At 34.2% G+C, this 72,089-nt stretch overlaps 3 protein-coding genes across 7 annotated transcripts; 2 read left to right on the forward strand and 1 right to left on the reverse strand.

Annotated features, from left to right (window-relative positions):
* The first annotated feature begins 3,952 nt into the window (after positions 1-3,952).
* Positions 3,953-8,661, forward strand: LOC105765997 (cysteine-rich receptor-like protein kinase 2). 2 transcript variants are annotated; one of them, XM_012585289.2, is made up of 8 exons: positions 3,953-4,243; positions 5,894-6,730; positions 6,817-6,927; positions 7,053-7,192; positions 7,275-7,485; positions 7,578-7,812; positions 7,904-8,054; positions 8,149-8,661. In XM_012585289.2, the coding sequence occupies exons 2-8, from the start codon at positions 5,980-5,982 to the stop codon at positions 8,491-8,493; spliced, it is 1,944 nt and encodes a 647-aa protein (XP_012440743.1). In that variant the 5' UTR covers positions 3,953-4,243; positions 5,894-5,979; the 3' UTR covers positions 8,494-8,661. The 2 variants fall into 2 exon arrangements, with proteins under 2 accessions (XP_012440743.1, XP_012440744.1); XM_012585290.2 differs by having other exon boundaries at positions 5,928-6,730.
* A 3,374-nt stretch (positions 8,662-12,035) lies between these two features.
* LOC105766001 (translation initiation factor IF-2, chloroplastic) lies at positions 12,036-14,482 on the forward strand. 4 transcript variants are annotated; one of them, XR_008195955.1, is made up of 4 exons: positions 12,036-12,194; positions 12,300-12,385; positions 12,535-12,697; positions 13,935-14,482. XR_008195955.1 is itself a non-coding variant. In XM_012585298.2 (2 exons), exons 1-2 carry the CDS (start codon positions 12,578-12,580, stop codon positions 14,094-14,096), a joined length of 282 nt encoding a protein of 93 aa, XP_012440752.1. In that variant the 5' UTR covers positions 12,392-12,577; the 3' UTR covers positions 14,097-14,482. The 4 variants fall into 4 exon arrangements, 1 of the variants encoding a protein (XP_012440752.1); XR_008195956.1 differs by having other exon boundaries at positions 12,300-12,344; positions 12,488-12,697; XR_008195954.1 differs by having other exon boundaries at positions 12,038-12,194; positions 12,300-12,344.
* A 20,471-nt stretch (positions 14,483-34,953) lies between these two features.
* LOC105766002 (homeobox protein knotted-1-like 6) lies at positions 34,954-42,236 on the reverse strand. Its single transcript, XM_012585301.2, has 5 exons — positions 41,647-42,236; positions 41,043-41,162; positions 40,801-40,936; positions 35,507-35,745; positions 34,954-35,326 (listed from the first exon to the last, which is right to left on the reverse strand). Exons 1-5 carry the CDS (start codon positions 41,938-41,940, stop codon positions 35,174-35,176), a joined length of 942 nt encoding a protein of 313 aa, XP_012440755.1. The 5' UTR covers positions 41,941-42,236; the 3' UTR covers positions 34,954-35,173.
* Between the last annotated feature and the right edge of the window lie 29,853 nt (positions 42,237-72,089).

The raw sequence follows: 72,089 nt of genomic DNA on the forward strand, positions 1-72,089 counted from the left end.
GTTCATGAAACGCTGCTTGTTTGTATGCACATCCACATTGAAGGGCAATAAAATTGAGTTTCTTATGTCGAAACCATCCAAAAGTTAATGGTGGAGCCTGTTATTATTAGAATATAGCTAATTAAACAACCAAGACAATTTCACATGAGAATCTAATTTCATCTAGTTTATGTATACTGCCAAAAAAGTTACTTATATGTGAAATGGTAGTTTCATCGAAATACTAAATGGTAATCGAATTTATAAGTTTACACAGTTTAGTGTATGTCTTTGAATGTGTCATTGATTACATTATTTATTGAAAGTTAATGATTAATTCTATTTATTATTTGCAATATGAAAGTTGAGTGACCCGAATCCCGTTTGATCCGGCCTGAAAAGTTCGAGATGCAACTTACTTGTTAAAGAAATAAAATAGAGAGGCAAAATTCGAGATCTGTGGGGGTAAAGGTTTAGGGTCGAACATCCACCACTAATCTTGATCGGGGGTGTGGGTCAGAGCCCCTACGGTACGAGCTTTATCGAACAAGTTAAATTCATATAGGACTATACTTTTTCTATTAGATGTTGATTAAGAAAAAAAAACAAAGGTTGTTTAACCCTTAAAAATTGCGCATAGCCAGAAACTTCTTGTATTCTTATTTTTTAACATTAGTGAATTTCTCCTCATCTACCTGTGGTTTTTCCCGATAAGGGTTTTCCACGTAAAATATTCGTGTTCTTATTTTTCTTTCCTATTACTTTGCAATAATTTCTACTGCCATTATCGACATATAGTATAACACGGACCAAATATCGGTTCTACTCCAGCCAAATCAAATGGTCCTACTTAGGCTCATGCCAGAAAGGTGTTGGGCAAAAGGAACCAAAATATATGTATCTATTGTTATAAACATATAAAAAGTGAAGGCATCACATATTTGAAGCAACTTTTAGCTGGAGTTTTGGGTAAAGTCAGGAATTGTTCTAAGGTCCATTTGGATGTGCAATGTCAAATGAAATAATTACTTGATTACATCAAATACAATCAGTTCAAACAGAGAAGAAAATACAGTTTTAGAAGCTGGAAAGGGCAACTTGTGAGATTTGCCAAGCTGACAAGCTGAACAAACAGAGACAACTTTATTCTTCTGAAAAGAAATATTACAAGTTTGAATAACATTTTGAAGCAATCTTTGACAAGGATATCCCAACCTTTTATGCTATAAATCAGCATCAGTACTGAAAGAGAACTCAACATTGTTCAACGATCTCATAGGGAGGCTACTGAAAGCACTTCTAGCAGCAAAGTGTTGTTGACAATCAGCTACAAATCTGTACAACCCTTTATGAATGTGCCCCATTAATAAAGTTTCCTTTGTCTATAAATCCTTCACAAAGCAATGGAATGGATAAAATTCAAAGAAAACATTGCTATCTTTTGCAAACTGAACAATTGACAAAAAATTTTTACACTGATTAAGAACATGAAGAACATGCTTGAGATGGATAGCTCTATTTCCAGACATAAGAGTTGAAAAACCTACATGATCAATAGGTAAACTAGCACCATTTCCCATAGTTAATCGACCAGTACTTGTATAAACTGCAGCATCAGTCAGATTGGAGATATCACTAGTTACATAATGAGTAGCTCCAGAATCTAGATACCAGACTTGTCCAGCACAAGCACCAGGACTTGCAACAACAATGTTACCTTCTGATTTTGAAGGAAATATTGTCTGAACCTGAGGCGAGGCACAACACTGATAATATGTTGGTTGAGAATGAAGGCATCCTCCACAAGACTGAGACACTTGCCTATCACCATGAAACTGATGACAGTTAGCATCCATTTGGAAAACTAACCCTGCATCTCCTAAAAAGTCTCATCAAAACGATAGTAGCACTTTTGCACCACATGACCAATATGTCTATAGAGTTGACATTGAGGACGATTATTAGAAAACTATTCTCTTGATCCTTATCCTCGAAAGAAACCTCTTTTACCTCTTAATTTGCCACCTCTATTAAAAACAGAACTAGAATCTTTAAACTGATCAAAACCACCTTCCCTCTTTTGAACTACATTGGCTTGCATAAGAAGGTTAGCTACAAAATCAAGTTTCCTGGACTCACAATTTACCAGCAACTCATCAAGGAAATCAAGTGAAACACTAGTAGTAGAAGCAACTGCTCGAACTAACTCATATTCTACTAGAGGACCAACAAGAATAATACTGACCTGTTCTTGATCAGAACACCATTACCAGCTGCAGCCAACACATCACACATCTACTTTATCTTAGACATGTAATCTTTAATAGACAATTGCTCCTTTTGAAAGTATAGCTTATGTTTTAAGCTAAATAGCTTAAAACTGGATCTAGTTGCAAACCTTCTCTCTACTGTTAGCCAAATATCCATACTCGTAGTAGCTCTTGTTAGATGCACAAGAATATCATCACATATAGCAGATAGTAACCATGAAGCCAAGAGTTTATCTTGTTGTTTATGAAGCAAGAACTCTGGATTGTCCATAAGAACACCATCTGGACCTATTGTATACTGAGAAATATCAAAGGAAGGACCCAACACATACCTTTTCAACCCATAACCTTCAATAATGAGCATAATCTAATGTTTCTATAAGAGAAAATTCTTCTCATTAAGCTTAACAGTATCATGCTTGGGGAACTGTTGAATCCGATTGTTTAATCCACTTAAACTAGGCATACTTGGTGACACAGGGAACCTTTCTTGCATTCATGTATCTATAGATGAATGACCATTCCCAAACACTACCTCTGGAACCATGAATGCCTAACCTTCAAAGCTACGAAAACCAAAAAATAAACTAGCACTGATACCATGAACAGATTAACAGTAATACCATAAACAAAAATTGAAGAAGAAATCAGTTTACTCACTTTATTAATTGAGTAAAACTTCAACAATACAAGGCTTCCATCCTCATATTTATACAATGAAATGAACTGAGCTAACAACTAACCTTAACCAACTTTAACTGCTAACAACTTCTTTAACTAACAACTAACTTCAACTGACTTAACTTTCCTTAATACAAAATAATCAATCCTTAAGATTGGTTTAAAGACTTCAGCCAAAGGACAATCAATTTCCATCATAGTGTGAGAATTGCGTACAAGTTGTTTGCTCCAAACCTATAATAGTGTTGGTTACTCAACTTTAAAAAATTACAAAATGGTCATCGAACTATTCGATAGTTTTGATTTAAGTAATTTGATTATTAAAATCATTGTTCTATGGCCTTCTCTTTTCACACCGCCTGTACCAATTAAAAGCTCTCTTTCTCATTCTCTTTTACAGTTCAGTTTTCTTCTCCTATCTCTGATATGACCGTCCGATTGACTTGGATCTAAAGTATATCCTTCTACTTGTTGATGGGTACTGACCCACTGTATTGATTGTTGAATTGTCACTTGAAGTTGTCTAGTTTGACACATTTTTTTTAAATCTTGACAGCTCAGTGATTTAAATGAATATTTTCAAACAGTTCAGTGATTATTTTATAACTTTTTGAAGTTTAGTGACTAAAACGTAAACTTACTAATAATTTAGTAACCTTGGATATAGTTTACTCCTCAAAAAATTTAAGCATTTACTCATTTTGTGTCTGTTCTTTTAATTGTTTTGAACGTTTCAAACGGATTAGTGAAGTTGGGAAGTAAATTCCTCCCCGAAACAACCTAATTTATCATGTTAAAGTCTAAGCCTGTAAAAATTGAAAACATAAAATCACATGCTTTATAGTTAATGTTTAAGAAAATATTTGGATTCAATCAGGATAAATAAAATGACACTAGATTAACCTACGATTAAGGATTTTTTTTTTTAATTTGATTGATAGTGATGTGCTTAGAGTCCAAGGGTAGGTAATAAATTGAAACACTGGGAACCGCGTTCCGATTTATTTTTCATTTTTTAATTGTTTAATTGCTGAGATTCTTTGTTTCAACGACTTCGTTCATCCTTCCTATTAACAAAGGAAGTGGCGCAGCCTTCCTTTGAAACTTTTACACAGATTTCCATTTCCATTCCTTACTTTGACTTTCTCTCCCCTTCTATCTTCTTCAATATTTATTCAGTCCATCTCTTTGTATTGCATTTTTTTCCTTTAAACCTGTTGCTTTTCTCTGTAATTCTTTTTCCGAAAGGGTTTTGTTCTTCGTTTCTGCAACTCAAATCGGTCGTCTTCTGATTCCATGGCAGATAAACTAAGGTATCAATAAGATCCTTTGTTTTTTTTCTTTTTCCTTTTACTTTCAACTCTGTTTAGTTTCTGGGTCTTAATAGATTTTGGAAGATAACAGGAAAAGAGAAGTGTAGTGATAAATTGAAGTTTCTTCAGATTTTCCCTCTTTTTTGTTTTGTGTGATTAAAGGGGCGAAAGCAAAAAAAATTTGAAAGATCAAAATATAATTTTACTATTCTATTAACTTAATACTTTTTCAATTTTAAGGGACTAAATCTGGAAGTATACCAATTTTTGGGATAAAGGACCCTGCATCTATAATTGAGCCTTATAGCTTTCATAAATTTTGTTGATTGATGCTTTAAAATTTAAAGGTTTACATATAAAAGTAAAATTAAGTTGATAAGTTTTATTTGCTTAATTTCATCAATGAAATTTTTTAGTAATCTAACGATTTACGACAGTTGATTCGAGCCTGCCGATCCAAACTCATTTTATCCAATTACTGAACCGATTGAACTCTAGATACACTTCAATGTAAACCTGCAATTAATACTGAAAATAATAATTTTATTTAAAAAAACTTTAATTTCGATTTTATTTTAATATTTCAATTATAATTTACTATATCTACGCATTAAATTGTTTCGATATTTTATTAAAATTAATTGTTTCGATTCAATAATAATCGGATTCCATTCATATTGTTGAACTGTTAGATATATATATATATATATATAATAGTCGTTCCTTTAATAATTTCCCAATATTAATTTCTTTAGAATAATTAATTAATTTCTCAATACATGTTCAAATGTGAAACCCTGAAAGTTCCTGTATTGTTGTTTACAACTGGGTTTGAACGCCAATTCAGGACATTGCCATTTTTGACTTTCGGTGATGTAGAACCTTTTATAAATGTTGACACGTTTTCAATCATAATCGCTTTCTTTTCTCATTTTCTACCCTCTTCCATGACTATCATCTCATATTTTTCTAGAAAATTTTAAAATAATTTCTCTTAGACGTCGGGTTATTTGCTAATGTTTAAATGTTGTCCAAAGTTTAAGAGAGTTTGGAAAAAGATATTAGACCTAAAAATAAGTTTAGGTAAAAATTAATCTCATTTAAAATATAAAATAAGTTCTGGCTTTAACATTTAAGATCCAAGCTCAACTTGACTTATTTTAAAGTTTATAATATTTTATATTATATTATTTTTATATATTATGTAATTTATAACATATTAAAATATTAATCTACACCAAATATATAATATTACTCTAATGTAAACATTAAAATAATGTTACAATGATTATATAAAATTTCAATAAATATAAAATATAAAATTATTAAATATAAAATAATACAATATAAATATTTTTAAAAAATTAAAAATAATATGAGCGAGCCTAAAATAAGATTGAGTTAATTTTTGTAAATATGATGAATTTGATTGTGAGCAAAATTTTAAACTCATATTTCAGGTTGGATCGAGTTTGGACAAGTATAAAGTATGTTAATATCATATTTAGGTTGGCCTCATAAGCACCTCTATTTATAGGATACTTATACTCTAATCCAATTAATTAAATATAAAATATTTGTTTTTTTTTTTAATATCAAGTGGGACAAGAAGATGGGAATTTGCATAATCAATTTTATTATCTTTTCCAGGTTTAATGTAACTTGAACCAATTTCTTGCAACAGAAGTTGGAAATAGTTTAGCCACTCCAGAATCGGCGTTCTGGTCCAAAAGAAAATGAATAGAAGGGCGCAATATGCTTTCATGGTTCTTATGATCGGATCTATAGCATCATTCCAAGGAGTTGTAGGCGATGCAAGAGCTCAAGTACTGAACATGACATGTAGCTCTCAAAACGAGAACAATAGAACCCTTTTTGTTCCCAATTTCATTTCTTTAATGGAAACCATCAGTGACCTTATGCGTCAATTTGGTTTCGGAACCGCGGTTTCTGGTTCAGGGCCTGATGCTAACTATGGTCTAGCTCAGTGCTATGGTGATCTATCTTTGCTTGACTGTCCATTGTGCTACGCCGAGGCACGTACGGTTCTTCCTCAATGCTATCCGTATAATGGTGGTCGAGTTTTCCTTGACGGCTGCTTCATGAGATCTGCGAATTATAGCTTCTATGACGAGTACTTGGGACCTACTGACATGGTTTTGTGCGGGAATGCAAGCCACAAGGGATCGAACTTTCAAGCATCAGCAAGACAAGCTGTGTCGCACGCGGTGGCTTCTGCATTGGGAAACAGAGGCTATGGTAAGGCTTCGGTGGCGGTTTCGGGAACAAATGAGACGGCTCATGTTCTGGTCGATTGCTGGAGGTCATTGAACCAGAGTTCTTGCCAAGCATGTTTCGATAATGCATCGGCAGCGATGTTAAGGTGCTTGCCATGGTCAGAGGGACGGGCACTCTACACTGGCTGCTTCATGAGATACTCCAACATAGATTTCATCAATAAAGAACCTTCAAATGGAATTTCAAGAGGTAAAAGAATTTCAGCTTCTTTATCATCTTCCGCACATTAAACCAAATTCGTTACGTGACTTGTTTTTGTATTCATGAATTTGCAGGAACCATTATTATTATAGTAATTTCTGCTGTCAGTTCCCTGGTTGTTTTAGCTGTTATTGTAGCTATTGGAGTTTATATCAGGAAGCGCAGATACATACAAAAGAAAAGAGGTAAAAAGCTTATTTACCAAATCAGATGTTTAGCTCGGTTTGTTCATGTAGTCACCTCGATCATAGGATCTGAATTCTGCCATCTGCAACTTCTTTATGTTGCCTAAAATGTTTCCAAATTCCAGGTTCAAATGATGCAGAAAAGTGGGTGAAAGTACTTCGTGATAGTAACTTAAATTTCAAGTACTCTACAGTAGAGAAGGCTACAGGATCGTTCAATGAGGCGAACAAGCTTGGACAAGGAGGATTCGGGACAGTTTATAAGGTAGTTTTCCCACTGATGTTTAGTGCTCTTGTTCAGCATTTAACCGGTATGAATTGGGCGATGATTCATTTTTCATCTGTAGGGTGCTCTACCTGATGGAAGAGAGATAGCTGTCAAGAGACTTTTCTATAACAATCGACACCGAGCTGCAGATTTCTACAATGAAGTCAACATAATAAGCAGTGTGGAGCATAAAAACCTGGTGAGATTGTTGGGATGTAGTTGTTCCGGACCCGAAAGTCTTCTCATCTACGAATTCCTCCCTAACAAGAGCCTTGATCATTTCATCTTTGGTAAACACTGATACTTCCAATATCAATATCAATGCTTCAATTGATACCGATATATCACTAACAGTTTTTTTCCCTTTCAAAAACATAAACAGATCCAAGCAGAGGTAAAGAACTTACCTGGGAAAAGAGATACCAAATTATCATCGGGACCGTAGAAGGTTTAGTCTATCTTCATGAAAACCCCACGAACAAAATCATTCATAGGGATATAAAAGCTAGCAATATCTTGTTGGATTTAAAGTTCCGCGCCAAAATCGCTGATTTCGGGTTGGCAAGATCTTTCGAGGAAGATAAGAGCCATATCAGCACTGCCATTGCCGGAACACTGTAAGCATCATCTTCTTTCTGTTCGTTCTAGACACGATTTGCTGTTTAGCATAACCGAAAGTTTCTTATATTCTACTTTTATGATGCACAGAGGATACATGGCACCAGAATACCTAGCCAATGGCCAGTTAACGGACAAGGCCGATGTCTATAGTTTCGGAGTGCTGTTACTAGAGATCATAACCGGAAAGCAAAACAACAGAAGCAAAGACACGGATTACTCAGACAGTATAATTGCAGTTGTAAGCTTTAGACAGTCCCTCTTTCTATAATTTTCCCAGACGAAACACCACTGATTTCTTTTTCTTTTTTTTTGTGTGTGTGTTGATCGAACAGGCATGGAATCACTTTCAATCAGGGACTGCGGAGGAGATTTATGATCCAAATATAATGTTAAATGAAAACAGCCAAAGTAGCAATACGAAGAATCAGGTTTACAGAGTATTGCATATCGCACTTCTTTGCACCCAAGAGGTTCGATCACTAAGACCATCAATGTCGAAGGTACTACAGATGCTAACAAAGAAAGAGGAAGACCTCCCTGCACCAACGCCTCCTCCTTTCATGGATGAAAAGACAATGGAATTCAACGATATGAGCGAGAATGAGTTTTATCCGCTGAATGCAGGTGGGACTGATTCAATCGCCACCGTGGCTCACAGTTCCTTTTACGCAAGATGAAGGTGGATTGGATTATACGGTAATATTGGTGAGGGAAAAGCTTTGAAAGAATTCCATGTAGTTAGGTGGAATGATAGAGTTATGGTCGAAATGCAGAATGACATCAAATTGTTGTATAATGTGTAAAATATATATAGACTTAAGTTTGAAAATTTTTTGTTGATCTTAGACCGCCGTTCTTTTTCTTTTATTCGCATTTATCCCAATAACTGTCATCAACGAAAGCAAATCCAGCACCAATTTCCACTTTCTATATCCCCATTAATGTAACGATGAAAATAAGAAATCCCGCACTTTATAACTTAGCTACATAACCTTGTTGATAACTCAAAATTCTGATTCCTCATCGTTTTTTTTTTAAATCCCTCAAACTTGTAAGAAAAAAAACAATTAAACTCTAGTACTTAAATTAACAAAATATATCAAAAAAGTTCTATGACCTTAACTTTAACAGTCAAGGTCTCTGTTTTTTTATTATTATTAATACCACATGTTTTAACATGTGACAGCAAAATAATAAATATTAATAACATTTATAAAATATAGAAAAATATTTAAATTTTACTAAAATTTAGAAAATTTTAAAATTTTAAAATTATAAAATTACGATAAAATATAGAAAATTTATTTAAAAATATAGAAAGATTATAAATTTTAAGTTTTATTTCTGCCACGTGTCACACCATTGTTGTGACACATGGTGTAAAATGATAAAATTTATTAAAATTAATAAAAATCATAAAAGTTATAAAATATATTACAAAATATAAAATATAGAAAATTATTTAAAATTATAAAAAATATGTAGAAATTAGTCTTAGTTTCACTTTGCTTCTCTTTTTATTTTATTTTTTTCAATTTTCACTTTTGCTGGCTTTGATATTTTATTCTCTTTGCCTTGCTTGTTGGTTTTAAATATTGATTGTTGATTTTCTCGTACATTTCCTTTTGTTTCAAAAGCAAGAAGCTTAGACCAAGGTTTGAGTTCGGGTGAGGTGAAGGTTACAGAGGTCTCTGAATGATAGAGAGGAGTGAGGATCAGTGTTGGTATTGGTTGAAAATGGTGAGTGGATTTGTGGGTGTTGGACCAGGCGAGGTTGAGTAGGTTTGTGCCTAAAGATCAAGTGGTGATAATTGTAACATCTCTAGCACCTCTAGAAGTCAGAAATTTTTTTTATATGGATCGGAATTAAATTGTAATTTTTACAATATTAAAAATGTAATTTCATTATTTTAATAGTATATATCTTTATAATATTTAAAAGATTAAATCAAATTTTTATTATTTTTAAGGAGAGTTAAAGTGTAATTTTATTAAAGGGTCTAAATAGAAAATTTTTCATTTTAAGGGGGGTCGGGGCCTTTGCCAACCCCCTAGCTATACCCCCGAACACCCCTTAAGATGAGAATACTGTTATTTCAAGATTTGCAATTGTTAGAACCTTCAAAATAAATAAAATAGAAATTATTAGTATTAGTAGAGAAGATAGTTGAATAACATAGGAAATTAAAAAGACTTTTGAATTGAGAGAAATTAATTTGAGGTATTGACTAAATCGTAATAGTGTGAAAAATGTTGGGACAAAAGTGTAAGAATTAAAAATAAGAATGATTAGATTGAAGTGAAGGGAAAAAGAGGTAGGATTAGAAGTGCAAGTTAACCAAGAGAATGTTATGAAGTGTGGATGAAATTGAAATATTTTTAATATTTAAATATTTAATTAAATAGATTTTTGTTATAGAAGGGTTTAGAAATTTCTTCCATCATCATCATCCATTTTCATGTCACCTTTCATCTCCATTTTTAGTCAATTTTTTATTTTGTTTCATTTTAGTCCTTTCCACCATTTCCAACCATGTAAAGCTTAAAAACTTCAAATTCTTCCTTAGATTTATAGTGAAATCAATAGAGTAACCTAATAGCAAACTGAGTTTCTTGTAAAGTTAACTAGTGTCCACATTGGAGGAGAGAGAAAAGTGACGTTAAGGATTTGGGTAAAGTTCAAGTTAAGGATGGTGGGGTTTCTTTAAGGATTTCATGTTTATTTTATTATAAGTGCATGAAAATGATATGTAAATATGGTTTTGATATTAAATCTTTTATATTTGTGACATGTTAATGAAAAGAAAGAGAAGAGAGGTGGCCAACAAGATCTTGATACGGGAAAAGAAGTAACAAAGGAGTGAATGAAGAAGAAAGAAGCTCATCCAAGCACTTGATTGTAAGTATTTCAAGAATTTTACTTTACCTAACTTAACCTAAGTGTAAGTCATATTAAAATGGTTATATGATTAATTTGTATGTGAATATGTCCATATATATATAAAGTTTATGTATGAAGTGAAAATATAAATTGGATTTTAATAACAAAATGAATATATTTGGCATATTGAAATAATAATAAGAAGGGACTAAATTGTAAAGTGTACAAAATCAGACATGTGAACTAAAGTATTGATAAACATAGTTTGAATGAAGTGTGATGTATTAGTGAATAGAAAAAAAGTAATATTATAGTGAAATTATAGAGTATAATAAAGACTAAGGGTGAGTTTGGATGGGCGGTGTGTTTACCGGCGGTTAGTGTAAAAACAGTGGTGGCGGTGAGATTAGATATTGTAGTGATACTATAGCGTGAGACAAAAAGTAAGCTAAATGCACCGCATTGCACCCAATCGCCCATCCAAACCCACCCTAAATTGTAAAAGGTAGTAAAGTTTAAACTATTTTTACTTATAGAGTAAATATAGTGAATTTAACATATAAATATACATGTAGACAATAGGTGAACTAGTAGGATATAAATTACATGCCATTAGAAAATTTTCGTGCGCGCTAGTGATAGTGCACTCTAGTGATTAATAAAATACATAGTTCACTAAGTAAAAGATCCGATAGGACTTAATTTGGTTTCCAAACTCATGAAAGATCGAGTTGCCATGGAATACTTCCAGACATTGTTAAGCATGATGAAAATAAATTGAGTTGATTAATAAAATTATCCTAGCCTATTTTATGTTGATTGTTTTTGTTTCTAAAGCCATTCATTCATACATTTAGATAATTTGCATTTAGATTAAAATTGTATAAGGGATCAATCTTTGCATCTAGTTAATTTCACTTAGTTTAAACACCATCATTCAAATTACTAAGTTTTTATATCAAATTGTGAATTTATAATTTTACAAAGAATTGATTAACATACATAGTCACTGTGGAGACGATAATTCGTTTTACTTACTTATTACTTGAACGACTGTGTACACTTACACAAACCATGTTGCACGTTCATTGTGTGACACGCCTAAATCTTAAGTGGATGACGGACTATGTATGTGTGACTCCTACACTTTGATGTAAGTAAAAGTTTGAGTTTGAATAGATAAGGAACCAAAAACTAATGTGTTATGTGTACAACTTCTATAGTATGTAACTGGAAATACAAAAATATATAGGGGGCGTTTGGTTGGGGGAATAGGCATGCATTCCCTCTATTCTGCGGGCCCACCACCAAACGGGCGTTTGGTTGCTATTACGGCCCGATTCGGTTAGGGGGCTATTACCTCCATTGGCTGTAATAGCCATTCCCCTCGTAAAGTGGCGATTAGGGATTCTGCCCTTGTTTCCTATTTTCTATTCCATTCTCTGCCCTTGAATTCTGCTTCCGTCCCATCGATTCTCCGACATTTCCCTTCCAGAGGTAATTTCCCTTTCCCTTCCATCGATTTCTGCTTCTTCTTCTCGTACGATTCTTTTCTTCTCGTTCGTTTCTTAAAATCGATTTTTTCCCTTCCATCGATTTCAGCTTTTTTTCTTCATTTTATCAAGAACGAAAAACCGATTTCCAGAGGTAATGTATTTTCACTCTTTGCTTAAAACCGATTTCCAGAGGTAATGTCGAGTTCTGTTTATTTGCATTTCTTGAATTTTTTTGGAGTTCATGTTTTGGTTTCTGTATTAAGTTGGATTGTTTAAAACCTTGCTGGCTTTCAGTATACTGCTCTTCTTTTGATAAGAACAAGTACCAATTGGCTCTGCAGAGGTTCGGGCTATTTTCAGCAATGGTAGTGGTCATGTTGCTGGATGTACGGTACAGAGGGAAAGATAGTGGATGGTTGTGGCATCCGTGTCATTCGAAATGGTCGCACAGTCCATGTCGGTGTTCTTGATTCATTGCGAAGGGTTAAGGAAATTGTTAAAGAGGTATACTATTGATTGATAGTACCGTTTTTTTTTCTTTGTTCACATTTCTATCATCAGCTCTCTTTAATATGAAATTTTAATGCATGTTGACTCTTCCAGTAAACTTTTTCATGTCTTTCTCATATGTATCTGCTGGCATATTGGCTACTACAGATAAGTATGTGAATATTATCTAATAATTGTGCTTGGGAGGATTTGATAGGTTTGATATACTGCCTAGTAATTTGACATAAAGATGAGAGAAAAAAAATCAAAATAATGGATAAAATTGCATATAAAGAGATCCACAACCAGAAGTTTCTGTGTTGAATATTTAGATGGGAGATCATTATATATTTGATTAATAATAAGTCAAGTTTAGCTAAGCAGTGGGATGAACAAAATATTGAATTCTTTGTACTTGTTTGCAACTTGGACTATATGAAGTGTGGTAAGGTTTGTTTTGTAAAGATAGCAACCTGCATTGACGATTTTCTTAGAAGCTGGGTGATCCTCAACTGAAATTTTGAATGATAGACTGAACTTATGTTCATCTTTGATTACCTTTGTGGTTGGAAGTGTTTTGCCTTCGAGTGTACTTTTGGATCCTTTCCCCAACCAAAAAAAGTGTTTTTTTTTTAAATTTATTTTAGTATGAATGGTATGATTGACAATTAGGAATTTTCTTAAATTTAAAAAGTGTTTTTTTAAATCTATTTTCTTTACTATACTTTCTATAATAATTAGGAATTTTCAGTTTCACGAGATGCCAAGGATAGATTTTGATTATAGTATATATATTGTAGCAACAATAGATGCATCTAATTGTAGTAGCCTTCTTCTGTTCATTTGTCTGATGAAATGGTTCTAATTCAATGCCTTGGAACATCTTTTGATCTTAGTATTTTACTTGTCAGTGACCCGATCTTTGTCCTGATTTTTGTAATGTAAGATCCAGTGGCATTGCTTTTAATGCCTTTGCCTTGGTTTTGTTAATCCTTTTCATTATGTTGAGAAATGTTTATGGAAGTTACTTCTGTTACAGGAAGTTTAATGTTTGGTAAAGTTGGATTGTGGTCTTGTACTTCTAGATCATGTTTGAAGATGTTTTTTCGAGAGAGACTAGGTCAATTATCATGCAAAATGGCTATATCAGCATCAATATCTTCAGCTTTCTTACTAAAATTGTATGGTTGATAATTTATGGGATGCGGGAATTCTCCTTGGTTTCATATTTAGTTGATAATTTTGTGGACAGGTAAATGCTGGTTTGGAGTGTGGTATGGGAGTGGAAGATTATGATCAATGGCAGGAAGGAGATATTCTTGAGGCTTTCAACATTTTTCAAAAGAAGCGAACACTTGAAGAGGCATCTGCTTCAATGGCAGCCGCACTGGAAGGAGTAGGAGTTGAGTTGTAGAATGACACTGGCTTCAAAACTCAGATCATTTGGTTTTCTTGATGGAATCAAAATTTTCATGAAAGGGGCAAACCACCATGTAGTGTGTCTACTGCTGCTTTGGCCATTGCTCAATGTGCATTGATATAAGAGATTTTGCCTCATGCAACTTATTTTGGAATGCAGCATGTTGAGGTTTGTGGACATGCAGATTTTTGCCATTGTTGTTTTATTTTTATTTAATGTATGTTGTATATATTAACATCTCATTCCAGCTTTGCATTTGGAAAGACTGGATAGTTAGTTACATATTCCACAGGATTCATTGTAGAAAATACCTTGAAACATTTAACCCAAAATGGGGAAAAAGGAATATAGTTGGATAAGTGTGGGATAATGTCTTGAAACTTGCTGGGACAATCTAATGCATTTTCTCATCCTGTGAATTTGTATCTGTAAGCAAGTTTAAAAAGAAAAGACAGGATTTAACCATCGGTCGTGAACTGGTGGCTCATCTAATTTTGGTACTATATCGATGGGTAAATATATTTTTTAGTCCCTATTTTTGGTTTTAACGTTCATTTTGGTACTTATGTTTTTTATGGTCGTATTTTGTTTCATTTTGGTTTCATCATTTCAACCATTCAAGGAGGATAGGCAGTTGGTTTGAGTATAAATTATTAAATTTAAAAGGTTTTCATTTTTGTTTAAAATTATATATTTACCTCCGATTAAATAGTTCAAACAAATAAAAAAGTTTCTACTCAAATGTATTTGTTTTGACTCAATATTTAAATCGAAAATGTTCTTACACCAACATTATAAAATTTTTAATATACATTTATTTGACAAATTAATTGCCAAAATATATTTTTATGAAACATGAAATCAGGTTGTTATCTTTTTAAAAATGTCGTATACCTTCTAAAAGAGTAAATTAATTTTAGAAATATTTCTTTTTGAATGAAATCTATTTTTCATCAATTTTAAAATATGCAAATAAAATAGACACTAAATTTTTAGATAATATGCTATTTTTATAAATATAAATATTTTTCTCACAAAATATAATTTTTATAAATTTTATTTTCATATAAAATTGAGTTTTTCCATAAAATGATTTTTTATTTTTTAAATTATATTTATAGTATTATATATTATGATTTTATTAAATTCATATAAGAATATTTAATATTAAGAATTTTATTAAATTACATATTTTTATTAAATTATATTTAATAATAATTATGTTAAAATATGATTAAATTATTCATTATTTATATTAATAATCTTATTAAAATTTAATAACAATAACAATAATCATCTACCTAAAAAAAATTCTACTAAGGGTATTCTAGTCATTTTAGTTTTTTTCCTTATGTTATTACAACATCATTCCATTCAACCAAACACAAGAATACTATTACAGTTCTATTCCATTCCATTCAACCAAACAATTGAATTACTGTTATGCCTCTATTCCATTACAGCTCTATTCCATTACAGTGAACCAAACGTGCTCATAGACTTTTTCAGCATTTTTTGAGCACTACTTCATGTCGTTTCTAAGTAATTTCTGTCAAATTTTATACTTTTATTATAAAATAATTAATTTGAATTTAATTTATAAAACTTTTTGAATTTTATTATCTTTATAATTATTTTTCATAATTTGGGTTTTTTTGGAAGTTTTGCACAAAAAGGTGAAAAATCAACTTGACAGTCACCTTGAAAAAATTAATCGACGAGGCACCTTAGGAGCTTAAGATGATGAATGAACAACCATGGAGGAATTAAATTTATGCTTTTCGACTTCCTCGAATCAATTGGTCCGATTTAATTTTTATCAAGAAAAGTGGACAGCTTGAAGTAGAGAAAATAGCCTGAATTAAGCAAATAAAGGAGGATGCACAAGCCCAATAGAGTAGCCCAAATCGTCTCATCTAGCTGACCTAATCAACTAATCTTGCCTGATTTTAACACTTACAAATCAGCCCTTGGTCTCTTCCTAAATGCTGTTCAAACCTCTCCTTTTGTGCATTTATTTTCTAGCCACAAGCTAAAAATAGCAAAACCAATTCAACCTCTCTTTCCACCTAACATGGCTGGCCATAAGGAAGGGGATTTGGTGCTATTTTTAGCTAATGCATGTTGCCATCTCCCACTATAAATACCTCTCTTCACCTCTTCATTTTTCATCAACTTATTCATCCACATATCTCGTCATTCATCTCCCTTTTTTACTCTCTTTGCCTTTCCAATTTTCTCTCTTCCCTTGTCGATTTCCCCTCTTGAAAATTTGCTAGCATGCCCCTTGGAGTAGCAGAAATCAAGTATTCGTGAAGGCTTTGGATCGATAGAACGAGTAGAAAAGAGGAGAAGCGCACTAGTCTGGCTTCGAAACATCACCAAAATTTGTTTTCTAGTTCCCTTCTCTTAATTTTTTTTTCAGTTTATGTTGGGATCAAGAATATGAATACTTGTTGTGTTGATGTTCTTAAATTAATTAAAATGACTTAAATTTCATTCGTGTTAGATTAATTGCATTTTGTCCACTTAATTTGTTAAAAGCATGTTTGTGTTGTTATAGGCATTGGAAGTTTGCTCAATTAAATAAAATCATGTTTATGTTATGCTTGCATTTTAATTGTAAGGTAACAAAAGAATTAATTATTAATCGGATTGAAATTATAATTAATTGACATAGTATTTAATTGGTGCATGTTTAACCTTCTAAGGTAGTTGAGGTTAAATTAGCGATGATATTAAATAATATTTTAAGCCTTGCACGACTTGTAAGATTATTGTGATTAAATTGTTTCAATATAGGAATATATTGTTACCTCATTTTATCTTATACTTGATTATGAAAATTAATTAATTGTTTGAATTGACATAAAAATATGTTTAAGAGATTAATTGATTTAGTAAGTATGTATGTGCATTAGTTAACAAAAGACCAAATTGCCATGAAATTATTCGTAACAACATGAATATAGTTTTAATAATTCTAAGTTAAAGAATGAAATTGATCTAACACATTTATGTCATATTGATTAAAACTATTTTGTAGAAATCGTGCATTTGGAATTTTATTTTCTTACTCAGTCACTTAGTTAATTTTCAGTTTTTATATATCACTTCTTTCAAATTAACATATTTTTCCTCCACCAAATTGTTTAATTTTACTTTTCATAAATATTTTCTTTCACAGTCTCTGTGGGTACGACAACTCGACATTCTTGTCACTTTATTACTTGCTACAATTGCGTACAATTGCACATTTCTGTTGTTCCAGTAACGTCATTCCCAACAGTGAAATTTATAGCCCAAGACATGGGTAAATGATATCCTTCATTGGCATTACATGGTTGATGAAAAGTACATGTGGCCACAAGTCATTCAACTTTGTGATAAATGACATGATTACTATTTGATAGTAATTGACTTTTCATGAAGGAAGATGTAATAGATACCAAGAGATAAAATAGGATCATATTGGGAGAACGGGTATTATTCCAAAGAGAGTAAGGATATCCTATAAGGGTAACACAATTATGACAATGATGCGAGCTCGTATTCGTTTGTTGATTTGAGTCGTAAGGGTTCCCGTTCGAAATTAAAAAGTATCGAGAGTAACGGACTAGGTATAGGTTGAATCGAAAATGGTAGGTTATGCAAAAGGGTGTTTTGGGTGGATGAAATGGATAGGATAAGTTTCGGTTTAAGGCTGAAGAATAAACCAATATTAAATGATAATATTGACCAAATTCTTATATCAACACTTAAGATGGTTATGGAAAAGATAACAAGACTGTGACCCATTATCTACCAAGATAGGAACTAATCGGTATAGGGTGAACGCCACACTTCGAAGAAGTGATAAGTTCAAAAAGAAATAGATTGACGCCACAAGGTTTACTTGATAAGTCAATTTGAGTCAAGAAAGAACAAAGAGAGTTGAACACTCACTATATTATAAAAATTCATCAAAGGTCTAGCCCTCAAATGTTTACAAAACAACTATTTATAAACACAAAGGTGACTACTCAAATTCGGCATCTAAGTGTTCACACCAACATTAAATTGTTCACAACTAAACATTAAAGATGGTTCTTGAATGCTTTCCCAAATCTGAATTGACACATTTCTTCCTTTATGACCGTGCATGTATTCTTAGCATGGAAGAAAGCTCAAATGCCTTGAATGGACATGTAACTTGCATGGATCATGCACCTTCAATTAATTGGGCGCATTAATGATAGGTTGGTTCATGAATTGCAGCATGTATCTTGTAAAATCGTCCTCCCCATTGTGCATACATGTTATTAATTCAATGTGCTAAATTTATGTGACAATTCCCCCCTTGGACGTTCATGAATTTATCCATTCAAGTATAGAAGTTGATTGCTGCATTAACTTGTCCGAAACATCCCTTGGGTGTGAACTTGGCAGCCAACCGTTTGGTCAATTGTGGACACACTAGATGCCTTAGCTTTTCACAAAAAAGGTGCTTGGAAGATTGTATTCAGCACCTTCCACATGCATGAACGTCCTAGTGCATGAACTCCTTAAATACGGTCCATTGAATATTAAATTATGCATGCATTAGAAGCAACCAATGTGAACAACCTAGTACACATTAAAAAACACGGTGAAATGCAACAATAAAACAAAGTTTAAACACACTTTAATTTTTATGAACTTAGACAAATATTAATTATGTTAGAATTAAAAACACATAATTAAAACACATATTAATGATATTCAAACTAAGACATAATTAAAGACACATATTAATGATGTTCAAGCTAAGACATAATTAAAGACTCATATTAATGATGTTCGCACTAATATAACTAAAAATGGATTAAAATCTTTATTAGAGCAGCCGAATTAATAAAGCTGAAATTAAAGCTTTGTTTAAAGCACATTGCATGGGACGCATGGAGTGAATACCCAAGCTTGATCAATTAGTCTCGTGATAGCTTCTACCCAAACTCGATCAATGAGACCCGTGATGGCTTCTTTGAACTTCTTGGCTAGTGCACGAGTGATTGGCCCTATTGGCAGCTCAATTGGATCACAAGCTGTTTTCGTTGAGTCCTTGTCCATGATTGCATCATCCCCTCCCCCTTCGAAGTGATTTGTCCCCAAATCATCCTCTATATCATAAGGAGAAAGATTAGAAACATTGAAGCTTGTGCTAACATTATACTCACCTGGGAGGTCTAGTTTGTATGAATTGTCATTAATCCTCTCCAACACTTGGAAAGGGCCACCGCCTCGAGGAAGTAACTTAGACCTTCTTTGAGCAGAAAATCTCTCCTTTAGCATGTGAATCCAAACCCAATCTCTGGGTTCAAAAACTACTCGTTTGCGTCCCTTGTTGGCTTTGTGTGCATGCTGCTTGATTCTCTTCTCTATATTTTCCCTCACTTTTTGATGTAGATGCTTCACGAACTCAGCCTTCCGTTTGCCATCTACATGCACAAATTGATTAGTAGGTAAGGGAATTAAATCTAAAGGAGTTAAAGGATTAAACCCGTAGACAACTTCAAATGGAGAATGTTTAGTGACCAAACGGACAGATCGATTGTAGGCAAATTCAATATGCGACAAGTATTCTTCTCATGTCTTTAGATTTTTCCTAATGATTGCTCTCAACAAGGTAGATAGGACTCGATTAACTACTTCGGTTTGGCCATCCGTTTGTGGGTGGCACGTTGTAGAAAACAACAGCTTGGTGCAAAGCTTGCCCCACAAAGTCCTCCAAAAATGGCTAAGGAATTTGGCATCTCGATCCAACAAAATAGTCCTTGGGACTCCATGTAATCACACTACTTCCCTGAAATACATATTTGCTACATTCAAAGCATTATCAGTTTTATGGCAAGCAATAAAGTGAGCCATTTTAGAAAAACGGTCAACAACTACAAAAATTGAATCCTTTCCACTCTTAGTTCTAGGAAGTCCTAGAACAAAGTCCATAGAAATATCAACCCAAGGTTCTTTAGGAATGGGTAAGGGAGTGTAAAATCTATGGGCTTTTATTCGTGACTTTGCCCTCTTACAAGCAACGCATCGGTCACACACTCTCTCCACATTACGTCTCATTTTGGGCCAAAAAAAGTGCTCGTGGAGCATAGCCAAAGTCTTGGTCACTCTAAAGTGCTCCAGAAGACCTCCACTATGCGCCTTATTCACAAGTACTTCCCGAATGGATCCTTGAGGGATACACAACTTACCTTCTTTAAAGAGGTATCTGTCTTGCTTATAGAACTTCTTGAAAGCCCCTTTTTCACAAGTCTTATAAACTTCACCGAAATCAACATCAATTTCATAAAGCTCTTTTAGATACGCAAAACCAAGTAATTTAGAATTTAAGTTATTAAGAAGTGCATACCTTCTTGACAAAGCATCAGCTACAACATTCTCTTTACCTTTCTTATACTTAATCATGTAGGGAAATGATTCAAGAAACTCCACCCACTTAGCATGTCTCTTGTTCAGTTTGTTTTTCCCCTTGAGATGTTTCAATGCCTTAAGATCTATGTGAATGACAAACTCCTTGGGCCAAGTTTCCAACGCTTGGATCAACACGTACATCTCTTTATCGTATGTTCGGTAGTTAAGGGTGGCCCCATTCAATTTCTCACTGAAGTAGGCCATGGGACGCCCATTTTGTGTAAGAATAGCTCCAATCCCTATTCCTGAAGCATCACACTCAATCTCGAAAGTTTTTGTAAAATCAGACAAAGATAATAAAGGTGCATTTTTCAAATAGTTTTTAATCATTGTAAAAGATTTCTCTTGTTCCTCACCCTATTGAAAGTTGGAACTTTTCTTGATAGTTTCTGTTAATGGAGTAGCTAAAGTACTAAAGTTAGGAACAAATCTTCAATAGAAACTCGCAAGACCATGAAAACTTCTTACTTGGCTAATGCTAGTAGGTCATGGCCACTCTCGTATTGCTTTTACCTTTTCTTGGTCGACTTCAAGACCTTCCAAACTAACCACGAAACCTAGAAAAACAAGCTTGTTAGTACAAAAAGAAAACTTTTTAAGATTTGCAAACAAAGTTTCTTTTCGCAACACTTCCAACACAGGTTTTAAATGATAAACATGTTCTTCCAAAGACTTACTATAAATCAATATATCATCAAAATAAACCACACAGAATTTACCAATGAAAGATCGAAGGACATGATTCATTAAACGCATAAAGGTACTTGGTGCGTTAGTTAGGCCGAAAGGCATAACCAACCACTCATACAAACCATGCTTGGTTTTGAATGTGGTTTTCCATTCATCTCCTTCTTTCATTCGGATCTGATGGTAACCACTCTTGAGGTCTATCTTGGAGAAAAGTTGAGCTCCACTTAGCTCGTCTAACATATCATCTAGGTGCGGGATCAGATGTTGATACTTGATAGTGATTTTGTTGATCGTTCAACAATCAATGCACATACACCAAAAACCATCCTTTTTAGGTACCAAAAGCACACGCACGACACATGGACTTAGACTTTCTCGAACATACCCCTTTTTTATTAACTCGGTCACTTGCCTTTGTAGCTCCTTGGTTTTCTCGGGGTTACTTTGGTAGGCTGGACGGTTCGGGATAGTGGATCTGGGTATAAAATCAATTTGGTGTTCGATACCCCTAATGGGTGGTAGACCACTCAGGATGTCCTCTGAAAACATGTCCTCAAATTCCTGCAACAAAGACACAATAGAAGAAGGGAGAATGCCATCTAAATTGTTAGTTCCAAATAAACTTTCCTTGTACATGTGTACAAGCATGGGATGTTTCAATAACAAGGATTTTCGAATTTCTTTCTATTTTGCATAAACACTCAATTTTCCAAACTCATTCTCTCCTTTTCTTTCTTTTTCCTCTCGTATTTTTATCTCACACTCTTTGTTTCTCTCTCTTGTTTGTGCCTCATTTTTTCCTTTCTTTTTTTCTATTTTCTTTTCTTTTTCTTTCTCATTTTTTCCACTTTTTCTTTTGCTCTCATTTTTTCAAAAGAATTCCTCAATTGAAGCTAATCTTGATAGACTTGCTTAGGAGTAAGCGTCACCAAAGTAACATTCTTTCCAAGATGTTTGAAGGTATATCGGTTGGTATGCCCATCATGTATGACTCGGCGGTCAAATTGCCATGGCTTCCCTAACAACAAATGACCAGCATGCATCGACACTACATCACAAACAACCTCATTGTTGTACTTGTCAATTGAGAAGGTAATAACGACTTACTTAGTAACCTTAAGCTCATCTATCATTGACCCATTGTAGCTTGACTACTCTCTATGTCACTAGGCTCATAGAGATCTTGATTTAGCCTAGGACGGCCTCGCTCCTTCCTTGGATTTTGAAGCATTCGATCCATCTCTCGAATGAGGGCTTGGTATGCTAAGTCAGGCACACCACCACCACCAGTAATGTTTTTTATGGGACTTTGAGACATGAAGTTTTCTCACCACAAACCTCACTAGTTCCCTCAAAAAGGAACAGAAATGTTGACTCCACTTCTGTTTACACTCGTTTGGGCTTTTATCCCCTCTAATGCTATCACACACTCTTTCATTTTACCACTCTTGCTCATTTCTCTAAGTTTTTAAGTGACTACCTTAGACTTCAGCAGGTACCCTTGTGGAATCAGCTTCAAAAGTGATGTAAAAGGTGGGAGTTTATGTTGGGTAATAGGGTAGGCTTAAAAGAAAACAAAGGTTAATATGAAGTGTGGTTGAATTCGTATGGTAAAGAAACTGGTACTTGGGAACATAAACACTTTCAGGCTAGCTTTTTTTTTAAATAGAATTTTGAATTTTTTTTTCTTTGTATTTTCATACTTGGATTGTAAATATGCTGAATTCTCTTCTTCTTTTTTTGTTCAAACTTTTTTTTCACTTTTTTCAAATACTAATCCTGGGAAAGATAAAAACGTGGATACTTAATTTAACTAACTTCGATACCAAATGATGCGAGCTTGTATTCATTTGTTGATTTGAGTCGCAAGGGTTCCTGATCGAAATTAAGAAGTATCGAAAGTAACAGACAAGGTATAGGTTGAATCGAAAATGGTAGGTTATGCAAAAAGGGTGCTTTAGGTGGATGAAATGGATAGGATAAGTTTCGATTTAACACTGAAGAATGAGCCAATATTAAAGGACAATATTGACCCAATTCTTATATCAACAAACAATTATGGCAAAGATAACAAGACCGTGACCCACTATCTATCAAGATAGGAACCAATTGGTATAGGGTGAATGCCACACTTCGAAGAAGTGATAAGTTCAAAAAGAAACAGATTGACGCCACAGGGTTTACTTGATAATTCAATTTGAGTCAAGAAAGAATAAAGAGAGTTGAACACTCACTATATTATAAAAATTCATCAAAGGTCTAGCCTTCAAATGTTTACAAAACAACTATTTGTAAACACAAAGATGACTACTCAAATTCGAAATCTATGTGTTCACACTAACATTAAATTGTTCACAATTAAACATTAAATACGGTTCTTGAATGCTTTCCCAAATTTGAATTGACACATTTCTTCCTTTATGACCATGCATGTATTCATAGCATGGAAGAAAGCTCAAATGCCTTGAATGGACATGTAACTTGCATGGATCATGCACCTTCAATTAATTGGACGCATTGGTTATGGGCTGGTTCATGAATTGCAGCATGTATCTTTTAAATTCGTCCTCCCCATTGTGCATGCATGTTATTAATTCAATGTGCTGAATTTATGTAACAATTCCCCCCTTGGACGTTCATGAATTTATCCATGCAAGTATAGAAGTTGATTGATGCATTAACTTGTCCAAAACATCCATTGGGTGTGAACTTGGTAGCCAACCGTTTGGTCAAGTGTGGACACACTAGATGCCTTGGCTTTTCATGAAAAGGTGCTTGGAAGATTGTATTCAGCACCTTCCACATGCATGAATGTCCTAGTGCATGAACTTCTTAAATACGGTCCATTGAACCTTCAATTATGCATGCATTAGAAGCAGCCAATGTGAACAACCTGGTATACATTAAAAAACACGGTTAAATGCAACAATAAAACAAAGTCTAAATACACTTTAATTTTTATGAACTTAGAAAAATATTAATTATGTTAGAATTAAAAACACATAATTAAAACACATATTAATGATATTAAAACTAAGACATATTTAAAGACACATATTAATGATGTTCAAACTAAGACATAATTAAATACTCATATTAATGATGTTCAAACTAAAATAACTAAAATAACTAAAAATGGATTAAAATCTTTATTCCAACAGTTGAATTAATCTAGCTGAAATTAAAGCTTTGTTTGAAGCGCATTGCATGGGACGCATGGAGTGCATGCCCAAGGTTGATCAATTAGTCCTGTAACAACTTCTGCCCAAACTCGATCAATGAGACCCGTGATGGCTTCCTTGAACTTCTTGGCCCGTGCACGAGTGATTGGCCCTATTGGCAGCTCAATTGTACCACAAGCTATTTTGGTTTAGTCCTTGCCCATGATCGCATCAGACAAGGTCATTGGAAAAGCACTAATCTAGTTGCTTTCATAATGGTATGTTGTTGGGGAGAGCTCAGTCATGATACTATAGTGGAATGACTTCATGACTAATTGAGGTTATAATTAATAGGTGAAAAGTTAGAACTTAATTATAAGTCATTTGAGCCTCAATTGCATATGTTTAATAGGTCCCTCCGCTAACTCGTTGAAACCATAACTGAATTGCGAGTTGAATCAAAATGAATAGAATGAATAGAAATATAGAAATGAAAAACATTCAAGAAATAATTATGGTTTTCTCCAAAACGAAAATGAAAATGGAAAAATTGAATCATTTGGAAATGAATGTGGTTTCTCAAAATGAAAATGAAAATAAAAATAAGAGATGAATTAATTTAGAAATGAACAATAAATTCTAAAAATGATCGGAAGATTGAGTTTATATTTTAAGATATTTTAAAGCCTGAAAATGAAAATAAATCATACGATTATATTGAACAAGTTGAATGGTGAAATATTAAATATATTTTCTCAAAAATTTTATTAAGGATAAGGTTATCATAATTTTATCGGGGTAAAATTGGGATGAGAAAATTATTTACCATAAATATTGAAGTTTATTTTTGGGAAATAGAAAAACAAAAATTGGGTTAGATAAAATTATAAATTATTGAGTTAAATGCCCGGAAAGTACTTGTAATTAGACTTGATCTAGAAGAGGCCCAAAATCCCCTTATGTAATAAGGGGGGACGATAAACCCTAGTATATTTAACTAGGGTTGCCGCCCCTACATCCTAGTAGAGCTAGGATTTCATTTTTCTAGTTGAAATAAACTTCACTATTCAATAAGGGTTCTACCTTCTCTCCCAATAAATAGCTGACACCTCTAGGGCTATTAACACACAACTTTTAAATATCGCCCAAAAATAGAGAGACTTTTATTCTCTAAGAATTAAATATATTTTTTGAAATAATGATTCTATCGGTTTCTATTTGAGAAGAGAACTTTTGTTTTCACTAAAAAAAAAGAAAATCATTTCTAGTTCTATGTTTTGATTCGATTTGATCGAGCCCTCACTCGAAGCAGTTCGTGGTACGAGAATAGTGGAGAAGATCTTTTGGTTGAAAGTTGGGAACAATAAAGCACATATACAATTTCGATATAGGGTTTATTGTTATAAATTTCACAAATCGGGTCGATTTTTAAATTTTTTATTTTTTGCTATACAAGAAAACCATTTTCAAACCGGATATTTTTAACATTTACATCAAAGTATATGAGTCACACATATATAATTCATCATCCACTCAGGATTAAGGTATGGCACACTATAAACGTCACAAGTAAATAAATTTATAAATGGATTCAAGATCTATTCTACTTAGGTCCTATCTGATATACTATTAGTTTAGACAATCACATCTATGTCTCTATCTTTGGGACTCATGTACTCCGATGCTCAAGACAAAGCATCCCCTCAATTGGACTTGAAAGTGACATATTAGTCTTTCAATTAGCTTGCTCATTTTCGATTAGACTAAGGACACCTTTAGGTTAATTTACTAATATAAGTTGTCTTTTCGTATTACGATTCAACCACATGAAGCTGCCTAGTATTAATTAAACATTAGATAACCAGTGAGCTAATATTTGCTTCTATTTTACTTTGCATGCAAAAACCACATGAGAACAATATACAAAGAATATTAATGTAATTCATGAATAATTTTGTTAAGCCAATCCGTTCAAAAAAATCGTAACTATACAAACGAATATATTATATTTAGAGCACAAGATTGAACAGATAAGACATTCATCCCTTATATAAATAGATAATGGGATAAGGATCTCATTGTCTAACACTTTTGACACCTAAAAAAAACCTTCGAACTCCCATTAATAGTATCTGCATCTTTTAATCCAGCCACTCAGGAAAACTTAACACTACCAAACTAGCAAAATAAATTTCCAGTTGAGAGAATCAAAAGCATTTCTAAAATCAATCTTTTTAAGGCACACCTAGGAGATAAATGTTTCCTCCCATAACCAAACACAATTTCTTGAGCAAGCAACACATTATCAACCAGATTCCTCTCAATAAAGCACTTTGACTGTCGATGATTATATCAGCCAGACAAACCTTCATCCGATTAATAATTATCTTGGTAATATATTTATAGATGGTGGAGCAACAAGAAATAGGCCTAAATTTAGTAGCCACACTTGGACTCTAAACCTTAGGGACCAAGGCTAGAATGTTTGAATTGGAGGCATTTAACAGTGTACCAGTGTTGAAAAAAAAATAGTACTGCTTCAATGACATCCTTTCCCACAATATTCTGGGATGTTTCAAAGAATTTAGAAGTGTACCCATTAGGCCTCAGAGCTTTGTCTCCATTCATTGCAAACACAGTGGCTTTGATCTCTTCAGCTGTTATCCGCCTTGTCAATCTATCCTTCAAGGAGTCGAAAATATTGACTCCTAAAAGTTCCTTCAAAAAGTCATCCGACGTTGATTTAACATTCAAATCTTAAACCCTAAAAGTAGACTGAAAATAATGAACCAGTTCATTCGCAATCTGATTATGAGTATTAAGAGATCTTCTAGAGCTATCATTTAATACCCTGATGCTAGCAGCAACAGCAAAAATTTTGTGAAAAAAGGCTGTGTTCTGATCACTAGCCTTCACACTTTGAATCTTAGATTTCTGTCTTACGTACTTTTCTTCAGCATTCATCAGTAGATACAATTCAATACTTGAAGGAGAATGCAAAAGTGATAGGTGGTTGTGCGCGGACCAAGATCGAGTTGCCAAGTCACGAAAAACTCCTATGAAAACGCTAGACACTCGGATCTGAAACGAAACAGAAAATTAAACTTAGAACTAACAGATCTGAAACGAAACACCCAAAACAAGAAAGAATCAGCCAAGAATCGAAACACTTATTAATAGCATTGATTGGAAACAAAGAAACAAAAATTTTGTTTCAAGAAAAGACTCCCCCAAGCCGAATCTGCAAAGGAGAACACAAAACAGAGAAATAAACTCAAAACCCAACAAACCAAATTGAATCAGAATTAGGAGGCTTGGGCGGCAAGATCTATTGAAGAGTATGACTAAGGGACGTTTCTTTAATGCCGAGAATGGTGCCGAACAGATTCTTGAAGATTGGAATGGCTGAAAACGCAACAAGAGAAATTAAATCAAGTTAATCAACCAATCGGCATAAACAGAAACAACTAAAGAAGAAAGAACAGCAAGAAAGATGAATAAAGTCCTAAGAATCCTTGAAATTGAGAAAGATTTCACAACTCCTTTCAAACGGCTTGAATCTCCCCTTCGATGTAGAACAACAGCAAGAAGAAAGCTGAAGATGGCTCTCACAATCAAAAAGATTGTTAAAACTACTTCTAAAAAAAACTCAAGAGAGAATTCTTGGAGAAAACTCAAAGAGAATTTTTCACTCAATAAAAAATCTGATTTCAATGTGTTGTGTCTATGGATGGCCGGCCAAGCCTTACATATATAGGCCTACTACTACTTTCCTAACCCTATTAGGAAAACTAAGAAAAAACCTAATTGTTTGACTTTTAAAGGAAAATTCGGCCAAGGCCTTTAAATGGGCCTCTTGGACTGAATGTTTACATAGAATTTAATTCATAAAGTCTAAAAATTAAAATAAGTATTTAAAGAATTAAAACTTAACAAATTGGGCCACTTTGACAATTTGGCCTGATTTTCAACTAAGTCTAGTTTGAACTTCTTGATTGGGCTTGGAACATCTTATTGGGCCGTGTCTTCAAGAACTTGGGCTTGTGATCCGTTCTCTCCCGAAATTGGTTCGTTGATGCTCGTAACTGAGATCCAATGCGCCTTAGCTGCAAGATTTGGTTTCTTGGACCAAGATTTCCAAGATTTGAAATCTTGATTTTCTTGATTCTTGAAATCGCTCAAAATAGCAAAATTGGACCAAGATTCGGTTTCTTGATTTTCTTGAAAACAAGAAAGTGAATCTTGATTTTCTTTTTCCTTTGTATACGCATCTAAGGCCTTACTAATGAAGTCTTGAGTGATTCCATTTAGTTTCATACGCATTTGTCTAGCCTTTGACCTCGTTATTAGGCCTTGTGGTAATTTGAGCCCATCACGTTCTTGAGCTTGAATTGGGCCTTTGTGACTCGTATCATTCCCCCTTGCTCAAAAAGAGTCATCCTCGAATCTGAAAAATTAAATGGATATAAGTCAGCCACATTGAAAGTAGAACTTACATTGTACTCATCGGGTAGATCAATTTTGTATGCATTATCATTGATCCGCTCGAGTACTTGGAAAGGCCTATCGCCTCTTGGATAAAACTTGGTCTTTCAGCAAATTGAATGAGCTCAAGACACAATGAATTCAGCAGCAAGACAAAGTAAAATTCGGCTGAATTTAGACATATTAAATAAAAAACAAGAGACATTAATTAGATGTAATGAAACAGACTTATTTATGCTATGTAATAACTAAAACATATTAAAAGCATGCATGAAACACTTTAAACACAAATAATTAAATTTGTCCAGATTTAAATAAATTAATTACTAACACTTATTTAAGCTGAAATACAATTAATTCTAACACTTATTTGAGCTGAACTAAATTTAATAAACTAACTCATTTAATTTATTCCAGCAAATTAAAAATGCATGAAATTAAATAAAAGCGAATTAAGCTCAACGAGCTAGAATCAGCTCGAATTGAACTCCATGGAGATGGAACAAGTTAATTCAGCTTGCGAAAGTTTTCGAATGGCGCTTGATGAACTGAACCAAAGGTGTTTTCGAGGCATGGTCGTATCATCCCCTCTTCTTCGAAGTGACTTGTTCTCAAGTCGATGCGTTGGTTCACTCGAACATAGCTCCTCTTACTCGACTTTCCTCGATCGAACGGGACTAATGGTAATTGAGTCCACTGAAAAGAATAGCCATGAGTTAGTAAATAGCAACGCAAAAAAACTTGATGTCCAATCATAAGCATAACAAAACAAGTATAACGCATGCGAATGGATAGATTCAGATTACCATGCAAACAAGCTAATTTACTTGCTAATGCCTCGTCAAATATTCGAAACAAAGATGGACATGTTTTAAGGCATTCAATCATCTCAAATTGTTTCCACAAACCATGAATAAATCACGAGTAATAAATCAAATGGTAAACGTAATCGTCACAAGTAGGTATTTGAAAAGGTTCACACAGTTCACAGAGTTGCACAATCATACCATGCATTAATCGACGGACTATAGATTCACTCACACATGCATCATAAAAATTATCAAAAACAATAATCTTTTTATCAACCATCAAAACAGATAGATCATCAATAAATAAAATAAGACAGTCAAGCAAGTTTCGATCTAAGTGTTTTACAAAAATTAAATCATCAACACGATCTTTGTCACTATCCGAGGAGTACAAAAGTGTTTCAAAAGTTTCAAGCATCTTACCTTTATAAGCAGAAGAATAAGGGTCGATTTTACCTTTTCCATTTAATACAAACCTTCGCTTATCGGGGGCATAGTGTAGTCGAAGCTCCGTTGTTGAGTTAACCTTTGTCAAATGGAACTCAAACTTCATGTACAACCACAGAAATTGTTTAAGGCACGAATATAAATTGAAAACAAATTTGGCAAATTTCGTTACCTTTTTCAAAAACCAAGTATCAAAACAATAGAAAGTATTTGCACACAATAGATGATGCTTGATTTTCCAACAAAATATACCAAAACAGATTTCGGGTTTAAAAACTTGATTTTGATTAGTCATGCCGAAGTGTAACAAAGATTTCATTAAACCAATCAAGTTAAACCATGAGGATTTTCGCATACATACCAACATACATTCAAAACTTTTTTTATTCTCCAAAACAGATTTGCACAAATTCGCGGATTTTACACAAGGAAAATCAAGAGAATAACAACTCAAGCTTCCTTTCGTAATGACTTTATCAACCACAATCGAAGAATAACAATTAATCGGATCAAAATGAGGGGATCTTTTAAGAACTAAGTCACCAAAAGTTTTATCAATAATTTTCAAATCTGCACGGGACTCGGTTGCTAAAATTTCCTTACCTCGCTTACCTTCGGGCTCATGTAGTGTGATTTCATCTTCAACCTTGCCTATGTTGATTGTATGAAAGCTTCTTTCATCGGAAAGGTATTGAAGTTGAAAGTTATCTTTCGGTCTTTCGGGAACCTGAAAAGTAGCAACACAACAAAAATTCATATCTTGGTTAGTGGAAACATTCCTCACTACCCGTTCCTCGTCTTTTTCTTTTGTTTCTTTTTCTAACTCATTTTCTCTTCTTTCTTCAATTTCTTTTTCAATTTTCTTGTCTGTTTCGCATTCCTTTTCACTCTCAATCTCTTTTTTCTCTTTTTCATTCTCTTTTTCTTTTTCGATTTCTTTTTCGATTTCTTTTTCTATCTTCCTTTCATTACAAGATAGAGATGTTACAAATGAATTCAGAACGAAAAGACTCTCGTTGGGTATGTACGGAATGACTTGCATACGAACAATGATCACCTTTTTGAAATTGATTCTCAGTGGACGAGTTCCTTGGGGCATACGAAAGATTACTTGTGATTTCTTGTTCGTCACCTTGGAAAACTTCACAGTCGAAACTTGCTTTGTATCGTCTTGAATTTCTCGTTGAATAGGAATCATGATATGAATCTCTTCTCGAATATTCGTTGGATGTTCGTCTTCTTGGCACTCTCATTTTTGCCCTTTCACTTGAATTAAGCTGTCCTCGTTGGGCTCTTTTATTCACTCGGTCCAATCGCATCTCATTGATAGTAGCACTCAATGTTCGAAGTATGGCATTTGTTTGTTTGAGTGCAGCAGTCTGCTCGTCTAACTGTTATTGAAACTCTATAAATTTATCATGGACCTCATTATGGTCATTATTCTCATCATCGACTTGACCCAGTCTATGCATCTTATTTTTTTCCTTTTGGAATACCTGAAAAACAAACACTCAACACTCCAAAAAAAAAAAAAACTAACAAACCTCACCGTTAATCACTCAAAAAGGAAAATCAAATTCTCAAAGAGGTAGAATTCAGTCTTGTGAGTTCTTTAGTAGAGTCTATATCAATAAATTAGAAAGTGTATGAACCGTAACTACCAAAGAATCCTAATTGCACTAGGAATCCAAAAAGTGACGAGACACCAATTGATTTGTGTTGCACCGAGGAAGAATTGTGCACACTTTTAAATCTTACTAACACAAGAAACAAGAAGGTTTTAGATAGTGTAAAGGAAGAATAAAACAAAACAAATGAAATCCTACAGCTAAGAATCAATAAAAATTGCTGATACCCGAAAACCCGAAAAAAACTACGGAGTAACTTGACAACTTCGTTCGAGGTGCTCCCGATCTCCAAAAATCATGAAATTTAAAATTGAATGTCCTCAAATATTGTATTTTTGATGTGGAAAGTTTCGGCACTAAAATCAGCCCGTTGAATAATTTTTTAATTTTTATTCGATTTCATATTTTTCTATTTTTTTGACTTTTTTTACTGATTTTTTTGCTGGAAATATTTTCTAATATTCTATCATAGTGCCACAAATATGCATATAAAATTTCAGACCAATCGTACAACGTTTACCCACTCAAATGATTTTTTTCAAAAATTTTTCTAGGTAAAAATTGCTATATGCAGTTTTTTTTAAAAAAAAAAGTTTAGAAGTCAACCAAGAACACCCAAAACGCCCAAAATCTGATACCAAATGATAGAGGATTGCGCGCGGACCAAGATCGAGTTGCCAAGTCACGGAAAACTCTTATGAAAACGCTAGACACTCGGATCTGAAACGAAATAGAAAATTAAACTTAGAACTAACAGATCTGAAACGAAACACCCAAAACAAGAAAGAATCAGCCAAGAATCGAAACACTTATTAATAGCGTTGATTGGAAACAAAGAAACAAAATTTTGTTTCAAGAAAAGACTCCCCCAAGCCGAATCTGCAAAGGAGAACACAAAACAGAGAAATAAACTCAAAACCCAGCAAACCGAATTGAATCAGAATTAGGAGGCTTGGGCGGCAAGATCTATTGAAGAGTATGACTAAGGGACGTTTCTTTAATGCCAAGAATGGTGCCGAACAGATTCTTGAAGATTGGAATGGCTGAAAACGCAACAAGAGAAATTAAATCAAGTTAATCAACCAATCGGCATAAATAGAAACAACTAAAGAAGAAAGAACAACAAGAAAGATGAATAAAGTCCTAAGAAGCCTTGAAATCAAGAAAGATTTCACAACTCCTTTCAAACGGCTCGAATCTCCCCTCCGATGTAGAACAACGACAAGAAGAAAGCTGAAGATAGCTCCCACAATCAAAAAGATTGTTAAAACTACTTCTAAAAAAAAACTCAAGAGAGAATTCTTGGAGAAAACTCAAAGAGAATTTTTCATTCAATAAAAAATCTGATTTCAATGTGTTGTGTCTATGGGTGGCCAGCCAAGCCTTATATATATAGGCCTACTACTACTTTCCTAACCCTATTAGGAAAACTAAGAAAACACATAATTGTTTGACTTTTAAAGGAAAATTCGGCCAAGGCCTTTAAATGGGCCTCTTGGACTGAATGTTTACATAGAATTTAATTCATAAAGTCTAAAAATTAAACTAAGTATTTAAAGAATTAAAACTTAAGAAATTGGGCCACTTTGACAATTTGGCCTGATTTTCAACTAAGTCTAGTTTGAACTTCTTGATTGGGCTTGGAACATCTTATTGGGCCGTGTCTTCAAGAACTTGGGCTTGTAATTCGTTCTCTCCCGAAATTGGTTCGTTGATGCTCGTAACTGAGATCCAATGCGCCTTAGCTGCAATATTCGGTTTCTTGGACCAAGATTTCCAATATTTGAAGTCTTGATTTTCTTGATTCTTGAAATCGCTCAAAACAGCAAAATTGGACCAATATTCGATTTCTTGATTTTCTTGAAAACAAGGAAGTGAATCTTGATTTTCTTTTTCCTTTGTATACGCATCTAAGGCCTTGCTAATGAAGTCTTGAATGATTCTATTTAGTTTCATACGCATTTGTCTAGCCTTTGACCTCATTATTGAGCCTTGTGGTAATTTGAGTCTATCACGTCCTTGAGCTTGAATTGAGCCTTTGTAACTCGTATCAAAAAGCTTTGGCTGAATTTCCTCCCAATTTTCCTGTTTCACCAAGCTTCCTTGCTAGTGACTCCTCGATCCTTTTATTACACCAGGTGGAAAAAAAAATGCTAGAAGAAAGATGATCAATGACCTCAATATCATATTGACAGTCAAGAAAGTCTTGTGACTCTCCAGAAATTTGCTAAGAACAATCAAATTATTTTTACCTAAATATTTTATGCAAATTTATTATATGTATTGATGAAATAAATTAATGTCTCGTTAAGTTGAATGTATTATTTAATTTAAAATGTTTAAAACAATAATACTGATTTTTCCTTTTCTGGAAGAAAATCGCACCATTCATAACATGACATAGAACAAATATCTTACACTATCACTGCATGGGAAATTCCATTCATGTCATAAACGTTAATATAAATATATGTTTTACAACATTAAATTGAAAGACCATTAGGAGGTGAACAATAAAACAAGATACGATAATCTAAAACAACATTTGGTATTTGAATTTGTTATTTTTTCTTAATTTGGTATTTTATCTAATTTGGTACTCAAATTTGACATTTTTTCTTAATTTAGTATCTAAAGTTGACGTTTTTTCTTAAGTTGATACATAATATTTTTGGAATTTAATTTGGTACCTAAATTTGACTCTTTTCTTAATTTGATATCTATTTTTTTCCGATTTAGTACTTAAACTTGTCAAACATTTTACAAATTACTCCAATATGCTAACAATGTTATTTTTGAGGTAGCAAAAATAAAATAAATGATATGATATTTTTTTATATGTTCAATTACTATAATTTTCTTTTAATTTGAATTTTAAAACTCTTTTTTTATTTAATATTAATTCATTAAACATAGCTTTATACCTATTCTTTTAACATAAATTTTCTCACAATATCTTTGTAGCATAACAAAATAAAATTTAACACTACTAGTATTTTGTGTAATTTGTAGGTACCAAATTGAACCTAATACAATTTTAGGTACCAAATTAGAAAAAAATGTCAAATTCAAATACTAAATTAAGCCCCAAAAGAGTTTAAATACTAAATTAGAAAAAAATGCCAAGTTCAGGTGCCAAATTAGGCAAAAAAAAGTTTAGAGGTACCAAATTAAAAGAAAAAAAGAAAAAGAAAAGAAATGCCAAGTTTTAAGTTTAAGTACCAAATGATACATTAAGCCAATCTAGAAACATTTATGTAAATGGATGTTTTTAAACATCCCGCTCCATTGCCGTCCCCGTCATATAAGCATAATTAAATCCCAGAATGTCAAAATATACGAAACAAAGCTAATTTAAAACAAGAACTAGAAACTGTTGATATACATATTGGGAGTGTATAATATGGTCATCACTCCTGATCTATAAAGAATCGTCCAGACAGTTCGTCCATTTGGAAGGTTTCAGATGGTTTCCAATGGCGCTTTCTTTGGTTAATAAACCAGTTGTTGATTTGCTTCGGGTCCAGTCCCGTCGTTTCAGCCAATGCCATCTTATCACCTTCCTTCAACCACCAACAAAGTAACAGCAGTATTGAGCAAAGAACCATTCATACGCGCTAACAAAGGATTGAATACGACTTCGTAATGTAAACAATTGCCCTTAACTTATTTTCCCACAAAATCGTGGGGATGAACCGGGACAGTTCAAACACAAAATCAAGCTGGGAGAAGTAAGAAGTTACCGTCGGATACGGCCATTTGCTGTGAACATTCCACCACTCTAACAATATTTGCCTTGCTTCTTTCGGAAGTTTTCCTTTCTTCTTCTTCTTTGAGAACTCCAGCTTCAAGGTGGTAATATGATTGCCAAATCTATGAAGCAGAAGATCTTTGAGACCTATGTCTTTGCTTCTTGGCTGCAGTTCTTCCACGTCATCCTCCCCAACACTAACATCTCCCTCCGATGATTCACCGCCTTCATCTGCCCAGGAACACCAAGAATGAAAACACACACGCATAGGAGGAACACAATTTCAGTCATCAGTCACATTCCTAAAATATAATGCTCGGACTCGGATATGTTCAATTTCTTTTACATTTTCCCATGAATCAAGAATCTCCTTAAAGTACCATATTCTTGCGTCCCAATACGCATTCAGTAAGGACGCTTCAAGAAAAATAACTATCTGGTCCAACAAAATCCAAACATACATTGTCCAAAAACTCAAGAAATGATTGTGTGAAAGGGTTAAACGTATAAGCAACATTCCAGAAGCACTATTTATTTCTTGGCTAGCCGTTCCGAGGACAAAAGGAAAGAAGCAAACCAAACACCCAAAACAGCCAGTTTCAGCATTGCAGCAGAGCTCGTGATCCATTTTGAAAAGAAACAAAAAACTTTGCAATGGTACATCTCTCATACATTCATTTCTAGCATTAATCTGATGTTCAAATTCTAAAATTCACATAACTACTTTTAAGACTTGACTTATTTTATTATTCACATTAAAATTAAGTATAACCATATGAATTCAATAACATCACAATTATCTAAGTATCTTTTGGCCAAAAAAATTATCTAAATATCAAAATCTAAACAACCCAAAAGATTTTGACTGAATTTGAATCTAAATTTTAGACTTAGATTGCAAAGTCAAATATCTAAAGTTATTATTATAAAAAAACGAATTCAAATAATAAAGATATGAAATATTAACATCAAGCACTCCACTCAAAATCTGCTATAAATATAATCATTTTAAATTATAGCAAAATTATGATGATTATGTAATAAATATATTATACAAAATCAATATATAACTTTGATTGAATAGTATAATACAAATACTGAAAACAATAGAAACTTGAATTCAAAGCTTATGATTTGTTTTTTTTTCTATGTAAAATATTTAAAAGAACTTTTTCAAATAATAAAATTTATTTTATAAAATAAAACATTTTATAATTATCCAATGAATTGGCAGCGTACTTGATGTTTAATATATAGTATTTTATTTAAATATTCTAGTGGAACATCTAAGTTTACACCATCTACAACTACTATCCTCATTAACTAGGCAGTTAAAAGGGTGAGATCTCAGTCAGCAACGGACCATTTTCCAACATAAGATAACGTCAACATCAAAACCGAAAGGCAAAGACATGATCATTTGGGCAAATAAAAAAGAACTCAGTGTCTGGTCATGTCTACTGCCAGTCACACTGAGTCCGACAGTCCGAGTCGAAATGACAGTACAGGCATCACCATCACCCAGAGAGAGAATGAGACTACACAACCCCACCACCCCCTAAAAATTTGAAAAAAGAAGGAAGCCTACGCCCTTTGTGTCGTCCTAGAAATGGCCCCATCCGTGGCTCATTGAAGTGCGATGGAGAGGGAAAAAAATGATCCAATTCCAGCCGAATGTTTTAATCAAATCAAATACCATCTTTTATCAATTTATAATATAAAATACTTTTTATGAATTACTTCATATTTAATTAACAAAAAAGAAGTTCAAAATATTAGAAAATCTTTCGAAAAATAGATAAATGAATCAATTCAATTTTGGGGATTATTAGAAAAAGAAAACACGGGAATTGTTTTGGGTATGAGCCGAAGCAACATAGATGGGGCCGGCGTAGGAGGCCTGGTCTGAGCGAGATACTTACACGTGTGGTATACATTAAAAAAGGCCGAGACATCGGAACCCACCCAATGGAAGGTGCGGCATGGGTACCAGAGAAGGAAGACCAGAGAGAAAGAGTGTTGAAGAATTGAATGATTTTGTCTGATTCTGATGGATCCACAGCGAAATCTGCGGGTGTCCATGTGATAACTTCCTAACCACCTGATTTTATTATTTTTTATTATACTGGGATCCGAAGGCCTCCCCGATTCTAGCATTCAATACCAGTATTACTCCATTTCTAATCCCTATCTATAAAAATATTCAACTGTGATCAATATTTGATGGCCCCAGAAAACTGTGATAAATATTCGAATAATAAATATCTATTATCTACTCCTAACATTCAAGACTAAATCAAATGACAGTGATAGCTTTTTTCTTTTTAATCATCAGCTATGTGCAGTATGAACTATGAACCGCATTATAGAACAGAAATAGGACATGTTATTTTCTAAAAATGTCCCATGTTATTCAAATATATATAAAAAAAAACAACAAACCTTAGCTCATGTCTAAATATACTTCACACTAGTACTCCAACCTAAAACAAAAGGACCGAAACTAAGACAGCATCGCGTGAACAATGTGCGAAGGAAAAACCTAGATTATGTTTCATATAAAAATTTTGAGCCTCACCATCAGAATTATGTTTAGAACTAAAACATCCATAGGAAGAACAAACGTCCAACAAAAAGCGTACAACACAGGCGCTTCTCTAGATATACTACAGAAAATTCCGCAAGGAAAAGGTGAACTATCTTAATATGGTCGGTTCAGATGATTATTCTGTTGATTCAAATAAAACCGAACACCGTTCACCTGCGGAAGTCGGAAGATAATCCAATAAGGGAAACACGATTTGATGATAATTAATACCACATGCAGAAAACAAATGGTTAAACATGAGGTTTTACAACTCTTAAGGAGCCTGCAAATTGGTTCTAACAAAATCCATGCGGGTCTCTATAAAAGACTACAATGGTTGCATGTGCAGTGAAAATAGCTTCTTTCTTTTCCAGTTACCCATAGATGAGTAAATTGTATAGAACACCATAGTTGAAAACTATCGACAAACCAGAATGCAGTCATTACTTTCTCAAGTCTGAACTCTAAGGCTGCTATAGGCATGCCAATTGCATAAGCCTCTTTTGTAGAGAAGGAAACATATGTTATCCGAAACAGTCATTCTCCCTAAAGTACCCATATTCAGCACATACTTGAATATAAATACTCATGTTGAACCTTGAGATTTGTTCAAACACACTAACATATCGGCCAATCCAATACCATACAATTCTAACTAAGGCATGTATAGATCTTCATAACTTCAAAAAATATGTAAAAAAAAGGCGCATATAATTTTAGATTACTACTACGGTACTGCTAGACCAAAACCTCTTTTGTATGCTTAATAAACTATCCCTAGTGGCCTTCTATGTTATCCAGATTCTTTATTTTCCCTAAAATATCTGCCTGACACAATCAAACATGAGTACGAAATATAATCCTCAAAATACATGATAAAAACTTCAAAAAATTGAGCTTACCTGTGCAAGACATATACCTATATCAGACACTCGCTTTCAAAAACCGGATAAACTAGATAGCACGAAATTGGGATCAACAAAATTAATAAGAAAAACAGTAAAAACATAGCTTATTTAGATCCAACACCCTGTTTTCAGTTCATGTAACAACGGTGCACATTATTTCCACACTACACAATGAAGCGACCAGAAAAGTGACAAAAGGAGAGAAGCCATGAACTCAGATTTTTTTAAAATCTCAGCAGAATTTAATATGGTCGACTCATGCAATCACATTTAAGATGTAATAACTACAAAACAATAAGCATGAGGTATGAATCGAGGCCTTTCTTATCTTTTTAAGGTGTAAATAAAATAGTTGTAATCATAAATTATTTAAGCTTGGCTTAAAAAAAGTATGAATTCGTTTGGTAATGGACCTCTAGGCCTCTTTTTAATAGTACCATTATTTCCACATATTTTAATAGGACCTCATGGCCTTTTTTGCTCTCTTTTTTTTTTTATTATAATGGACTTCTTGTTTAAGTAGACCGCATCAAACTTCAAAAGGGTGTGCATTTGATAGTCACCCTAGTAGTGCCAACTGAGCTGAGCTACCGTTGCAGCAACTAGGAGAACATGATTTCACTTGCGGTAAAATGCGTTTTATTGTCTGATTTAAGGGTTTGAGGGGTATGAGTAGTAGTAAGAATTGTATATTAAAAAAAAAAAATCAATCTACCAGTCTTTACTTCTAAACCAAACCATACATGCAGTTTCAAAGGAATATGAAACAATTATCAGCCAGATGAAAATAAGCTCATTAGTGTCCAAAAAATAAGGTTTAATGAGCATGCTATATCTATAGTACACAGCCTCAAATGTGAGTACGGATGTCTCCAGACGCACGTTCCTCATTTTTAAAGCTTTAAACATGTTAGAGGGGTCGAAGTACATAATCCGAACGTTCAATCAACTCAAGCAACTAGCCCTAGGCTTAGGTTTTTGCATCAACTAAGGCATTGCAAAAAAGAAATAGTTGAAGGCACTGGTGAGAATCAAACACGCAACTATTTCGCATGGCAATCACTGAGCTCTGAAACGTCAATTCAGAGTCTCAAAAAACCCAAAAAAGATGTTTACTTTCAGGCTTTCATTTTTCTCTGACAAACAGCAAATGAGAAATAATAATAATGAAACTAACACAAAAATGTGAAAGAAATGAACTAACAAACAAAGATGATAATCAGCAAATGCAAGACCCTGATGTCATTGACAGTGATGGAATTGGAGAAAGGTGACCAATCTCAATTCCACCTTAACTATGGAGAACTTAAGACGGGAATGGTGACTAAACAAGGACAAAGGGTCTATATTATCTTTAGGGTTTCTTGCGTTGTCTGCTAGTGATACCATCATTATTGAAATACTAGAAAGATCTATTTTTCGAGTACTATTATTGCCCTCCATTAATGAGTTCTTTAGCAGAAAATGATAGAGGAGGTCTAAGAATGATGATGACCAGGAAAAGAATGGTTACCGCCATCTTGAGGGTTCCATAATCCATATTATCATGCACCAAGAACCTACAAATCCCAAGTTTTGCCTGCCAGTTGCTGGGACTCATGCGAGGTTTAAAGAATAAAATAGAGCTTATTCAGCTCGTTTGGGGGTAAATTTTTTACCGTAGCTGGAGCAGATAATGAGACCATGGAAAAAGAAATAGAAGAAGATTCGAGAAAAGCACAAAAACCAAGAACCCAAATATTAAATTAATCCAAAAGAAACACTCTGACTAGTGAGGGCAAGGATACTGACCAGAAAGGCCTGTAATGGAGGCACCCGTGCAGAGATTTCGAAGCTGCATCTCGATCTTGTTTAGAAAAGTGGTCGCTTCATCAAAAGGCCTTGAAATATCAGACTTGTATTTCACCAACATATCGCAGTAAGTTTCCTAAACAAATTAAACCCCAGACCATCATACATATATACACACATACATATATATATGGTATGAAAATCGAAAACCAAAGTAAGCTTCAAAGCGAGCAAAGAGAAACCATGAACTCGTCGAGCTCAGGATCGGCTCCCAAGCAGGTTGGCAGGATATCCCGCTTGTTAACATCGGTCTCCATCAGAATTTCGTCTAATATCCTCGCTATCTCTGGAGGAGCTCCGACCTAAAATAGAAAGAGAAAGGTACAAAGAGCTTAGAACAGTACTCAACCAAAGTCCCAACAAATTGTACACGCCCTATTTGATGATATATTCCAGATAAAATTATGGGATTTGATCGAGTACGAAAGTTTCTTCAAGAGTAAGAAAAAGGTTGAATCTTGACTTGAAATTGAAGAAGAAAACAGTAGGAAGTGCGAACTATTTCGAGACTAAAATCTTTCGTAAACCCTCATTAATGGCGGAAACTTAAAATACAACTAACAAAGCCACTGTACTAAATCTTACCCTTGAAGTTCCTGCACACATTAACAGTAATGTTATACAACATCATATTTAATGAAGCTAAAGTGGGGAAAAAAAAAGAGGAAAAGACGATTGAAATACTTTTAAAAAACCTGCAGCTTTAAGTGTATTGTTTGCACCAGAAATAGCAAAAAATAATAATGATAATAGTAACACCCTTTTCGTAATTCTAGTTGGCTTCACCTTCTGGCAATCAATATAAGCTTCAAGCAGCCGAGGATAATAAGGGTGAGAAGCGATTTTGGCTTTGATCACGTTTGAAATGTCCACTTCTCCTTGAATTTGAGGGGTGACGTAAGCGGCTTCGGAGATGGCGGAGGCGACAGAGATTAACTCGTCGGATCCAAACGCCGGAACCCGATCGGAAGAACAAAGCCGAGGTTGGTAATCAGAAGGAAAGATCATGTTCTCCGGTGACATCAAGGCGTTGTCAACGTACTGATCTCCCATGGAGTAGAATCCGTATATTTCATCCATGAAAGCTAACGTCTCTCAGAAAATAACTACTAAAATGAGAAAAGCTTGAGTTTTCTTTTTTTTTTTTTGAAAAAAGAAGGTTGAAGATAATGGTTACAGTATGAAGTTCTGGATTTTTGGGTCAGAATTATTTATCAAGTATTAGTTATTATAAGCTTTATTTTTATTTAAACTTTAAAAAAAAAGTAAAATAAAACTGAAAGATTGAATATGATGGAATTGGAGTGGCAGAAAAGAACTGATAGTGGTGTTGGGAAGATCGTTTTTAGGAGGAAAATAAAAGCAATGACAAATGCTCTGAAGGAGAAGCATCCATATCTGGATCGGGTCGAAATTTTTAATATTCTATTTAAAATATTAAAGATATATATTTAATAGTTAAATTTTTAGGTTAAAGTGCGTGGGAAGTGGATTAGAATAATTTAGTTTATATTATTAAAAAATTAAATAAATTTAAATTGTAATAGAATATAAAAATGTCTTGATAATTATTATTTTTAATTTTAGTTTAATTCTAAATAAAATATTTCATTTACAAAATAATAAAAACTTTAAAAATATTAACTCTGTTAAATAGTAAATGATATTTTGTTAAATAGTAAACGCTAACTTTATTTCAATTTGGCCTTATTTGATCCCTTTTAATAGTATAATAGCCAAATCGATCCATTTAATAATAAAGAGACTAATTTGATCATCTCCTCTTAGGTACATTCACTGTTCGAACCTTAGAAACAACATTGTTGGGAGGGGCAACCTTGAACATAGACGAACATGAAGAATACAAAAAAATATATATATAAAAAGATTTAGTTTATAAATTACAAAATTAATACATTTTATGTCAATAAATTACAATTATAAACATTGACCATAAAGCGAATATGAAAAATATAAAAAATTAGAATTAAGATAAACTCAATTTAAAGTAAGGTAAGCTACATTAGTAGTGACCCAACTATCAATATTTTTTTGGTAACTCAACTATGAAAAGTTGGAAAACTATAATACAACTATTCATTTTTTTCTTTTTTAGTCGCTGTTATTATATGAATAATGAAAAGAGGGTGTGATAACTTTTAAAAAGGCATAATAATATATTGAGCCATCTACATTTACACATTGTGTTAATATAGTCTTAATTTTTAAAATTTAGCCATCAATATTTACACATTACCTAATTTTATCATATTTTTACATTAAAATATAATTTTATGCACACTGTAAATTAGGAAAAAAGAATTTTTTAAATTCCATTTATTATTAAACAAGACAATCATCAAATACATTACTTTCCTTATACTTCAAATTTCTAAGAATTTGATATATCTTACAAATAATTCATTTTTTGTTAACTTGAGCTACTGACCATTGCTGAAGCAAATCAAAGCTAAAAATAAATAATTTTTTAAGTTGTTCGACTTCCAACTAGATTGAATTAATGAAATGAGAATTTTTTCAAGCAATTGAATTAGTTATGTACCACCCTTATACCTGACTCAACTACCAAGTCAAATATAGGAATGTCAAATTTGAGTGCCAAAGTAGTCTTGGCTAAATTCAATCTTCCGAACCCTTTTTTCGATCATATTTCAAACTTATTAATGTGTATTTTTCATATTGCAGCTGTATCAGACCAAACCAGGTAAAATTTTTGATAAAAATTCATTTCAAAACCACATTTGTACAAAAAAAAGTATAGATATTGACACTAAAGAATCAGTACCTTGGCTTTTGTATCGATACCCCTATGTTGTATTGATACCGTTTTAAGCTTCAATGTTTGAAAAATTAAAGAAAATACCCTAAGTACCGATCCATAGGTTAATGTATCAATACTTCCTCTCTAGTATCAATATTTTACACTTGGTATCGATACCAAAATGAGATCCGATGTTTTATTTTTAACTAGGGATTGTTTACCAAATTGGTCCTTCATATTTTACCTATTTTAGCCCCTATTCAATTGGCAAATTAAACCAAACCAATCCATATAGCCTTCATCTCCAAGCATTCTTTAATCCCAATTTCAAGTACCAATTCATAAACATATAATTATCTCATATAATTTAAGTAATTATCATGTTTTACAATTAATTCCCTTTAACACATCAAATTTAAAACATACTTAGGTACATGCCATTTACTAAAATAAAGAAAGGAAACTTTACTCTTTTCATTGGGCCCATTGACGTGATGAGATGAGATGCCTTCGATCTTCAAAGATCCTTTTCTTCTACTCTTAACCTACTCATATGAAACACGCGTTAAGTTATTGTTAGCTTAGTAAGTACAACCAGAACTTTAGTTACATTTAACTATCATAAAACTTACCTTATTTATACAGAATCATTCAATGACATGTTATCTTTAATAATTTTATATTATACCAATCAATTATCACATCTTTCCATCTATTATTATTGATTGACAATTTAGTCCTTTTCAATACATTTAATCTTTTTACCTTTTCACTTAATAAATGCGATATTTTATTTAGAACCTGTATTCACAAATAACTTGTAACTCACCATTTACTTATCATGTCTTTTCATCTGATACTATTATTTATCAAGTACAATTTAATCTCAATTCAATACATTTAATTTACTTATAACTTCATTTTACAGATACAATATTTCAATCATTAACAAAAGTAATCGTTTACCTTGTATCAGAGGCCCAGTAGACTTAATAGAACACATTGGATATACGGAATAAGACGAGACACCGTCGAAGTGGGTAAACAGAGAGCACGCTAAATTTCTTTAATGGCATGCCATCTATATCCCCAATAGTTCTTATCTTGCCTACTTGAGCATTTATATCAGTATCAATTATATTTTCACATTTTAGAAAAAAATTCAAATACTTTTCATGTATTTCATTTTAGTCCTTGTAACATTAATTCATAAAATTGTATCTTCCACTTTCATTAATACATGTAACATGTCTCAATATTTAATAATCTTCCATAATTCACTATTAATCATCACCATACATTTCACATGTCACTTTTGCATACTTTATAATTTAGTCCTCTCTTTTCATACTTCATCAAATATACTCATAATATTGCTATATCATTTCACATATCAATCTTTTACATATCTCACTTCATGTATACACTTACTTGTAAAATTTACTATTTTATCAACATTTACATCTTTTATGATTTAGTTTTTTTTCTCACTTTTAATCTTTTCTCTTTATCATATACTTAATATATGAATCCACATCATCACTATCTTATTTTTAATCAAGATCATATCTTTTCTTCATTTTTATACATGTAAACTTATATTTAATATCATGTAAAGACTTTTTCTCATCTAATTAGACTCAAGAATTAACAATTTAATTAAAATAAGTAAGATTCTAGTTGTACTTACAATTCAAGACTTGAAATCAAGTTTCTTCTTCTTCTACCTTTGGACACCCCATTGCTTTATTTCTCCACTAGTCTCTTACTTTCCTTTACTTTTCTTCATTTTCCATATAACTTAATATAATTTTTACACATTAAATCACATTCACATATCCTAATTCATGTTTTTCAATCAAAAGTAGCATGTATTTCAAGAGAAGTTTATAATTCTTACCTCAATTGCTTATATTATCCACTAATCCTTATCTTCTATCTCCTCTAAAACATTCATGGATGCATTTCTTATGAAATTAAGGTGGCTACCACTATTCTCTATTGATTTCAATCACTAATCATGAAAGGAATTAGAGGGATTAAGCTTAATTGGCTTGGTTATCGTGGAAAGACCTATTTGTAAAGAAAACAAAAGATGAAAATAATGGAAAATGGGAGTGACGTGAATGGATTAAAAAGATGAATGATTTTTCTCCTTCTTTCTCCAATTTTCTACACATTTCTACATAAATATCCATTTTTCTCCTGGTAGCTAAGCATGCCAACCATTTATAAATTAAAAAAAAGTAGTCAACCCTTAAGACCCATATTTCATCATGATACAAAAGCCTTTAAGTTCTCATACTCTATTTCTTCCTTCAATCCACCAGTTCAGAGAGGTAAAAAAGCTTACTAGTTCTTCAATTTCTCTACTACCAGACTTCAATTCACGCGACTGCAATGACATGCAGAGTTTCCTTCAGCTGCATTCCTTTATTCTTCAAGATGATTGAAGAAGATGATACTATGAAGGGGAAAAAGATTCGTAAACAGAATTGAGAAAATTCTGTCTTCGCTCACACCTATATATACTCCTTAGGCAGGGTCTTCACTAGCCTCCCCAACCATCTATTCTTAATCATGTTGTCTCCAACTATGGAACTAGTCGGTTCCAATCTAATTAAACTGGAATTGGAATTCAACTAATCACAATTTAGCCACTAAAATTTTTGAATGTCCTAACGAGGTTTGACAATTTACTAGCCTTTTTAATTTAATCCTACTTTTTCCTAATTGTGGGTTAATAGCTGGTAATTGGGTGTTACACTATGTATCGACTACCGATAGTTAAATAAAGTGATTCATATTGATGATTTGATTGATCAGCTGAAAAGAACGACTGTATTTTCAAAAATTGATCTCCGATTGAATTATTATCAGCTCAAAGAGAAAGAACTAGATGTGTTGAAAATCACTTTTTGAGCTCGATACAGACATTATGAGTTTCTGGTAATGCCGTTTGGGCTTACTAATGCTCTAGCCGCTTTTATGGATTTGATTAACAAAATTTTCCAGTCATATCTGGATCAATTTGTAGTTGTATTTATTGATGACATACCGATTTATTCGAAAGATGAAAATGATCATGATCGATATTTGAGGACTATATTACAGACTTTTCGAGAAAAGCAATTATATGTAAAATTCAACAAATGTGAATTCTAGCTACAAAAAGTGTGATTTTTGGGCCACGTGATATCGGTTGAAGGTATCTGAGCTGATCTGAATAAAATCTCAGCAGTTATAAACTAGAAACCTCTAAAGAATATCATAGAAGTGCGAAGTTTTCTGGGATTAGCCAGATATTATCGATGGTTTGTTAAAGGATTCTCGATGATAGCCCTTCCATTAACAAAATTGTTACAGAAAAATGTCACATTTGTTTGGTCGGACAAATGCCAACAGAGTTTTGAATAGTTGAAAGTAATGTTATCAGAAGCTTCGTTTTTACTCCGCCTAAATTTGGGAAAGAATTGGTAGTGTTCAATGATGCTTCACTTAACGATTTAGATCATGTATTGATGCAAGAAGGAAAAATGATTGCTTATTCTTTTCGACAACTTAAGCCAAACGAGAAGATTTATCCTACACTGATCTAGAACCGGCTACAATTGTGTTTGCTCTAAAAATTTAAAGAAATCACTTGTACGGGGAGAAGTGCCATGTTTTCACTGATCATAAAAGTCTTCAATACTTACTGATGCAGAAAGTATTAAATTTGAGATGGTGCAGGTGGCTTGAATTGCTTAAAGATTATGATTTGATCATTGACTATCATCTAGGTAAAGCTAATATTGTAGTTGATGCCCTTATTCAGAAGTCTCTATTTGCTTTAAAGGCAATGAATGCTTGTTGGACTTTGGAGTGAGACAATTCTATTTTAGCCAAGTTGGGGGCTAAGCCTGTATTTCTTCAAAAAATCCAAGAATTGTAGAAAGATGGTTCTGAATTGTAAGCAAAACAGAAACTTGTTGAAAACGATCAGACTTTTGGGTTCAGTGTTGAAGATAACGATAATTTATATTTTCAAAACCGTTTGTGTGTACCGAAGAATTCAGAGTTGAAACACGACATTCTGCACAAAGCTCACAATAGTGCATATACAATATATCCGCGCAACAATAAAATGTATAACGACTTGAAACCGTTGTACTAGTGGCTGGGAATGAAAAGAGAGATATCTGATTTGTGGCAAAATGCTTGGTTTGTCAACAAGTTAAAGCTAAACATCAGGTCCTATCGTGTTTATTACAACCTATAATGATTCCGGAATGGAAATGGGAGTAGTCACTATGGATTTCATATCAGCATTATCATTAATGTCGAAAAAGAAAGATATAATTTGGGTAATAGTTGACAAATTGACCAAATCAACACATTTTATTCTTTTGAGGTATCACCTCGTAGGACCTTATTGCTGTTGCGGTGTCGCTCCATAGAGCATACTGATTGCCGTCGTGGTGTTGCTCTATGGAACCTAATAACCGTCATCATGCTGGGGTCTCGAAGAACCTATTTCACATTTCACCTTAATGCTCAAACACCAAAGTGTCCCATCCATAAGGTTCAGAGCTTCGCACATCACGTTTTGCTCCCAGCAACCTCAGATGGTAGAGCCTTAACAGAATTCCAATTTCTCTATTCCTTCGTCCATTGCTTCATTACACCATTCCTAAACTTGATGCTCGAACACCTCAGTGTCCCCTTCGCAAGGCTTAGAGCTTCACTAATTACATTCTACACTTAGCAGCAACGTATGTCGGTATCTAACTAAAATCACTCCTCTTTTCCCCAATCCTAACTTTGTTTATCCTGTTGATAAGTCCTTCCCATACCATGCATACAATAATCATGTATACCATACAAATTATTGCTATAAGTATAACATGCCAGATAACCATTCAACAACTATTTATTATTAAACAATCAGCACAGAACTGACAATATCACACAACAACGTCTATCAGTCAGAAGGCAGGGTGCAAAAACTCACCTTGTTTCCTTATCCTTGTCAATTTAGCTTGTCTGAACACCAGAGCCTTCTTCGTCCTGATAACTAAGCATTTCAACCATTTACCAATTAAACTAAAAGTGGTCAACCCTTAAGACCCATAATTTATCATGATACAAAAGCCTTTAAGTGCTCTGATCTACCATAATTTGGTGTAGCATATTAAACTAGTTTTTGCACTAGAGGAGCTTAAATAAAAGTACTTTTATTATATTTTAGTTTAAATTCAATAAAAATGTATTTTGAGTCTTTCATTGACCTTATGGGTTGAATGAGGCCTAAGGCAAGCTAATGTATTTAGTGAGTGTACAAGAGACCATATAAGGGCATAGGAACTCAACACTGGTCGTTGTGTTACAACATAGGAAATTCGAGGTCATAACATAGGGAGCAAAATGCAAGATTTACCATACTGCCTTTGGTGTCGTGACACAGCCATGGGATGTCGCGACACACCCCTGAAGCTACCTTAAACTTGAGCATATTGCCTTCAATGTTGCAACATAGACACTGGGATGTCGTGACGTCAGTCTTATATGGAAAATACTTATGAGCTAAGGGCGTTTTGGTCAGCACAGTCAATAGTTAAACATGAGAGTGTCAGCTAACCTAGGGTTGAGGATAACGACAACCCTAAACCTAGGGTTGAGGATGACAACAACCCTAACTCTATATATAACACCTCTAACTCGTATTCGTGGCCAGAATAGGGTTACGAAGCATTACCAGAGTTTACATTTCAAAACAAACACAAAAATTTTAAACATTTTAATTTATATCATTAAATATAGCAAAACCAAAAACTAACACCTTGAATGGTCTAATTACCATTTAAGTCCCTTTTCCGTTATTCAATTAACCATTTAATCACTCAAATCAAATAGTGATTAAATTTTACATCTTTTATAATTTAGTCCTTCTTAATTAATTAACCATCGAAACTTTAAAATTTTTCAATGAAACTTTAATACCACCTTAATGACACTCCATAAATATTTATAAAAATATTTACGGCTCGATTTATAGAAACGAGGTCCCGATACCTCATTTTGTAAAACCACTTGACCATAGGATTATACCATTTGAACTTAATAAATCGTTTATATAACATAAATTATCATATCAAAAACCTTTTAAAATCCATATTTTAATCGTAAATATTAAATATAATATTTACAAACTTACTCGTCAGATTTGGTGGCCTCAAAACCACTATTTCCAACACCACTGCAAAACGGGCTATTATAACTCTCTCCCCTTACGAAAATTTCGTCCTCAAAATTTCTCACCTGATAAGAGCCATCAAGTTGAGTCTTTCTGTCATCTTCTTAATGGTAATCCACATATATATCATTTATAATTTACCTCGATTCAAAACTTGTATCAGAACTCATAATAAGACTTGATACTATATCTAAACTTAACTAAACAGCTATGGTGTTCTCCAGTCATCACTTTATCATTAGTAGTATATCTACCGAGATATTCATAGTGATCGTATAACTAAGAAACCCAGATTATCAAACTCTGACGGATGCTTCTGACATGTTTGCATCTGTAACTTTCAACTGATATTTACTCCCTTTACATAGAAAGCGTCAAGCAATATCGTCTAACACAAGCGCGATAGCGTCAACTATTAAGACGACTTTAACCTATAATAACATTTCTCGATTAGAATTGATCTGATAGATATATTTCCGTATCATATCTTCTAGAATATGAATCCATCATTCTGATTATCTGTCTATTTACTCGTGAATGCACAAATTTTTTTCCCAGACCTGAAGATAAACTCAAATGCGTATAACTCAATTAATTTTTCAAATGAATAACCGACTCTGACAAAGACAACTGAGTTGGTCTTATCTATCAGATAGTAACATTTCAGAATAATCCTTTCTTATTGTTGTCAAGACAACCTAGACACACAATCTATCATAATCAACTCAGAATACCAATCAAAGATTTCTACAAACTGCATTAACTCAAACGAAACATAACATCTCATTTTAACTCGTTGACATAAATTGAGATTACTTGAGGGATGAGAACCAATTTACAAGTTTAAGTTCGATCTTCCACCGTCTATACTTTTGCCGATGCCTACCCCTTCATGAATGCTAGAAAGGGATATATAATAAAGCTATCTCAATTATTAACATCAAAGCTTTGAACCATACCGGAGCCACAATCATCAGATAGATTAAAACCATAGTGCTATAATAAGACCGACTTTTCAACCGTATAATTAGAATAATACCTCAATATCAATAGTGTATTCTGAAATAAAAGAGGAAAATTGAATGTAGTTTCAGTAACAACCAGTATAGGAACACAACCTCTAAAAACCTGAGATCTGTATAACCGTGCTTCGATGATTGAACCAGGAATTATAGTCGTAATGGATATAATTACCTTCGGCCAATGAATATCCTTTATAGATGGACCATGTTTGTAACACCCCTTACCCAAGACTGTTACTGGAGTCGAGCTCGAGCCATTACTTTACTTAACTTATTAGTTCGGGGCATAAAAATTTGCTTTTAAAATTTATCTCACTATTTATGATAAAGCTGTCCACTCGCGCAGCAGTCACTAAATCACTTATAACTTGAGCTACGGAACTCAAAATTTAAATCTATAAAATTTCCCTAAAACTAGACTCATATATATTCTTACCATAAAATTTTCAGAATTTTTGGTTTAGCCAATTAGTACAGTTTATTAGTTAAATTCTCCCCTGTTTCACCACTTGACTATTCTGACCGCTTGCCACTAAAAATAAGTTTTCTCATTGTAGGATTTTAATATGGTGTTCTCACTTGTTTCTACAGGAAATCAATAAGGAATCTATAAATATAAATTACAACTCATAATTATTTTTTTACAATTTTTAGTGATTTTCTAAACTCAGAACAGGGGACTCCAAAAATAATTCTGACCCTGTCTCACCAAAATTCACATATCTCAAAATATAAAATTCCTTTTGCTAAACCGTTATTTTTCCATGAAAATAGAATAAAGAAGATTTCATTCTATATATCATACACCCCCTAAATCACTTTATAGTATCCTAAGTGATTTTTCAAAATCACGTCACTGTTGCTGTTTGAAATCTGTTTCTTTGCAATTTATTACTCTTTCATGATTTATATGCATAATTTATCACATAGACATGTATAACAACAAACACCTTCATAATTATCCATTTTGACAACCATTCATCATTAGATATTTACACGTCATTGTTTAGAAAAATCATAATACAACATTCAAAATAAGTAAGTCCCTATATATGCCATAGTTCAAACATAGTTCATCATAAAATACCGAGTCGTTATGGTTGATAGTGTGGACGATCTCTGATGTTTTTAGGATCCTCGACTTTGATTAATAATGCTCTATAAAAGAAACTAAACAAAGTAAGCATAATGCTTAGTAAGTTTACAAGTAAATAAATAGCAACATTGAACACAAATAATAATACCAAGTAACATAATCTTTAACTTCCTCTTTACTTAATCTCTTACTCATTCACTTACTTGTATGCTTAGATAACTCATAATTATGACTTACTTTTCTCTTGCTGAAATGTTGATTCTCAATGGGTAACGTAATATACTCTTAACTCTTATAACTCACTTGAACTTGCCATTTATGCTTTTAACTGAACTTTCATGGACATAAGTTATTTACTAGCCCGTTGAGCCACATTGGAACAATAAGGATACTTGGGTCTCTTTCTGATAATGTGTGTAAAAGTCTATCTATACATGCCATAAATATATTGTGATAGTGATGATTTCTGACAATTTAAAATTTTGTTTTATATAGTAAATGGATCCTAACCGAAGTGTAGCAGATGATGTTGAGAGTAACGCGCCGGCTCCCGCGCAAGGGACCGCGCTTGAAGAAAGTAGACATGAGACACATAGTCAGAATATGGCTAGGGAAGCCTTCCTTCATATGATGAATAATTGGTATACAGAATTTGTTCGTGCAAATTCGAATGTTCAACCTCCTCCACCCCCTCCTATTCCTCAACCGATTCCCTTAGCTCCACAAAATGTTGACTTGGTAAGATCAAGTAAACCTCCCGTTGACAAAATTTGAAAGCTTGGGGCTGAAGATTTCAGGGCTAATATAGATGATGATCCGCAGAAGGCGGAGTTTTGGCTCGAAAATTCCATTCGAGTATTTGATGAATTATCTTGTACTCCCGAAGAATGTTTAAAGTGTGTAATATCTTTGTTAAAAAGCTCAGCGTATCGTTGGTGGAAAACATTGGTATATGTGGTTCCGAAAGAAAGGGTTACATGGGACTTCTTCCAGGATGAATTTAGAAAAAAATACATAAGCCAACGGTTCATCGATCAAAAACGCAAGGAATTTCTCTAGTTGAAGCAGGGCCGAATGTCTATGGCAGAGTGTGAAAGAGAGTTTGTTAGATTGATTATATATGCCCAAGAATGTGTACCCACAGAAGCTACTATGTGTAAAAGGTTTGAAGATGGTTTAAATGAAGACATTAGGATATTTGTTGGAATGTTGGAACTGAAGGAATTTGTGGTATTGGTTGATAGAGATTGTAAGGCTGAAGAATTGAATAAAGAAAAGAGAAAAGCTGCGATGGAGGCTCGAGATACAAGAAAGTAGCCCATGAGTAAACCATTTCAAACTCAGTCAAAGAATTCTAAAGAGATGAATCCTCGAGTGACTACTTCAACTGGATATCCACGTCGAGACCGGAGAAAATTGTATTTGGGTCCCGAAGCTTAAGCTACATCGGTATCAAGTATGGGTAGTGTGAAGCCTAGTAAACCAGAGTGTCAGCATTGTGGTAGGCAACATCCTGGTGAATGCTAGTTAATTAGCCGAGCTTGTTTCAAGTGTGGATCTCGACAACATTATATTAAAGATTGCCCTGAGAAAATTGAAGAAGAAAAATTTCAGAATGTTAGATCGAGTGATACTGTCAGCAGAGGTAGACCACCGAGAAACACCGGAACTAGAGATAGTGGTAAAAGTGTAATGAAGGGTACAGTTGCAAGACCAGAACCTCGAACACCTGCCAGAGCTTATGCCATATGTGCTCGTGAGGATGCATCATCACTTGATGTGATTACTGGTACATTCTCTCTCTATGATATTGATGTTGTTGCTTTGATTGACCCTGGGTCTACTCATTCATATGTATGTGTGAATTTAGTATCTAATAAAAATTTGCCTGTTGAAAACACTGAATATGTGGTAAAAGTATCAAACCCTTTAGGTAAAAATTGTATTTGGGTCTCGAAGCTCAAGCTACGTCGGTATCAAGTGTGGGTAGTGTGAAGCCTAGTAAACCAGAGTGTCAGCATTGTGGTAGGCAACATCCTGGTGAATGCTGGTTAATTAGCCGAGCTTGTTTCAAGTGTGGCTCTTGACAACATTATATTAAAGATTGCCTTGAGAAAATTGAAGAAGAAAAATTTCAGAATGTTAGATCGAGTGATACTGTCAGCAGAGGTAGACCACCGAGAAACACCTGAACTAGAGATAGTGGTAAAAATATAATGAAGGGTACAACTGCAAGACCAGAACCTCGAACACCTGCTAAAGCTTATGCCATACGTGCTCGTGAGGATGCATCATCTCCCGATGTGATTACTGGTACATTCTCTCTCTATGATATTGATGTTGTTGCTTTGATTGACCCTGGGTCTACTCATTCATATGTATGTGTGAATTTAGTATCTAAAAAAAATTGCTTGTTGAAAACACTGAATTTGTGGTAAAAGTATCAAACCCTTTAGGCAAATATGTTTTAGTCGATAAGGTTTTCAAGAATTGTCCTTTGATGATTCAAAGTCACCGTTTCCCAGCTAATTTGATGTTGTTACCATTTAATGAGTTTGATGTTATTTTGGGGATGGATTGGTTGATATTGCATGATGCCAAGGTAAATTGTAGACAGGAAATCCTTGAATTGAAGTGTGAAAATGGTGAAATTCTTCGGGTTGAAGCAGAGGAGTCTAATAAATTACCCATGGTGATCTCGTTCATGTTTGTTCAGAAGTACATGAGAAAATGATGTGAAACGTATCTTGCTTATGTGTTGAATACTGGTATAACTGGGTCGAAGCTTGAATCAGTGCCGGTAGTCTGTGAATTTCCAAACGTATTTCCAGAGGAACTGGCTGGTTACCTCCGATTAGAGAAGTTGAGTTTGCTATTGACTTGTTACCTGGTACTGCACCGATTTCTATTGCTCAGTATCGGATGGCTCCGGCTGAATTGAAAAAATTAAAAGCTCAGTTGCAAGAATTAACGGATAAAGGATTTGTGAGATTGAGTTTTTCTCCCTGGGGTGCTCCTGTATTATTTGTGAAGAAGAAAGATGGCTTTATGAGACTTTTTATTGATTATCGTCAGCGCAACAAAGTGACTATAAAGAACAAGTATCCTTTGCCGAGAATTGATGATTTGTTTGACCAACTAAAAAGAGCAACAGTGTTTTCAAAGATTGATCTGAGATCCAGTTACTATCAGTTGTTAGGGAGTCAGATGTGCCAAAGACTACTTTCAGAACGAGGTATGGACACTACGAATTTCTGGTAATGCCTTTTGGTTTAACTAATGCTCCGACTATTTTTATGGATTTAATGAACCAAATTTTCTGGCCGTATCTGGATAAGTTCGTGGTGGTGTTCATAGATGATATTTTAATTTATTCTCAGGATGAATTAGAGCATGCCGAACATTTGAGAACTGTGTTGCAGATTCTGAGAGAGAAGAAATTGTAAGCTAAATTCAGCAAAAGTGAGTTTTGGCTTCGTGAGGTCGGATTCTTGGGACATATAGTTTCAAGTGAGGGTATTCGGGTTGATCCAAGCAAAATCTCAGCAATTGTTGATTGGGAACCACCAAAGAATGTGTCCAAAGTTAGAAGCTTTCTGGGCTTAGCCGGGTATTACAGACGTTTTGTCAAGGGATTCTCGATGATTGCTTCTCCTATGACTAAGTTACTGCAAAAGAATGTCAAGTTTGAATGGACCGATAAATGTCAACAAAGTTTTGAGAAACTGAAGGCATTATTGACTGAAGCGCCAGTGTTGGTACAAGCTGAATCAGGGAAGGAGTTTATAATTTACAGTGATGCATCGTTGAATGGTCTGGGGTGTGTGTTAATGCAAGAGGGCAAAGTAATAGCTTATGCTTCGAGACAGGTGAAACCGCATGAGAAAAATTATCTGACGCATGATTTAGAATTGGCTACCATTGTTTTTGCTTTAAAAATTTGGCGTCATTATTTGTATGGTGAGAAATGCCGAATCTTCACTCATCATAAAAGTTTGAAGTATTTAATGAATCAAAAAGACCTGAACTTATGACAACGAAGGTGGCTCGAACTAATAAAAGACTATGAGCTAGTGATTGACTACCACCCCGGGAAAGCTAATGTGGTTGCTGATGTTTTGAGCAGAAACTCTTTATTTGCTTTGAGAGCTATGAGTTCAAGATTAACTTTATCTGATGATGGTTCAATTTTGGCTGAATTGAGGGCTAGACCGTTATTCCTTCAGCAAATTTGGGAAGCCCAAAAGAATGACAGTGTATTACAAGCTAGGAGAGCTCAGTGTGAATCAGGTGTTGATTCAGATTTTCGAATTAGATCAGATGATTGTCTGCTGTTTCGAGATAGAATATGTGTACCGAAAAATGATGAGTTGATTCGGAACATTTTATGTGAGGTACACATTGGTGATTTGTCAGTTCATCCAGGTAGTGTGAAAATGTATAATGATTTGAAGAAATTGTATTGGTGGCCGGGCATGAAAAAGGATATCTCGAAATTTGTATCAAAGTGTTTAATTTGCCAACAAGTGAAAGCTGAGCATCAAGTACCATCGGGTTTACTTCAACCAGTAAGGATTCCAGAATGGAAATGGGACAGCATCACGATGGATTTTGTGACGGGATTGCCTCTGACTCCAAGGAAGAAGGATGCTATTTGGGTAATCGTTGATAGATTGAAAAATTCGGCTCATTTTATACCGGTACGCATTGATTACTCACTTGACAAGTTGGCGGAGTTATATGTTGCTGAAATTGTGAGATTGCACGGGGTGCCTAAATCCATTGTATCGGATAGAGATCCGAGGTTCACTGTGAGGTTTTGGATAAAGTTGCAAGAGGCCCTGGGTACAAAATTGAACTTTAGTACTACGTTCCATCCGCAAACTGACGGGCATCTGAAAGAGTGATTCAAGTTCTTGAAGACATGCTCTGGTGTTGTATTTTAGAATTTGAAGGCAGTTGAGAGAAATATCTACCATTAGTTGAATTCGCTTACAACAATAGCTATCAGTCGAGTATACGAATGGAACCGTACAAAGCATTATATGGACGTAAGTGTAGAACACCTTTGTATTGGACTAAGCTCAGTGAGAACCAGATTCACGAAGTTGACTTGGTGAAAGAAACTGAAGAAAAGGTGAAAGTAATTCGTGACTGTTTAAGGCTGCTTCAGATCGAAAAAAGTCATATGCGGATTTAAAGAGAAAAGAAATTGAGGTTCAAGTGGGTGATAAAGTGTTTTTAAAAGTATCTCCATGGAAGAAGATTTTGAGATTTGGCCGTAAAGGCAAATTGAGTCCGCGTTTTATTGGACCGTATGAAGTTATTAAAAGGATTAGACCCGTAGCTTATCGGTTAGCCTTGCCAGCAGAGTTGGAAAGAATACATAATGCATTTCATGTATCGATGTTGCGACGCTATCGTTCGGATCCTTCACATATAGTTTCTCCTACAGAGATTGAAATTCGACCAGATATGACATATGAGGAAGAACCGATAAAGATTTTGGCTCGAGAGGTCAAACAATTAAGGAATAAGAGTGTAGCTTTAGTAAAAGTGTTGTGGCAAAAACATGGAATGGAAGAAGCTACGTGGGATCCGGAGGAAATTATGAGGAAATAGTACCCAAACCTCTTTTCCGGTAAGATTTTCGAGGACGAAAATCCCTAAACGGGGGAGAATTGTAACAACCCGATTCTGGGCCTAGTCGGAATAGTGGTTTAGAGGCCACAAATCTGACGAGGGAAAATATAATTATTATATTTTTATGGTCTACAATTTGACAAAAAAATTTCGTGAAAATTTCGTTCGAAAATTTTGACGTTTGGGCACTCAATTTAGTCAAAAGGACTAAATTGTAAAAAGTGCAAAAGTTGGGTTTATATGTTAGAGGTGTCCAATTGCTATGAAACTTTAAATTGGAGGTCCTTATGTGGTAATTAGACCATTAGTTAATTGATGGACAAAAATGGGCATAGAATTAGTGAAATAGATTTTTTTTAAGTAATGGCATTTTAGTCATTTGGTAATAAAAAGAAATAAAATGGGAAAAAGATGAAAAAATGGTGTCATCTTCTCCATGTGAACAAAATTAGCAAGGGGGAAGCCATATTTAGGGTTTTCAAGCTTCCAAGCTCCATAGTAAGTGATTCCAAGTCCCGTTTTTAATGTTCTTTACGTTTTTAGAGTCTCGGTAACTTAATTTAGCTTATTCTAGCAATAATTTAACCAAGGGTTCATATTTGGAAAAATACCCATAGGTGAAATGTGTTTATTTTGATGTTTTATGGTAGAATATGGAGCTTAAAATTATGTTAAATAACTTTTGCTAGCCGATTTTAAATGAAAACGGGTAAATCGACATAATCGGTAAAAATATTTAATGTTCATAAGTACATGTTAGAGTGAGAATTTGATATTTCCATAGAAGGAAAAAGTGTCCAGCATGTTGTAAAACATAAGAATAAGGAGTGAAATTTAATTTTCAAGCTTGGGGACAAAAATGTAATTATGCAAAAGTTTAGGGACAAAATCATAATTTTGACAAAAGTTGAGTCGAAGCTTGTTTTAATAAATGTGAATGTTAAACAAGCTCAATTTTCTGTTATAGATCAAGAAAGACGAGAAGTCAACCTTAATCGGGGAAAAGAGAAGATTGGGGATTAAATTCCAAAATCTTAACATTTTGTATCGAGGTAAGTTGTATGTAATTAAAACATTGTTATAATCATTTTTATTATATCTCGTGACAATATGTGCGAAAAGGTTGGATATGAAATAGTTATATTAAAGTTAGAAATTTGAAATTGATAGTTGATTTGTTTAAAATCAGCTTGGTTTATGGATATACTAACTGCAAGTAATGGTTGAAGTGATTTAAATCGAATTATTAAATTGGTTATGGAGTTGAGTGGAAAGATTGATATTATAATGTGCTATGGAGAAATTGTAAATTATTGGAAAGTAAGAATCTTTGTGGAATTGTCGGAATGGTAAATATTTGAATAAGGTATCGATGAACACGTGTGTAGTAACTATGTGAAGGCTACTACGTGTATCGATAAATAATGGTCACATGTGTAGTACTAAGTGAAGGCTACAATGTGTACCGAGAAGCTTTGTTCACGTGTGTAGTACTGTGTGAAGGCTACTACATGAATCGATAAATGATGGTCACATGTGTAGTACTAAGTGAAGGGTACAATGTGTACCGAGAAGCTTTAGTCACGTGTGTAGTACTGTGTGAAGGCTACTACGTGAATCGATAAATGATGGTCACATGCGTAGTACTAAGTGAAGGCTACTATGTGTACCGAAAAGCTTTGGTCACGTGTGTAGTACTATGTGAAGGCTACTACGTGAACCGTAAAACTTGATCACGTGTGTACTGTGTCAGAACCTTGTGATGAAGTTTTGGGTATTTTGCAACCAATACTTTGAAAAATGGTATGTATAGATGATTTAATGTAGTTTGGTATAAATTTATATATATATATATATGTATAAAATATTGTTTGGTTTAAAATGTTGGTGTGTATTAATTGATAAATTGTTTCCTTAAACTATTAACAAAGTAATTAGAATGTTGTGGATGGATAAATTGTGTCTGAACATATAATTGTATTTGGTTGAAATATTGAAGTTGTTTGAAATTGTATTTCAAGAATTTGCAGGAGGAATTGAATGTTTATAAAAAGGAATTATGTCAAAATTTTTGTAAAAATATATATATATTTCAGATCGTTTGATAACACTTCTTACTTTGTTTCGATGATGAATACGGGTAAGAGGTGTTACATCACACATGCTAGGTTTTAGGTTTATTTTAGTTCTTATTATTTGTGTTATTCGAAGAAGCTGATTTGTAGATTCAAACCAAATCTTGTGGATTCTGCGCTTACATCAATCAATGAAATTCAAGATTATCTAAACCTTACTCTTGATTTATTTTTTATGCATATATTGTTTGTCAAGTTTATTGTGTTTATGAGATCTATGAGGAACTAATCATCTTATGGAGGATTAACGAGTGGAGGTGTGATTAACTTATTACTATATAAGGTTTTCTTAACGGATCAGCTGTTTGGGAGAGGAAGAACTGAAACCCCATGCTTAACGGCCCTAGGAAGTCATTTAGGTGGGAATTAACCTAAAATTGGTATGACCTATCTGTGAATACCTTATCCCCAAATTGGTATGGACTATAAGGTTGAGAGATAAGTTGTTCTTTCTGACTCATTAGTTTAGTGGAAGATCGAGAGATCTTGCTAGGTTAATGACTAGTTGATTCAATAGAAAACCAAAAATAGAATTAGTTATGATCACGAAAGTAAACTAATCACCCATAGCTAGATTTGATAAAGTTTATAAATTAGTTTTCTGAAATTCTTTTTATTTTTGTAATTTTAATTATTTATTTATAAAACCCCCCAAAAAATTTTCCTTTATGTTCTTTCGTAATATAATTTATTCAAAGTACTAATTAGATCTATTTGTGTAGAATTAATTTAGTACTCGCATCCCTCAAGTACGATCCTCGGAGTACTTACCTACTTCGTTGTAACTATATTACAACCTGACCTATATGCTTGCAGACATAACTTTTTTTTATATCTTTTATGCAGTATTCTTACTTTGGATGTTAGAACGTCTGAAGGCAGTCAAGTTGTTGGCGCCGTTGTCGGGAAGGCACATCACTAGATTAATTTTTAGTCTTTGCAATTTAATAGAATAGTTAAGAGATTAATAAATTATGAATACGATTTTTAAATTTCAACTTTATTAACATTTCTTTTATTTTTATGCTCTTCTGATTCCATGATATATGGAAATATTCATAAAGTTACTTACGTATCCAAGAAGACTAACATCTAAGTTCTATTGGTGATATAGGAAACAATTTACAAGGGAAGTTGATGAAATAACATTTGCTTTCTATATTTTGATAATTAACCTTAAAATCATGATGCAAATGTTAGGAACATTTTTTTTGATGTGAACTGGGTGCAACTTAATATTACCTGTTCCGTTATTCATAATCCTCATTTTGAATTGAATCATTTGTTACTAACATGGATTTCTCATAATGTTTGGTTTAATAATTATAAAAAGAGGATCTCATAGCCTTTCTATGGTAGTTTGAACATATATGCAGCACTATCATGTATGCTGGTGTCCCGTCAGAAGCTGTTAAATTATTATTAATTCCATTCATGTTAGATGGAAAGTCAAAAGCCTGGTTAAATGCACTCCCACCCGATACAATCGCTACATGGATTGACTTTGTGCAGTTATTCCTTCGTTGGGTCCTACCTATGACTTAGATAATCAACACTTATGAGAAATTATATAAATTTAAACAACATGTTGTCAAAACATTAGGGCAAGCTTGGAAAAGATTTAAAGTAATTCTTAGATCAGTGTTGGGAGGAGGCATACATTTTACAGTTCAAATCCAACATTTCTATGATGGATTGGATAGTCAGAACAGGCGAAAGTTTGACATTATAACCAGGGGAAGTATTTGGAATAAAACGGGAAAGGAAGTCATGAAATATTGAAAAAATTCAGTGAGAATGAATTTACTTAGCGCATACACTAAGAATTGGAAGATGTAAAGCTGGTAAAATCTAAGTCAAAAGAGAAAGAGCACAATAAACTAGAGTCAATCACGACAGATTTGGCTGAGCACGATGAATACGAATCAGAAGAAGAGAATTTGGATAATACAGAGTAGAAAAACAAAAAAGATAGCTCTTCAACTTGACTGGTGGTGGCAAAGTAGAGAACAACTAGAACAAATAATTCCCAGTGCAACAAAAATGGTGCCCTCCATTGTTAAACCACCCAAATTAGAATTAAAATAATTACCAAAAAGTATGGGTATTTGGGGGAGCGAAACACTTTAGCTGTAATTATAGCTGCAAGATTAAGTTTTGAGCAAGAAGAGGCATTATTAAGTGTTTTAAAAACACACAAAAAGCCATTGGATGGACTACCGTTGATATTAAAGGAATTAATCATGCACTGTGTTAGTACAAGATCAAATTAGAAAAGGGGAAAAAGTCGATCGTAGATGCACAACATCTGCTAAATCCAATTATGAAAAAATTGGTAAAAAAAGAATTACTCAAATGGCTGGATGCAAGTATTGTTTATGCAATTTTTGGCAGTTAATGAGTTAGTCCTATACAATGTGTCTAGAAGAAAGGGGGATTAACAGTGGTTGAAAATGATAAGAATGAGTTAATTCCAACAAGGACAGTCACTGGTTAGAGAGCATGAATTGACTAAGGGAAACTAAACGATGCAACAAAAAAAAGGATCATTTTCCTATTCCTTTTATTGATCAAATGTTGGATAGATTGGTTGGAAAGGAGTATTATTGCTTATTTGATGGATACTCCGGATATCATCAAATTCCAATACCCTAATGATCAAGAAAAGACCACATTTACATGTATTTTTGGCACGTATGCTTTCAAACGAATTCCATTTGGATTATGTAATGCCCCAACGACATTTATGAGATACATGACTACCATTTTTACTGATATGTTAGAAGAGGGTTTGCATGCAGTGAAGGATGATTTCTTAGTATACAGAGACTCTTTTTGGGAATGTTTAGATAACCTTGAGAAAATCTTACAAAGATGCGAAGAAACCAATCTGGTACTTAACTGGGAAAAATGTCATTTTATGGTGAAAGAAGGATTGGTTCTAGAACATCAAATATCAAGAAAAGGTTTTGAAGTAGACAAAGCAAAGATTGTAGTTATCAAAAAACTTCCTAATCCTATAACAGTTCGGGGAGTGAGAAATTTTTTGGGACATGCTGGGTTCTACAGGCGGTTCATAAAAGACTTTGCTCACATTTCTAAACCATTGAATCAACTTCTTCAAAAGGATACACCTTTTATATTTGATCAAGACAACATCAAATCTTTTGAGGTAATAAAAGAAAAAAATTATCTTTGCACCTATAATTATTATTGCTAATTGGGTAGAACCCTTTATTATAATGTGCAATGCTAGTGATTATGCTGTAGGAGCAGTGTCAGGACAAAAGAGAAACAATGTATTTGCGCTATTCATTATGAAAGTAAGACACTCAACTCAGCGCAGTGCAATTATACTATCACTATAAAAGAAATGCTTGCTGTTGTATTTGCTTGTGAAAAAAATTGCCCTTATTTGATGACAAATAGAGTTTATATCTACACTGATCACTCTGCATTAAAATATGTATGAAAAAGAAAGAAACAAAAGCTAGACTAATGAGGTGGGTGTTATTACTTCAAAAATTCAATCTATTGATAATGGATAGAAAAGGAACGAAAAATCATGTCGCAAACCATTTGTCCAAAATAGAAAATGAATTGGAGGAGAAAAATTATGAAGAAATCAAAGAAACCTTCGATGATGAGCAATTATTTCAGGTAGACATATATCAGGTTGGGTACAGAAAAACACTATGGTATGCAGATTATGTGAACTACATTGTAACCTGCCGTAATTTATTGTAGTAGATTAAACTAGTTTTTACACTTGATGAGCTTACAAAAACTTTTGTTATGATTTAGTCAAGTTTTCATAATTTCATTTACATTCAATAAAAAGTTTAGTTTGAGTCTTTTATTGACCTTAGGGGCCAAATGAGGCCTAAGGGTGAGTTAATATACTTTGTAAGTATGCAAGAGAGCATTAGAAGGTGTGCTAACTCGATATTGGTTGTTGTGTTGCACACGGAGAGTTTGATGTCGCAACATAGGGAGTATAATAGAATAATTCCAAGACTACCTTCGGTGTCGTGACATACCTATGAAGATACCCTAAATATGAGCATACTGCCTTCGATGTTGCGACACATGCACTAAGGTGTCACGATATCGGTCCTGTACGGGAAGCATTGATGAATTAAGGGGTTTTGGTCTACACAATCAAATGTTTAATATGAGAATATGAGCTGACCTAGGATTAAGGACAACGATAACCCTAAATCTATAAATAGGCTCATTTAACACTTATTGTGGACAATTTTTGGATATTCTTTCTTTGTAATTTAATTTTTAGATTTTTCTTTCTCTTAAGGTTTATATTTATATTTAGTTTTTTTAATTCGTGTTCTTTAGAGAACTTGATTTGTAGATACAACCAAACGTTTGAGGATTTCTACTTTTCATCAATCGAATACAATCAGGATTCTTTAAACTTTATTCTTGATTTATTTTTCATGCATATATTTATCATCGATTTTACTATGTTTATGGATTCCGTGAGAAACTAATCCTCTTATGGGGGATTAGCGAGTAGAGGTGTGATTAACGATCTCGATTCGGATGATGTGACGAGTCATATTATGTTCCCGATCGAATTTAGGTAGTGTCGATTTAGTTCGAATTCAATAAGATGAGTTATATTGGTTTTAAATGATTTAGGAAGCAAAATGGGGATAAATGGTTTCCAATGAAACAAGAACGAACCCTTATTAGCAAATAAGGACCCGGGCTTAAAGGTTTCAAAGAAAAAGGAAAGAAATGGTAGATAAAACTGAGACCCTCTATTTAGCAAAATAGGAACCTTCGGTATAGTTGGAACACCACACCTTATGGTGATAAGTTCAAAAACAAAGTCAGATTGACGCCACTCGTAAAGATAAGTCAATTGAGCTTTGAAGAATAAAGAGAGTGAATTGCCTCACTAAAATGATATTTCATTCAGAAATTTGTCAAAAGTCCTTTTACAAGAAATTGAGCAACTATTTATAGTCTAATGTCTAGTAGCCGAATGGACATATTCTAGAATTAATTTCTAAGCAAAAATTGAACAAAAATTCAGCTTAAATTCATGTATATGCTTGCATCAAGGTTCGACTGAATAGAGACCAAGGAAGAGCTTTCAATGGACTTGGAAAAATGGCGTGACTACATTCGGCCAATGGAGTTTAATGAGGTCATTCATGAAGCAACTATTGATGAAAAATTACCAGCATTAATTGGCAACTTGAACACCATTTAGAAGTGTGAATGGACGGTTTTGAAGAGCCTTGAAGTGTGAACATGGCTGAACCGAATAGACATAGTGTGAACACTTTTATACGCCTTGGGAAGAGAATCGCCAAGCTTGAAAGGATGAAAAGCTTGATCACTCTTGGCCGAATAGTTGCCTTGAAGAACACCAAAATTAATCGCTTTTAATGCATTAATTTAGCACATGCATCTTCAAATTCATTGAATCTCCATGCATGAATCGCCCAATTCATCTCCAAATTAATTTGCACCTAAAATAAACATGAACTTAATTAATTTCAAGCAAATTCATCCGAACTAAATTAAAATATAATGTGAACATCCTAAATAACATTGAGACAACTTAAATATTAACAAATCATAACACATAAATTGACTAGACAAATTTAAAACATGTAATAATTTAGACAAACTAAATGACATCAAGACATCTTTAATTTAACTAAATCAAGACATATTAAACACTTAAATTAATTAAGACATATTTAAAAGTCAGTAATGAAACTTATTTAAATGTTTTTTAAATGGTCTAAATTCCAAATCAAATTAATTAGCTAGAACGAAATTCACTTCAAAGAAGTTGAATATGTTCAACTGCTTTTAAACTCCTTGCTATCATTTTCCTCAACCTGTTCCACCATTGCTAAAATAGCATCTTTGAATCGTTTAGCTCTAACTCGCGTTATTGGACCAATGGGCGACTTGATGGCTTCTTGTTCGTTCTCCATTTGGTTCGTAGGCAAGCTCACATCATTCCCTCCTTCTTGAGCGATTTGCCCTCAAATCGAAATCGCATCAAACGGAGACAAATCGAAACGTTAAAAGTCGCGCTAACATTATATTCACCGAGCAAGTCCAATTTATAGGAGTTATCGTTAATTCGCTCAAGGACTTGAAACGGTCCATCCCCTCTCGGAAGAAGTTTGGATCGCCTTTGCATAGGAAATCTCTCCTTGCGCATATGCAACCAAACCCAATCTCCCGGTTTGAACACAACTCGCTTACGACCTTTGTTAGCATGTTGCTCATAGTTCTTGGTCTTGGCCTCAATATTGTCTCGAACTCGTTGGTGCAATTGCTTGACGAAATCAGCTTTGCGCTTCCCATCTACATGAACAGGTTGATTAGAAGGCAATGGCAATAAATCAAGTGGAGTTAATGGATTGAAACCATAGACAATTTCAAAAGGAGAAAATTTGGTAGCTGAATGAACAGCTCGATTATACGCAAACTCCTCGATTATCGCAAACTCCACATGTGGTAAGCATTCTTCCCAAGGCTTCAAATTCTTCCGAATAATAGCTCGAAGCAATGTAGACAGAATCCGGTTGACCACTTCGGTTTGGCCGTCCGTTTGCGGATGGCAAGTGGTTGAAAACAGCAACTTCGTTCCAAGACGCCCCCATAGTGTCCTCCAAAAATGGCTAAGGAATTTTGCGTCTCGGTCGGACACGATCGTTCTAGGCATGCCATGCAACCTGACCACCTCTTTGAAAAATAAGTTAGCAATATTAACGGCATCATCAGTTTTATGACATGCTATAAAATGGGCCATTTTTGAGAACCTATCTACAACCACAAATATTGAATCTCGGCCATTCTTACTCCTTGGTAAACCTAGCACGAAATCCATTGAGATATCGGACCAAGGGGTTTCGGGGATGGGCAATGGTTTATACAACCTGTGGGGCTTTATTCGCGACTTAGCCCATTTGCACGCAATGCATCGATTACAAAATCGTTCGACATCTCGTCGCATCTTAGGCCAAAAGAAATGTTCGTGGAGTGTAGCTAATGTCTTAGCGACACCAAAGTGCCCCATTAATCCTCCGCTATGGGCTTCTCCGATCAACACTTCTCGTACGGAACCTTAGGGTATACAAAGCTTTCCTTCTCGGAATAAGTACCCATCATGTCGATAGTACTTCTCGTAGGCTCCCTTTGCACATAATCTAAAGAATTCACCAAAGTCAGCATCGTTGACATATAAATCTTTAAGAAATACAAACCCCATTAACTTAGCATCCAAAATATTTAGCAACACATAACTTCGAGATAGTGCATCACCACTACATTTTCCTTACCTTTCTTATATTTAATAACGTAGGGAAAAGATTCGAAATTCTACCCACTTAGCGTGCGCTTATTCAACTTGTGTTGCCCTTTAAATACTTCAAGGACTCATGATCGGTGTGTATGACGAATTCCTTGGGCCAAAGATAGTGTTGCCACGTTTCTAAGGCTCGGATCAATGAATAGAGCTCATTGTCATATGTTGGATAGTTTAAGACAAACACCATTGAGTTTCTCGCTAAAATAGGCAATAGGGCGACCATCTTGCATCAACACGCTCCAATGCCTAAACCTGATGCATCACATTCTAACTCGAAAGTTTTATCAAAGTTAGGCAAAGCTAATAACGGTGCATGAGTTAGACAATCTTTAATTTTCAAAAAGGATTTTTCTTGTTCCTCTCCCCAAATGAAGTTGGAATTCTTACGAATAACCCCGGTTAAAGGTGCGGCTAAGGTGCTGAAATTTGGCACGAATCGACGGTAAAAACTTGCTAGTCCATGGAAACTTCGAACTTGGGAGACATTCGTCGGACGGGGCCATTCTTGGATCGCCTTGATCTTCTCTTGATCGACTTCAAGACCCTCCGAGCTAACAACAAAACCTAAAAACACAACCTTGTTAGTGCAGAAATCACATTTCTTCAAATTAGCATACAAGGTTTCTTTTCTCAATACTTCCAAAAGCAGATTTTAAATGTAAAACATGTTCATCCAAATTTTTACTATAGATCAATATATCGTCGAAGTATACTACACAAAATCTACCAATAAAAGGTCTTAAAACGTGATTCATAAGCCTCATGAATGTGCTTGGGGCGTTCGTTAAGCCAAATGGCATAACGAGCCATTCGTAAAAAAACCATGCTTCGCTTTTGAATGCGATCTTCCACTCATCTCCCTCACGCATCCGTATTTGGTGATAACCGCTCTTAAGGTCGATTTTTGAAAATAAACTCGCGCCACTTAGCTCGTCAAGCATATCATCCAATCGTGGTATAGGATGACGATACTTGATAGTTATTTTGTTTATAGCACGGCAGTCCACGCACATCCTCCACGTTCCATCCTTCTTCGGAACTAGTAAAACAGGCACGGCGCATGGACTAAGGCTTTCACGCACATAGCCCTTTTCAAGGAGTTCATTTACTTGCTTTTGTAATTCTTTCGTCTCTTCAGGATTGCTCCGGTAAGCAGGTCGATTTGGAATTGCGGCTCCCGGCACAAGATCGATTTGGTGTTCAATTCCACGAATAGGTGGTAACCCACTCGGGATTTCTTCCGGGAATACGTCTTGAAATTCCTGCAACACAGACAAAACAGAAGAAGGCAATTTGTCATCAAATTCGTTAGTGCCAAGCAAGCTCTCCTTGTACAAAAGAACCAACAATGGTTGTTTCAATAGCATCGATTTTCGAACTTCCCTCTCTTTTACAAACAAATTCTTTTTTTCAATCTCATCACTCATTTCTTTTTCTTTTGAATCACTCTCTCTTTTTTTATCACTCATCTTTTTGTTTTTCTTCTTTTCTTCACTCTTTTCTTTATTCTTTTCATTTTTTTGCTCTCTCTCGATTTCTTTTGATTTTTCAATCGAACTCCTCATTTTGAGTTGATCTTCGTACACTTGTTTCGGTGATAACGGAGCTAGAGTCACCATTCGTCCCATACGTTTGAAAGAGAACCGATTGGTGTATCCATCATGGATTGCTCGCTTGTCGAATTGCCACGGGCGTCCCAAAAGAAGATGCCCCGCATGCATCGGCACAACGTCACACAATACTTCATCTTGATATTTTCCAATTGTGAACGAGATAAGGACTTGCTTTGTTACCTTCAATTCTCCACCATCGTTAAGCCATTGGAGTTTATACGGATGGGGATGTTTGGTGGTGGCCAATCCGAGTTTCTCCACCATCAATGTACTAGCCACATTTGTACAACTTCGCCCATCGATTATCACGCAACAAATCTTACCTTGCACTTGACATCGCGTATGGAAGATGTTTTCGCGTTGTTGATCATTTTCGACACCTTGCAAAGTAAGGCTTCTTTTCACAACCAAGATTTCTCCATTCTCGGCTTGTTTGATGTCTTCCTCTTCTTCGAGTTGTTCAACAGCCTCGTTCTCTTGTTCACTTTCGGATTCAATTTCACCATCATCTCGAACAAACATCGCATTCCGGTTCGGGCATTGGCTTGCGATGTGGCCCCTTCCAAGACATTTGAAGCATTTTATGTCTCGGGATCTATTTGGTTGAGCATCCATCTTTCCTTTACTCGATTCGGCAATCGGTTTGTTGAACTTGGTGGCACCACTTACTTCTTTTTTCCGACTTGGCATATCTCGTTTGTTGGTCCCTTGCCCCCACCTAGTCATCGAAGAAGTGTTAGGGAAAGAACGGGACGTACCTTTTCTTTTTAATTGTTTTTCAACCTTTATGGCCATATGGACCATATCAATGACTTCAACATAGTGGTGTAGCTCCACAATATTTGCGATTTCACGATTAAGGCCGATGAGAAATCGAGCCATGGTGGCTTCTCGATCTTCTTCCACATCGGCGCGAATCACGGCCACTTCCATTTCCTTGTAGTAATCCTCCACGCTTCGTTGGCCTTGAGTTAAACTTTGAAGCTTTTGATACAATTCCCGGTGGTAATAGGCAGGAATAAATCGCTTTCTCATAATCGCCTTCATTTCCGCCTATGTAGACACGGGACGTTCTCCATTGCGTCTTCGGCTCAACGAGAGTTGATCCCACCATATTATGGCATAGTCGGAGAATTCTATAGCAGCTAACTTCACTTTCTTGCTTTCCGAGTAATTGTGGCACTCGAAAACTAACTCCACCTTCTTCTCCCATTCAAGATAGGCCTCGGGATCCGACCTTCCTTGAAAAGCAGGAATCGCCATTTTAATGTTTTTTAAATCATCATCGGTCCTCTCTCGATCTCTTGGTCCCCGTGCTCGTTGGCCTTGTCGCCTTGCACTTTGTCGTGAAGCTCGATCACTTTCAACGTCACTTGCTTCATATAGATCATTTGCATGTTGCCATGGACGTTCTCGCTCTCTTCTCAGAACAGGAGGGGTGTTCGCACGTTGGCTTCGTTCCTCCATTTGTTCCATTCGTTCATGAAGGGAATCGAATTGAGGTTGGAACAAACGAGAAATTTCTCGCACGATTGCTTGAACTTGTAGATCGGGCACTCCGCCTCCGGGAACGTTTCTCCTTAGTTGAAGATTAACTCCTCCACCAGCGGCATTCGAGGCTCCTCCACTTGTAGCTCGTCGTTTCGGGCTCCTAGACATGATGATTAAAATTAAGATATTATCCTCACCACAAAAACCTCACAATTTCTCTCACAAGAAAAGAATTCACTCCTCTCGTGTTTCACTCTATTTCCGGCTCTTATCTTGATGTACTCTCTTGCCTTTTACCTCTCAAATCCAACTCTCGATATTCTGAAATGCTACTTAGATTTATCCACACTTGTGGGTCGACTTCAAGGGGTTTGCAAGGGAAAGTCGTATGGTTTAGGGTAGGCTCGAAAGAAAGAAAGGTTCAAAGATGTGGCGTATAAAATGGATTCACTAATTGGAAACGAATTTTTTTTTAATAACGTGAAATTTAACCAAGAGGGATATTAAGGAGTGTAGAATGTGATTTTGGAAAAATTTCTATTGAAGTGTCTCCAGACTCTTTTTTTTTACGGATCTTTCACGTCTTTTCGTCCGCACCTAGACCGTATGCAATTTTTTTTCAATTTTTTTTTTCGATTTTTTTTTCTTGATTTTTTTTTCGAAACTACAATTTACGTACCTAAATTAACCAGCTCTGATACCAACTGATACGAGCTCGATTCGGATGATGTGACGAGTCGTATTATGTTCCCGATCGAATTTAGGTAGTGTCGATTTAGTTCGAATTCAATAAGATGAGTTATATTGGTTTTAAATGATTTAGGAAGCAAAATGGGGATAAATGGTTTCCAATGAAACAAGAACGAACCCTTATTAGCAAATAAGGACTCGGGCTTAAAGGTTTCAAAGAAAAAAGGAAAGAAATGGTAGATAAAACCGAGACCCTCTATTTAGCAAAATAGGAACCTTCGGTATAGTTGGAACACCACCCCTTATGGTGATAAGTTTAAAAACAAAGTCAGATTGACGCCACTCGTAAAGATAAGTCAATTGAGCTTTGAAGAATAAAGAGAGTGAATTGCCTCACTAAAATGATATTTCATTCAGAAATTCGTCAAAAGTCCTTTTACAAGAAATTGAGCAACTATTTATAGTCTAATGTCTAGTAGCCGAATGGACATATTCTAGACTTAATTTCTAAGCAAAAATTGAACAAAAATTCAGCTTAAATTCATGTATATGCTTGCATCAAGGTTCGGCTGAATAGAGACCAAGGAAGAGCTTTCAATGGACTTGGAAAAATGGCGTGACTACATTCGCCAATGGAGTTTAATGAGGTCATTCATGAAGCAACTATTGATGAAAAATTACCAGCATTAATTGGCAACTTGAACGACCATTTAGAAGTGTGAATGGACGGTTTTGAAGAGCCTTGAAGTGTGAACATGGCTGAACCGAATAGACATAGTGTGAACGACTTTTATACGCCCTTGGGAAGAGAATCACCAAGCTTGAAAGGATGAAAAGCTTGATCACTCTTGGCCGAATAGTTGCCTTGAAGAACACCAAAATTAATCGACTTTTAATGCATTAATTCAGCTACACATGCATCTTCAAATTCATTGAATCACCATGCATGAATCGCCTAATTCATCTCCAAATTCAATTTGCACCTAAAAATAAACATGAACTTAATTAATTTCAAGCAAATTCATCCGAACTAAATTAAAATATAATGTGAACATCCTAAATAACATTGAGACAACTTAAATATTAACAAATCATAACACATAAATTGGCTAGACAAATTTAAAACATGTAATAATTTAGACAAACTAAATGACATCAA

Source organism: Gossypium raimondii, chromosome 5, assembly GCF_025698545.1.
Source record: "Gossypium raimondii isolate GPD5lz chromosome 5, ASM2569854v1, whole genome shotgun sequence".
Lineage (NCBI taxonomy): Eukaryota > Viridiplantae > Streptophyta > Magnoliopsida > Malvales > Malvaceae > Gossypium > Gossypium raimondii.

Excerpts from the sequence above, each read along its gene's own strand:
- LOC105765997 (XM_012585289.2), top strand. The coding sequence starts at position 5,980 with ATGAATAGAAGGGCGCAATATGCTTTCATGGTTCTTATGATCGGATCT. Across the intron at positions 6,928-7,052 it reads ATACATACAAAAGAAAAGAG|GTTCAAATGATGCAGAAAAG; the intron begins GTAAAAAGCTTA and ends TCCAAATTCCAG. Across the intron at positions 8,055-8,148 it reads CAGACAGTATAATTGCAGTT|GCATGGAATCACTTTCAATC; the intron begins GTAAGCTTTAGA and ends TTGATCGAACAG.
- LOC105766001 (XM_012585298.2), top strand. The coding sequence starts at position 12,578 with ATGTACGGTACAGAGGGAAAGATAGTGGATGGTTGTGGCATCCGTGTC. Across the intron at positions 12,698-13,934 it reads TTAAGGAAATTGTTAAAGAG|GTAAATGCTGGTTTGGAGTG; the intron begins GTATACTATTGA and ends TTTTGTGGACAG.
- LOC105766002 (XM_012585301.2), bottom strand. The coding sequence starts at position 41,940 with ATGGATGAAATATACGGATTCTACTCCATGGGAGATCAGTACGTTGAC. Across the intron at positions 40,937-41,042 it reads CTGAGCTCGACGAGTTCATG|GAAACTTACTGCGATATGTT; the intron begins GTTTCTCTTTGC and ends TAATTTGTTTAG. Across the intron at positions 35,746-40,800 it reads CTCCATTACAGGCCTTTCTG|ATGAAGGCGGTGAATCATCG; the intron begins GTCAGTATCCTT and ends GTTCCTGGGCAG.